Source organism: Nicotiana sylvestris, chromosome 10, assembly GCF_000393655.2.
Source record: "Nicotiana sylvestris chromosome 10, ASM39365v2, whole genome shotgun sequence".
Lineage (NCBI taxonomy): Eukaryota > Viridiplantae > Streptophyta > Magnoliopsida > Solanales > Solanaceae > Nicotiana > Nicotiana sylvestris.
Window position 1 is genome coordinate 3,762,593 of NC_091066.1, and position 64,942 is coordinate 3,827,534.

At 38.5% G+C, this 64,942-nt stretch overlaps 1 long non-coding RNA gene and 2 pseudogenes across 1 annotated transcript; all 3 read right to left on the reverse strand.

The window, feature by feature from the left end:
- Window positions 1-4,517: 4,517 nt before the first annotated feature.
- Window positions 4,518-21,932, reverse strand: LOC104249343 (receptor-like protein Cf-9; annotated as a pseudogene).
- Window positions 21,933-26,041: 4,109 nt separating this feature from the next.
- LOC138880525 (uncharacterized) lies at window positions 26,042-28,261 on the reverse strand. The gene is made up of 3 exons (XR_011403259.1): window positions 27,688-28,261; window positions 27,291-27,357; window positions 26,042-26,296 (listed from the first exon to the last, which is right to left on the reverse strand). It is a non-coding gene; the product is annotated as an uncharacterized lncRNA (long non-coding RNA).
- A 19,310-nt stretch (window positions 28,262-47,571) lies between these two features.
- Window positions 47,572-58,663, reverse strand: LOC104215437 (receptor-like protein 9DC3; annotated as a pseudogene).
- Window positions 58,664-64,942: the final 6,279 nt, after the last annotated feature.

Here is a 64,942-nt window from a genome sequence, read left to right on the forward strand (position 1 = left end):
GGACTTATGAGTGTGTTCAGATTGTAATTTGGAGGTCCGTAGTTGAATTAGACTTGAAATGACGAAAGTTGGAAATTTGGAAGTTTGAGCGAGAGTGGACTTTGTTGTTAGCGGGCTCAAAATGGGGTTTCGGGTGTTGGAGTAGGTCCTTCGTGTCATTTGTGACGTGTGTGCAAAATTTGAGGTCAGTCGGACGTTATTTGATAGGTTTCGATATCGTATGTAGAAATTGGAAGTTCAAAAGCTCATTAGGCTTGAATCGATGCGCGATTTGTGGTTTTAGCATTGTTTAATGTGATTTGAAGGCTCGAATTGATGAGGAAAGTACTTAGGCCGAATTTTGGGGATTTGATTGAGATTTTGGTATCGGATTTGAGTAATTTTGGCAAGGTTGGACTCGTGGTTGAATGTGTGTTCGAATTTTGTGACTTTTGTCAGATTCCGAGACGTGGGCCCAGGGGCCAGCCTTTAAGTTGACTTTTTGACTTTTGATTAATAACTTATTATTTTCTTATGGAATTGATTCATTTAGCTCTTGTTGATTGTATCGAAGTGTTCGTCGCTAGATTCGAGGCATTTGGAGGCCGATTCACTAGGCAAGGGCGTGTTGTTGTAGGGATTTGCACAGTTTGAGGTAAGTAACAGTTCTAAACTTGGTTCTGAGGGTATGAAACCCCGAATTACGTGTTATGTGATTGGTTTTGAGGAGACACACATGCTAGGTAATGGGCGTGTGGGCTTGCATCGTAGTAATTGTGACTTGGTCAATTCCATGGAACTGTATAGTTGAATTATATGTTGTTTTCCATATATTCTCTATGTGTTATAGAAATTGAATTGCAAATCATGTTAGAAATCATACATAGGTTATGTGTTGATACTGTGGGGGCCCATAGAGATCGTGTTACATGTTGAATTATCTGCCAAATTTCCATTTTGTACTCGATCATAGTTAGCATATTATATCTCAGTCTCTGTTGTTCCTTATTGATACATTATATCATCGCTGTTTGGGCTGATTATCATGACTTTTGAGAGCCCGAGATACTGAAGACATTGATGACTCAGTGAGGTCGAGGGCCTGATTGTGAGGATATTTATGGGATCGGGCTGCACACCGCAACCTATTTTATTGATTAATGCCGTGATTGGCTTATTATAGCGCTTTGCTGAAGGAGCCCCACCGGAGTCTGCATACACACAGTGAGCGCAGGTACCTACTAGCGCGAGTGCCGAATGACTGGGAGAAATGAAAGACTGTGAGGAATGAGAGTCTTTGAGGTTGGAGTGAATGGGAAGACGGAGTGACTGTTACTTCGAGAATATGCACTTGATTTCATTACTGTGTACTTCAACATGCATATATCGCTATCATGTAGTTTCTGAGAGATGCCATATCGTCTTTCAATTGGACTTGACATGAATTAACTGTCTTGGCTTTAAGTGTTGAACTTGAAAGCATGTTTATTTTTCCTGTATTTAATTTCTGTAATTGAACTGACTTCATCAGTACTTTCAGTCCAATAATTAGTTTTGTTACTTACTGAGTTGGTTGTATTGACGCTACACCCTGCACTTCCTGTGCTGATCCAGGTGTTGTCGGACACGACAGGTGCTAATTATCCGAGCAGCTTGAACATTCGGAGATTTCGAGGTAGCTGTCCGGCATTCACAGACCTTGGCTCTCCCTTCCTATCTTTCAGCTTTATGTATTTAGTTTCAGCTTTTCCATAGAAAGTATTTTAAGACTTGTGTTGTGTAGATGCTCATGTACTCAGTGACACCCTGGTTTTGGGAACTTCCGTATTGAGTTTTGACTTGCTATCTAGTTTATGAGAGTTTAAATTATTTAAACCTATGTTATTTCATTTTTCATTTAAAAGTGTTGGAAATATTTTGAGGTGTCGGCTTGCCTAGTACCACGTTTGGCGCCATCACGACATGCTAAGTTTTGGGCCGTGAAATGTATGATTTAGATTTATCTTTTGAATATTTAATGTTCTATAGGCTTTATTCTTGAGTTCCAGCTTGAATAATATATTTTTACTCGTGTGATTTATTTATTTTTTTGTCTTTGTTTAGTTTCTTTTACGCTGCTGTAAAATAATTGATGGATCTATACTTTGATCATCACCCTTTAAGCAGTAAAAATGTCTAGAGAGTTTGTTAAGTCATATAAAAGTACGCATGTCATTGCATTCTACTTATACTAGTGACTTTTACATGACATTTAAATAAAATACCGAAAATTAACCGAACTGTACCGATACCGAAGAGAAATCGATATGATTGGGACGGTTTCGAAAAGTGTAATTTTTGTTATACATAATAAAATAATCAAAAAATTACTATGGTACATATTTTTCGTCCGAACTGAACCATTGATACCCCTACCGGAGAAAGACGAGTTTAAATTAGTTCAAGATAATTTATGAAGATTTATATAACTGATTCCAACATATCCGAAATTGAGATATTGTGTGATATACTCTGTACAAAATTATCCAAATACTCAAGTCATAAGTCCCAATTAGAGGAGCATTGGAAAAGGAGCCTTATTTAAAAAAAAAAAAAAGTCAAGCATAAGAAGCCATATATAAGTAGGAAAACATTACTTTCAAATGGATATAATCAATGGTCTTCTTTTGTATTTGTCTAAAGAAAATAAATTGTCAAACGACTTTTTCTTTCCCTCCGTATAAAAGTCCCTGACCTTCAAATTCTTTGATGTTAAATAGTTTGGAGCTATTGTCTTCCCTTTAAAATTATGTAGAGAGATATTCAAAGTTGAAAATATGTGAAAGATAATAAAGCAAGTAATATTACAAATGGAAACGTAGAGATGAGATACATGTTATACAAAATAAAGAATAGAAGTGAACGCAGGAATTACTTCAACTTCTTCTTATCCTTGACATCTAAAAGTTTGATAAAATAAAAGACTGAGTCAAACACTTCTAAGAATACTACATTGTGAATACTATTGTCATGGTAAGAAGACGGGATTTTCAATTTATAGAGATCATAACTTTTTTCTCCAAGAAAGAGATCTGTCAAGTATGGAAGAGATCTATATTTTTCTTATAGGAAAAGTAAAATCAATTATGGTAAAGTCTCTTTCCTTTAAGAAAAGGTAAAATGCAATTACGATAAGAGAATCAGGGTCGTGAACAACTTAAAACGGTTATTTATGTATGTCCCCTAACAAATATAAAGATAGAATTGAATAACTGTACTTGTATCTGTCCTAGAAATTTCCCCCTCTCAAATAGTATATTGTACTTAAACTATAGCCAAATTACTATACTCATCACTATCGCTTCTCATCTGTCAAGCGGCTTGGATCAATCAATAAGAATTTCTTTCTCTTATTCTTCATCATTCTTTGTTTAGTTGCTTAATTTGTGATCTACTTTTACTTTATTTCCACAACATTATCGTATCAAAGGGTTGATATAATTTGTTTTAATCATATTGTTTGTGGCCTAAGTAATAAATCTAGTCGCTTGACCTAGCAACTAAAAATAATATTTGGAAAGAAAAGATATGCATTGTAGAGCGTTTGATTAGTTGCTGACGTAGTAAAAAATGTGAAAATCAAGATACTAATTCATAGTTGCGATAAACTAAAGATTAGAGATGGCAATAGACCAGGGCAGGACGGGGCGGGTGAAGCATTGCCCTGCAATAAATTCAACCCGCCCTGCCCCACCCTATTTAACAGTTTTTCTCTTTTTCAACCTGCCTTGCCCCACCCTACTTAGCCCTGCCCCGCCCTGCTCTGTTTAGCTCCTTTTCTCTTTCTTTCTTTTGTGTTAAATTTAGAACTGTAAATTATCCATGTTATTATAGAAAGAAAGAGGAATAACTTCAAAGCAACAAAATATGATATCTATGATAAATTTCATAACGGTGTGTAGAGTCGTTAAAATGGGCTTGGCCTGTGAGGCTATCCCAATCCAGCCCGCTTCTTGGGTAGGGTTGGGCTAGGATTTTTTTAGCCCATTTAAAACTGAAGCTTATAAGCCCGACCCAAGTCAGCCCGCTAGCCCTTGAGGCTTGACGGCTGAGCTTGGGCCATCCCGTGGGCCAAAAACTAATTAACTATTAAATATCTAATATTTAAAAAAATAAAAACTAAAAAATTATTAACTATAATCCTCATTCTTCAACCCTAGATTGCTCATTTACCTTCCATATCAACTAGAATTTATATTTTTGACATGCATGTAATATGACAAAATTAGTTTTTATTTTGCCTAATTAATAATGAACACGAAAAGTTTTAGTCGGCCAATAATAATCTTTTTTCAAAAGAAAATATTACTTTAAGTGGCCAATGATTAGTTTGGATTACTTTAATATATTATTAATATTTAAATTATTTTTCAGTACATAAAAAGAACGATTTTAAATATACACACAAAAAAATTGACTACTACCAAATTTCATGGACTATAATGATGAAATCAGCAAATGATGTTAATCCTGAATTAAATAAAACTCAGTATATAAACTTATTGAAGCAATCCCTGAATCTGAAGAAAATGAAAGAAAAGTATTAAGAAAATATTCATGTAACTTTAAAAAAGAATAGTTAGAGATATAGAGAATTTGCATTTCAATTACGCGATTCCTCTCAAATATAAAGCTTTTTGTACGCTATACGCAAAAAAAAGTTATTTACATGATTAATCGACTATGTCACGAAAAATATTTAAGGATTTAAAGAAATTCTTTTTTCTAAAAAAAAATTGAAAGGCTAGCCTGCAGTCTTCTTAGGGATAGGTTGGGCTGGCCATTTTAAGGCCCATTCATATGGCGGGCCGGCCCGTCGTAACCCATCAAATTTTAAAAGCCCACGAGGCTTGGGCTAGGCTGGGTTGGGCTGGGCTGGCCTGTTTTGACAGCTCTAATGGTGTGTCTTTGCTTTGCATAACGTAAAATTACTTTGTAAATTCTTTTCTAATGCTTGTCGTAAATTTTTAAATAATTTAGTAAATAGTTTACACCAAATGAAAAAAGCTTTTTTCTTTATGAGTGTAAGTCATATCTTTTATAAATTTATTTATACTACTACTAGTTTACTACTACTATTGCTGTAATTTACTTGCTCCAATCAATGTATAAATATTTTTCATTATTTGCACGGCATAAAGCAGAATTATTACTAAACAAATTGATATTTTATAAAACTACTATATTTGCTAGCATGCTAATATTAATCAACAAGCTTTAGCAATAAAAATTAGTTTGGGAGGAAAGATTCATGTTAAGTTGCTGGGTACTTTTTCTGAGTTCGCTGCTTCTTTTGCCTTCTCAAAATGATTATGTATTCTAGTTCATCAACGATCCAAGAAAGCCAATCAAAGGGTAAGTGGGGAGATTTTAACTTTATGGGTTTTTGTAAAACAAAGTTTTTAAGTATTAATAATTGAGTCTAAATTTAATATTTATATATATTCAATAAATGTTTTAACATAAATATACTTTTTGAGTAAAAACTACTGGATTCGACTGAACTCGTACCCTAGCTTCTAGCTTCGCCCGTGAAGCCAAATTGGATTTTGAGCTGAAAGCATGAAATATTCTATGGAGAATCCAATAATTAGTCCACTCCCATATCCCATAAGAACCACACTTTCCAACTGAATTCAATTAGAAATGTCGAATTGCTTTCTTGATCCAGTACACATGTTTTAATTTGTTGTTTGTCTCTGGTATCCATTTACTTCGACAACCTTCTGAAATAGGGAATTCACGTAATTCATCATTGCCTTCATATGAATTGCTCTTAAATGTAGCAAATTGACGTCCTCTAGGGATACATATCCTTCATTCAAGATGATTGCGGGAGAGGCTTAAAAATTAAAGAGATGAAAGAGAAGCAAGTTGTTCTGGTATGTCAAAATTGTATAAGGTATTGATGAGAAGATTTACATAACTTAATATCATCAAAATTCATAATATTACATTTTCCACGTCAATTCCTACTCTTAAAGGAAGAAGGAAAAAAAAAACTTACATAGAAACTAAAAATCAAATCCAGCATCATAAGATATGCTGCATCTGATGTTGCATCGCCGATGAACATTCCAATTAACCACCTGCATGTTCGAATTTGAAGCACTTGTTAAACCAGCCGTTAACCATATTATTGGATCACTTCAACTAATCAAATAATTTGGTTTTAAAATATTTTTTGGAAAGAAAAATACATGCATTATAGAGCATTCGGTCAATTGCTGATATAAGAAAATTATGAAAACTAAGATTTTGATAGTTGCAATAAACAAACGATCAATGTTGAATTTAACTTCAATACCTGAATTTTTAACTCCTCTACAAGCAAATAATTTCATCTTCTGTAGTACCTTTGATGGGCTCGCTGCTTCTTTCGCCTTTTCATAGTGATTTTGTGTTCTAGTTCTTCAACAATCCAAGAAAGCCAATTGGGATTTCGAGCTGAAAGCATGAAATATGCTATGGATAATCCAATAATTAGTCCACTCGCGTATCCCATAAGAGCACCTTTCCAAAAATCATTGAGGAATTCAGAAGTGCTTTCTTCATCCAACACGCGTGTTGCATTGTTTGTCTCGGGCATCCTGCTGTTGAAGTTTGGCAAAATGCCAAAGTCCCACATTGGTTGGGAGTTAAGTTTGGGGGGATTTTTCCCCTATAAAAGAAGGCCTAATGTTTAGGATTGAAACACACCTCTCATTTGCCTTCTCATCTGTTTAAGGCATTTGTATCTTCTCTCTTTAGTATTATTTCACTTGTATTTTTGGAGTGAAATAAAATATTGGTTGTGTCCGAGGAGTAGGCAAAATTAGCCGAACCTCGTAAATTCTGGTGTTCCCTTTATTGTTGTTTTATTGTCTTATTTATTATTTGGTGGCTGTCATAATTTTTGGTATAGTAGTTGTGACTTATTCACACTATATACATTTGGCTTCCGCAACAATTGGTATCAGAGCCAAGGTACTGTCTAAGTATGCTCTGTGGTTGCAGCATAGTCTGATCTTCCACATCAGAAAAGATTTATCTTGGTAACTGAGTCAAGGTTCTGTCTGAGTATGCTCTGTGGTTGCAGCTTAGTCTGATCTTCCACACCAGAAAGGAAATAATCTTGATTTGTGTCGTCAGCTATTAAATAATATTTGTGTCAAAGATGGGAGACAATAAACAAGAAGAATCTACATCAAGTGTCAACAATACGTCATCATTGGCATCTTCGCTTATGACAAGAATTGTGTCAAATGCGAAATTTGCGGTCGAAATATTTGACGGGTCCGGACATTTTGGGATGTGGCAAGGCGAGGTTCTAGATGTCCTTTTTCAACAAGGGCTAGATCTGGCCATTGAAGAAAAGAAACCAGATGTTATTGGAGAAGAAGATTGGAGAATTATCAACCGTGTTGCTTGCGGTACCATTCGATCCTACCTTGCTAGAGAGCAGAAATATCCATACACAAAGGAAACTTCTGCAAGTAAATTATGGAAAGCACTGGAGGATAAATTTTTGAAGAAAAACAGTCAAAATAAATTGTACATGAAGAAGAGACTGTTTCACTTCACCTATGTTCCTGGTACCACGATGAATGAACATATCACCAGTTTCAATAAGTTGGTTACAGATTTGCAAAATATGGATACAACTTATGATGATGGTGACTTGGCCTTGATGTTGTTGGCGTCACTTCCTGATGAGTACGAGCACCTTGAAACTACTCTACTCCATGGAAATGACGAAGTTTCTCTCAGAGAAGTTTGTTCGGCTTTGTACAGCTATGAACAAAGAAAGCGAGAAAAACAGAAGGGCGGAGAAGGAGAAGCACTATTTGTGAGGGGTCGTCCTCAAAATCAAACGAGGACAAAGAAGGGAAGATCCAAGTCAAGATCCAGACCCAGCAAAGATGAATGTGCCTTTTGTCGAGAAAAAGGGCACTGGAAGAAAGACTGTCCGAAGTTGAAGAATAAGGCCAAACATAACAATGGAAAGGCCATTATGGATTCAAATGTAGCTGATTGTGATGATTCAGACTTCTCATTAGTTACAACAGAGTCATCAACATCATCAGACATATGGTTGATGGACTCGGCTTGTAGCTATCATATGTGTCCCAACAGGGACTGGTTCATGGAATTTCAAGAAGGAGAATATGGAGTCATCCACACAGCGGATAACAGCCCTCTTACCTCATATGGCATTGGTTCAATACGATTAAGGAACCATGATGGAATGATCAGAACATTGATAGATGTTCGATATGTACCGGATTTGAAGAAGAATCTCATCTCTGTGGGAGCCCTAGAATCAAAAGGGTTCAAAATCATTGCAGAAAATGGAGTGATGAGAGTATGCTCCGGTGCACTAGTGGTAATGAAGGCTAATCGGAAGAATAATAATATGTACCGCTATCGTGGCAGTACAGTTATTGGGACAGCGACAGTAACATCCAGTGACGACAAAGAGGCAGAAGCAACCAAGCTATGGCACATGCGCTTGGGACATGCTGGAGGAAAATCCTTGAAAACTCTATCAGATCAAGGATTGTTAAAAGGAGTAAAGGCTTGCAACTTGGAGTTTTGTGAGCATTGTGTCAAAGGGAAACAGACAAGGGTTAAATTTGGTACAGCGATCCATAATACTAAAGGCATTTTGGATTATGTACACTCTGATGTTTGGGGTCCTTCCAAAACACCTTCATTGGGTGGGAAGCACTATTTTGTAACCTTTGTTGATGATTTTTCTCGAAGAGTGTGGGTGTATACAATGAAAAACAAAGATGAAGTGCTGGGAATTTTTCTCAAATGGAAGACGATGGTGGAGAATCAAACAGGCAGGAGGATCAAGTGTATTCGCACAGACAATGGAGGTGAATACAAAAATGATCATTTCAATAAGGTCTGTGAAAATGATGGCATCGTCCGACACTTCACTGTTAGACATACACCACAACAGAATGGAGTGGCAGAACGTATGAACCGGACCTTGCTGGAGAAGGTACGGTGTATGTTGTCCAATGCTGGCTTGGGCAAAGAATTTTGGGCTGAGGCAATTACATATGCATGTCACCTCATTAATCGTCTACCATCTGCTGCTATTGATGGCAAAACACCATTTGAAAAATGGTACGGAAAACCTGCTGTAGATTATAACTCTTTGCACGTGTTTGGCTCAACTGCATATTATCATGTGACAGAGTCAAAATTGGATCCAAGGGCAAAGAAGGCTATTTTTATGGGAATTACTTCTGGAGTCAAAGGATATCGCTTATGGTGCCCTATGACAAAGAAAGTAATATTCAGCAGAGATGTTACCTTTGATGAATTTGCTATGGTAAATAAGGTAACAGAAGATACCAAACAAAATGAAGGTGCTTCTAAGCAGGTGGAGTTTGAGGGAAAATTTATTTTTCCTACACAAGAAGCAGAGGAGGAAACAAATGAAGATTACCCTCTGGAAGGAGAGCCAGTAGAGGAGATTCCAACTCAGGAATCTCAACAACAACTTGAATCAATAGCAACCAGCAGGCCAAAAAGAACAATAACGAAACCTGTTCGTCTCATAGAGACGGTTGCTTGTGCAACCTCAATTGTAGCTGATGATGTTCCTACTACTTATAAAGACGCTGTCCAAAGTTCAGAAGAAGATAAGTGGAGGATTTCCATGAATGATGAAATACAGTCCCTTCATCAGAATCATACATGGAGATTGGCCAATCTCCCGAAGGGAAAGAAAGCAATTGGGTGCAAATGGGTATTTGCAAAGAAGGAAGGATTTCCTAACCAAGTAGATGTTCGCTACAAAGCAAGATTGGTGGCCAAAGGATATGCTCAAAAGGAGGGAATTGATTACAATGAAGTGTTTTCTCCAGTTGTAAAACATTCCTCCATTAGAATTATGTTGGCTTTGGTAGCACAATTGGATTTGGAACTAGTTCAGATGGATGTAAAAACTGCGTTTTTACATGGAAACTTGGAGGAGGAAATCTACATGACTCAGCCAGAAGGATTCAAAGTTGCTGGAAAAGAAAATATGGTGTGCAAACTTGAAAAATCGTTGTACGGATTGAAACAATCTTCTAGACAATGGTACAAGCGATTTGACGAGTTTATGTTGCGGCAAGGGTACAAGAGAAGCAAATACGATCATTGTGTGTATTTGCACAAGCTTAAAGATGGTTCCTTTGTATATCTTCTCCTATATGTTGATGATATGTTGATAGCTTCCAAGAATTTGGAAGAAATTGATAAGTTGAAGATTCAACTGAAGAAGGAGTTCGAGATGAAGGATTTGGGTGAGGCAAAGAAAATTCTTGGCATGGAGATAATTAGAGATAGACGTTCAAAGAAACTCTGTTTATCTCAAAAGGAATATTTGAAGAGAGTACTTCAACGTTTTGGCATAGATGACAAGACTAAGCCAGTTAGTACTCCACTTGCTTCCCATTTTAAGCTAAGTACTACTATGTCGCCAATGGATGAAGCTGAACGAGAGTATATGTCAAAGGTACCATACGCAAATGTTGTTGGTAGCTTGATGTATGCAATGGTTTGCACAAGGCCTGACATTTCACAAGTTGTTGGAGTTATTAGCAGATATATGCACAATCCAGGGAAGGAGCATTGGCAAGCTGTGAAGTGGATTCTACGGTATATTCATAATACTGTAGATGTCGGGTTAGTTTTTGAGCAGGAAGACAATCAGTCTGTAGTTGGATATTGTGACTCAGATTTTGCGGGTGATATGGACAAACGAAGATCAACTACTGGTTATGTGTTTACTTTTGCAAAGGCACCAGTTAGTTGGAAGTCTACTTTGCAGTCAACAGTTGCTTTGTCTACAACAGAGGCAGAATACATGGCTATTACAGATGCTGTGAAAGAGGCAATTTGGCTTCAAGGATTGCTAAAGGAGCTTGGTGTTGAACAAAAAGGTATCACAATTTTTTGTGATAGTCAAAGTGCTATTCAATTAGCGAAGAACCAAGTTTATCATGCAAGGACGAAGCACATTGATGTTCGGTATCATTTCGTACGCGAAATCATAGAAGAAGGTGGAGTCACGGTGAAGAAAATTCATACTACAGAGAATCCTGCTGATATGCTGACAAAGGTGGTGACTGCGGTCAAGTTTCAACATTGTTTGGATTTGATCAACATTGTTGAACACTGAAGATTGAAGATGAAGACACAACCAAAATTTGTTATTGAGAGAGAATTGAAAATGTGGAATTTTGCCAAGGTGGAGATTTGTTGAAGTTTGGCAAAATGCCAAAGTCCCACATTGGTTGGGAGTTAAGTTTGGGGGGATTTTTCCCCTATAAAAGAAGGCCTAATGTTTAGGATTGAAACACACCTCTCATTTGCCTTCTCATCTGTTTAAGGCATTTGTATCTTCTCTCTTTAGTATTATTTCACTTGTATTTTTGGAGTGAAATAAAATATTGGTTGTGTCCGAGGAGTAGGCAAAATTAGCCGAACCTCGTAAATTCTGGTGTTCCCTTTATTGTTGTTTTATTGTCTTATTTATTATTTGGTGGCTGTCATAATTTTTGGTATAGTAGTTGTGACTTATTCACACTATATACATTTGGCTTCCGCAACACCTGCCACTTCCACAACCTTCCGAAATTGGAAATCCACGTAATCCATCATTACCTTCATATGAGTTATTCTCAAAGGTGTGGAATTGACGTCCTTGAGGCATCCTTGGAGATGATTGTGGGAGAGATTTAAGAATGCAAGATATGTAAGAGAAGCAAGTTGTTTTGGTATCTCTCCTGAAAGCTGGTTATATTTGAGGTCCAATGTTTCCACTAGAGATAAATTTCCAAGTGATGGTGGTATATCACCTTCCAATCCATTATGAGACAAATTCAACACCCGAAGCGAAATGAGATCTCCCAAAACACTTGGAATATGTCCTTCAAATTTGTTATTTGAAAGATCCATAGTGGTGTACAAAGACAAGATTCTCACAACTTCAAGCTCCAGTCCCTTTGTTACCACAGTTACCGAGTCTTCATAATATCTATCTTCACTCGGTACCTTTATTGTTTGATCAATTCTCCTCATGGCTTTCAAATGGTGAAAGAGACTTGTTGGCAGCTCTGCTATAAATGCATTGCAAGAGAGATCCAATATCTGAAGATGAGGAAACAAGTTTTTAGTCCTTGAAGCTCTGATGGGTCCATGCAATTTATTGGATCTCAAGCTTAAAACTTGTAACTTCGGAAGTGTTCCCAGCCACATAGGGAATGTGTCATTGAGGTGATTGTTTCCCAAATCAAGAACTTCCAATTCTTTGCAATTGGCTAAAGATTTTGGGATTTTTCCCTCTACCTTATTGCCATGCAAGTTGAAGCTTTTCAGTCCACTTCCAACTCTAAAAGTTATTTGGAGATTCCCAGAAAGACTATTGTGTTGCATATCCAAAACCTCGAGTCGATCGCTCATGTTACCCAAACATTGTGGAATTGCTCCCTTCAGATTGTTTCTTGCCAAATCAAGAACTATTAATGATGTCAAATTGCAAAAGAAAGAAGGGATCTCCCCATCGAGACTATTATTTGATATGAAGAATAATCCTACACAGGGCGGTGGAATAGGTAGCGATCCTTGAAGAAAATTAGATCGTAAATCAATAGCATATAGAGGAAGAAGATAAATGTGGTCAAAACTTGTCAACATGTTGTGGGATAAATTAAGAGAATTCAGTGAGTACATCCAATTAGACCATGCCCAATCAGGAATTATTCCTTGAATCTTGTTATTTGAAAGATCCAAGAAACGAAGATTCTTTGCTGATCTCAAAAAGTCCAATTCGTTTACTTCATAACCGGACAAGGATAAGTGTGTAAGAGATTCGGGCAAGGTAGACTTGACGTTGTTGTCATTGGTCAGCGAAATACTATTATATGAAAGATCCAGATCGGTAAGTTGTTTGAGGTTTGAAAAGAAGCTGATGTCTACAATGCCACTAAAATTGTTAGATGAAAGATGAAGTAGTGTTAGATTCACAAGGTTTTGAATTGACTTGGGAAGATGACCTTGCAGCTGATTGCCTCCTAATGCAATCTTGACTAGTGTATTGGACTTGAAATCCTCAAGTTGACCAGAAAAATGGTTATCCTTCAAGTACATTTCACGTAGTAATGGAAGGGAGAATACCCATGACGGTATTGCTCCATTCAGGGAGTTATTTGATAGCGAGAGTATCTCCAGATTCTGCATTCCACTTATAAACAGAGGAATTGGTCCCTCAAGATTGTTACCGTGAAGATCCAAAAACACTATACGGGTGAGATTCCAAAGAGATTCCGGAACCGGCCCCGAGAGATTCCGGAACCGGCCCCGAGAGATTGCAAAACTCAAGTTTCAGTCTCTGCAATGAAGTTAGATAGCCAAGAGATTCGGGCAGAAAATCACCAGAAAAATTCACTGCAGAGAGATATAACTCCCTGAGAGATGCAGTGCTGTTCCATTTGGTCTTTGGAAAATAACCACTGAGCTGAAAATTGATTCTTAAATCGAGAATTTCCAAGTTTGGCAAGTGAAAAATACTTTTAGGTAATGCCCCATGCAATCTGTTGGGATATATACTATTAACCATGAGTTTGGTTTAGATATAGTATTTATTATGAAATAATTGTTTATTCAGTTTTAATAAAGTTTTAAATAGATCATATAATAGTCTATGTCCTTTGCTTATATAGTAGATGATTTAGTGTATAGAGTTTAGCTTATACACGGAAGATTAAATCATCGGTTCTTATAAGTATAAAGTTTGAGTTCACAATCTAATGATGGAATTGGACAAACCATCAGGAATGATTGTAGCACAAGATTAAATATAATTAATCTTGATTATGGGAATGGTTTAATTCCAACTTCTTGTGCTAGTATATTTTGTATGTATTGAACGGACCAGGTAGAGATAAGTATTTTATACTGACTTAATAAAATAAACTCTCTAGCCATTAAATGTACTTATACTCTTAATCTTGATATAATTATTATTAGATGTGTATATTATTATTGTTTTGATTTATTAAAAGGCGAGATTCTTTCGTGGGTCAATATGCCTGGTAAATTGGATAATAATAATATACATTGGCGAAGTAATAGTTAGTTGATGGAATCCATGTCTCGGTTTAGAGATTGATGATATACCTTTATGAAAGCTTATAAGTTTTCATGTGTAAACCCGGCCGGTGGATTTTGTATCCGACACATGAAATAAGTTAAGCGAAAGTCTAAAGGAAATAATCAATAAATTAAATCGTCAGTAATTTAATTTAATTGATTCGTATCTGAATCTTAACATGGGGAGTTAAATAAGATTTAATGGATGAATTTCGAAATTGAATAAGGAGTGTAATTACGAATTTTTAGTGGAATAATTCGTAATTAATTATGGTGGACATTAATTTCGAAAATTACAAATTAATTCCATAATTGGAAGCCTTGTTAATTAAATTCTGTGGTCCCTACTGTGCCTAAATAATAGGAAATAAAGGAATCCTTTTTCTGGTGGAAAAGAAAACCTAACAGGTTTTGGAAAAGGGTCTTAACCCTTAAAACTTGTGCTATAAATACATAAGGTTTTCCACCTAGAGGGATGAGTAAATGGTGGCTGAAATTTTCAGCCAAGTTTTCCTAGAAATTTCGCCCACACGAAATTGCTATTTCCGGGTATTATTTGGGTAACACAGTAGAAGACCGTGGAACGTTCGAGGATCACGATTGTGCGGGTGATGGAGATTCCATTAAGAAGTTATGGAACTGAAGGCTCACGTGGTAGAAGAGATATGTTCACGCTTCAAGAGGTAACCCGTGAAATCCCGTTTATGCTAGTTGTCTAAATTACATGTGATTTTGATACTGGGATTGCTTCCGCTGCATATAATAATCCATCAATTGGTATCAGAGCTCACTCACATCTAATTAGATAACTAAGTTTTTCATGAAACAAGAATATGGTGTTTATGTGCATTTTTTGAATTACATATATATGTGGTTTTCTGAAAAACTGCACTGCTGTTTTGTGAATTAACTGTGCATAATTTATGGATTATTCTTATAATCATGAGATATATGTTTTTTATTGATATTTGATTGAGATTATCTGAATTTTTTGGGGTAAACCCTAGAAAAACGCAAAACCTGTTTTTGACCGAATAGCCGGAATTTTCGGAGGTCAGCGAACTTGACGGATTCCGATTGAGCTGAAATTTGGTGGGTCCATCGGAAACGTCGTGGTGAGAAACACTCACTGCTTTGCAGTGAATCATGGTATTTTTCGGCGTTTTGAGGTCGTTTGGACTATGTTTTGGACGTTTTTCTATTTTTTGAAAATTATTTCTTAATAATTTTAATTCTTTTTTAATTCAATGGTGTTGGGGATGACTCCCCATGGTCCCCATGATTAAATACTAGTCATATAATAGGTTTACACATTGACTATTAGCAAATAAACGTGTTGTTGTATTAAATTCAATAATAGAGGTGTAAGATTTTATTGACTAGGTCTTACAAGGTATAATTCATATTGTGTAATGATATAATTATTTTGTAAGAAAGTAAAATTCTCTATTTGATATCCTGGATGACTAATGATTGGAGCGTTTGGCATGTTTGTGCATAAAAAATTTCTCAAATTTAAGTTTATATTTTCATGCCCTACGTGATTACTAGTTTGGATTTTCGATGAAGAATTTTGTTCTCTGATTGGAGGTTCTAATTAAGTGAAATATGACGGTATGTTGTATGAGTTTTATAATGTTGGTATGACTTTTAAGCTATGGTCTACCATAAAATAATTTTATGAGCTAAATATATATTCACTTGTAAATTGAGAATTTTATGAGTAATAAATAGTTACCACTGAAGTGGTTTGTTTATTTGAACTCATGAAAAATTCTTAGTAAATTTGTACATGTGAAATTATATCTATTCATGGATTGAGCATTATGATTAATAAGTAGGATCCACAAAATGGTCTATTTATTTGAGTCACTGAAATATGTTTAATATACCATGTGAAAATTATCCTTGAGAAATCTACATTAATGGTGGAGGTTCATAACTAGAAAAAGAGTATTTATCTTTGGGTACTAGTGAAACTAACTCCACCCATGAGAAGAGATATTGGGGTTTTCACTGAACGGGAGAAAATATAATATCTCAGGTTCTTATGTATTTAATAAAAGGATAATTTATTGCAAAAGGAGATATTATATATCCTAGAAATAGGAAGAAAATAATATATGCCTTGAGCTCATAGTGTAATTATAAGGAGAATGGAAATCAATATCATATTTATTTTAATTCATGAAACTACTTAAAACGGTTATTCTCCGAGTTTGGTTACAGGCTAGTGGTCATGAATTTGACGGACTCCGATTAACCTGAAACTTGGTGGGTTCATCGAAAACGATCTAGTGAAAAAAAACTCCTTGCTATGCAGTGAATCATGTTGTTTTTTTGGCATTTTGAGGTCGTTTAGATGGGTTTTCAAGCAGTTTATTAAATTGAATTTGTTATAAATATGAAAAATTATTCTTTATATATCGGCTATATTTGTGTTAAATCTGAAACATGATGATTTAACTTGATATGATATATATCAAGAATGCAAATCACATGGATTTAATCCTGACTACGCCAAAAAAAAATTATTCGAATTTGGTCTAGTTTTTGGCGATCATGAATTTCACGATCTCTGAATGACCTGAAATTCGGTAGGACCATTGGAAACGATCATTTAAGAAAAACCCACTGCCATGCAGTGAATCACATTGTATTTTGATGATTTGGGATCGTTTAGGTGAGTTTTTTGGAGGTTTGACGGATTAAAATGTGATTTACATACGAAAAGTCATTCTTTCTATCATTTTATATGTCTAATCTGGAACATGATAACACATGTTGATTTGACATGAATTGGTATATGATAAAAAAAATGTAGGTCATATTTTAAATTCTTAAAAAAATGCTTAAAATGATAATTTTCCAAATTTGGTCGCAATTTTTGATTGATATGAAATTTGGTAGATTTATCAGAAATAGTCCAGTCAACAATAATCACCACTATACATTGTGAAATATTAATTTTAGTATTTTAAGACTGTTTAAATGGGTATTGAGCATTTTTTTTTAATATGGAACTTAATCCTTAGAGAAAAGTTCGTGGTTGTGATAAAGTGGTGATGGGAATAAACCCCTATTGTCTTCATTTTTTTTATTTATAGTGAGATAATAAATTTATGCGTTGACATTAGGTCTTCCTCCATATCGGATAAATTTATTATGAACTCACTGGCTATAGTTACTAGTTATTGATAACCAGTATTAACTCTCCATCTGAGCTTAAAGGGTTGAATCAATTTTGTAACTACAATACAACCATGATTAAGTGGTGATAGAAATATATTTCTATGGTCTTCCACTATTAATTTCAAGTGAGTAATAAATTTATGTGTTAACTTTAGGTCTTCCTCCATATCGGATAAATTTATTGTAAGCTCATTAGGTGAAATACTAGTAATTTACATCGTGTACTTACTCTCCATCTGAGTATACATGTTGGATCAATGAAACTAGAGCTATTAAAAATGATGTTCACTTGACTTAAATTAACAGTATACTCTCCATCTGAGTTGGGTCTGTTTTAATTATTGGAGTGAATAATCTGGCATTGCATATGTATGTTGCATGAGTAGTTCTTTCCCATCGAAATTGCTATTCAAGATGCATGACATATATGTGTAGTGTGTTTTAAAATTTTTGTATTAAAAAGTTAAATACAATTGACTGAAAATAATAGTATGCTCTCCATCTGAGTTGGTTCTATTTATTTTTGGATTGTATAATTCTTGCATTATATAATATACTTTGCATGAATAATTCTTTTCCGATCGAAATTTATTATTCCAGATGCATGTATGTATATAAATATTGAATGCAGTCTGAATTTTACTATTCAGTGTTTTGACTTATTATGATCTATTTAATATTTTTATCTCAACTCCACAATGATTTTATGCAATTTGTCGTATTACTTGTTAAAATTTTCTTTTAGTGATAAGGCATTAATTTTAAGGATGCAATATATGTACTTTTGTTAGAAGGAATTTAATTCCGGTTTCTGGGCAAAATAAGAGATGAATATTTGTTTTATTTTTCGAATAACTCTTGAGTTATTGAGCTTAATAAACACTTTATCTCTTGTGGTACATGAATGCATGACCTTGTTATTATATATTGATGTCTCTCCTGAACAGAACAATATTAGTCTACCTCGTAAGAGAATATGTTCTTCAAAATTGAGTAAAACTTATCTGTGCACTTTTATCTAAGTCATATTAATCTGTATAGGATTTCAAGTTGGTCAAGTATGGACCTTAAGGTTCATTGAAAGTAGAGGCACTACCAACTTGTGGATCCTGTTTGGAAGGAAATTTGACTAAAAGATGTTTCCCTTTAAAAGGAAATAAAACTAGTGATAAGCTAGAATGAATCCTTTCTGATTTGTATGGTTAAATGAACATACTCGTAAGAGATAGATTTTGAGTATTTTATGACGTTCATAAATGATTACTCAAAATATTAATATATTTATTTGATGCACTGTAAGTCTTAATGAATTAAGTAATTCAAGGTTTTTAAGACTTGAAATAGAGAAGCACCAAAGAAATATATTAAGTTACTACAATTTGATTGTAGTGGCGAGCATCTCTCTAAAGAGTTTTTTTAGTTACATATCAGAATAGGGATTACATCTCAATTGACTACACCGTAAACTCCATAATAGAGTCGTGTAGTAGAAAGAAGAAATAAGTCTCTTTTTGGATATGGATAGACTAATGACGTGTTATTCAGATTTGCCTTATTTATTTTTGGAATATTTCCTGGAAACTTCAAATTACATTCTGAATTTAGTTCCTTCTAAGCTAGTACCTGGGACATCTATAGAACTGTGGACTGAATGTAAGCTTGGTCTGTGGCATGTTCAGATATAGGATTATCCCGCATATGTGCTGAAAGGGAAAACAGATATGTAAGTTAGAACTAAGGATGGATAGGTGCATGTTTATCGAATATCCAAGAAAACGAATGAAGCTTTATTTTATTGTCCTAAAGAAAATAAGGCAATTGTTAAAACAAATGCATTTTTCTAGATAAGGACTGTTTAATAAAACATGTTCCTAGAAGTAAACTATTTTTACAGGAACTGGGCAAAGAAATAACTAGATGTTCAAGAACATCAAAACCCACACGTCAGAATTGACGTTCCATTGCATTTAAGTAGTGGGAGAACGTTAATAGACATAATATGCCTTTATCGAGTGGGAGTGATGTTTGAACATTGAACACTATAGTAAGAAGTCACTAATATTTCAATGTCGTGAGGTAACGAAGGTAATATTAGTGGTACTTCGTCTTAGTGGGAGAAAGCTAAAGAAAATTATAGTTCGGTGTTCATTCTTGGGATAGTTTCGGTAACAGGATCTCTGAAGAGTTTAATACCAAACTAGATAATTACGACAAAGTATTACTGGACAAATATTGCATCAGATATAACTTCGCAAGATTCTTTAACAAAACCTTATTTGGTGAAGGCTTTTAATAGTCATGTAAAAGAATGCCTGAGAAAGTTGTAGATGCATGGTTATGAGTCTAAGTGGGAGATTATTGGGGTATATACTATTAACCATGCATTTGGATATAGTATATTCTAATAATTATCATGGTTAAAAGTCTAAGTGGGAGATTGTTGGGATATATACTATTAACCATGAGTTTGGTTTAGATATAGTATTTATTATGAAATAATTGTTTATTCAGTTTTAATAAAGTTTTAAATAGATCATATAATAGTCTGTGTCCTTTGCTTATATAGTAGATGATTTAGTGTATAGAGTTTAGCTTATACACGGAAGATTAAATCATCGGTTCTTATAAGTATAAAGTTTGAGTTCACAATCTAATGATGGAATTGGACAAACCATCAGGAATGATTGTAGCACAAGATTAAATATAATTAATCTTGATTATGGGAATGGTTTAATTCCAACTTCTTGTGCTAGTATATTTTGTATGTATTGAACGGACCAGGTAGAGATAAGTATTTTATACTGACTTAATAAAATAAACTCTCTAGCCATTAAATGTACTTATACTCTTAATCTTGATATAATTATTATTAGATGTGTATATTATTATTGTTTTGATTTATTAAAAGGCGAGATTCTTTCGTGGGTCAATATGCCTGGTAAATTGGATAATAATAATATACATTGGCGAAGTAATAGTTAGTTGATGGAATCCATGTCTCGGTTTAGAGATTGATGATATACCTTTATGAAAGCTTATAAGTTTTCATGTGTAAACCCGGCCGGTGGATTTTGTATCCGACACATGAAATAAGTTAAGCGAAAGTCTAAAGGAAATAATCAATAAATTAAATCGTCAGTAATTTAATTTAATTGATTCGTATCTGAATCTTAACATGGGGAGTTAAATAAGATTTAATGGATGAATTTCGAAATTGAATAAGGAGTGTAATTACGAATTTTTAGTGGAATAATTCGTAATTAATTATGGTGGATATTAATTTCGAAAATTACAAATTAATTCCATAATTGGAAGCCTTGTTAATTAAATTCTGTGGTCCCTACTGTGCCTAAATAATAGGAAATAAAGGAATCCTTTTTCTGGTGGAAAAGAAAACCTAACAGGTTTTGGAAAAGGGTCTTAACCCTTAAAACTTGTGCTATAAATACATAAGGTTTTCCACCTAGAGGGATGAGTAAATGGTGGCTGAAATTTTCAGCCAAGTTTTCCTAGAAATTTCGCCCACACGAAATTGCTATTTCCGGGTATTATTTGGGTAACACAGTAGAAGACCGTGGAACGTTCGAGGATCACGATTATGCGGGTGATGGAGATTCCATTAAGAAGTTATGGAACTGAAGGCTCACGTGGTAGAAGAGATATGTTCACGCTTCAAGAGGTAACCCGTGAAATTCCGTTTATGCTAGTTGTCTAAATTACATGTGATTTTGATACTGGGATTGTTTCCGCTGCATATAATAATCCATCACAATCCTGTCCCCGCAAGCATCAGAGTTGTTATATGAGAAGAGATGTTTAGAGGAATGGTGGAAGATATATTTACTGTAGTAAGATCAAGCTCTCTTAATTGGGTCAAATTTTGAAGAAGCAATTTGAAATTGTGAGGTCCAAGACTGAGCATGGTATTACTTGATAAATAAAGAAACTGTAACTTGGAAAGATGAGAGATTTCAGAAGGAATTTGACCTGTGAAATGTGAGTAAGAAAGATCGAGATGCGTCAAGTGCGAAAATCTGCCAAATAGAGGTGAGATTTCCGAAGACCGGAAGGAATTAAAAGAAAGGTTAAACCTTTGGAGATAAGAGAGCTGGAATAGGCTGCTGTTAGAATCAATAATCCCTTTAAGCTGGCTGCAACTGAGATCGAGCTCAATAACATGACCAGTAAACTCATCGCATATCACGCCATCCCATAAGCAGCAATCTCTGCTCATATTCCATGTACTCGTTTTCACATAAGATTTCTTACCATAGTAACCACACAAATCAGAAGCAGAGGGATCTACAATAAGCGTCTGCTTGAATTTTAGAAGGGAAATACTTTGATCTTTATTGCACAATTGAGGTAATGTGGATGAAGAAAAAGCAAGTTCTTGACAGACAAAGACAAAGAGCACAACTGCTACTGTTTGATGGATATTAAGATAAGGAGCATTTTTTCCTACCAAATATAATGAGGACAAAAAGGCCTATCCTTAATTCTGGGGTGTATAATTAATAGAACTAACTTGAAGCTATATAGTATGAATAGAACTTAGTTGAAGCTCAACTCACAAGAATCATATCTGCGGCCTGTTTTTTTTTTCTTTTTTTTTTCAAATAGACAAATACGTAATTGGTTTAATGTTAAGAAAAAGTGAAATTCTTGAATTTTTTAACTTCGCCATTAGGGTAACAATATTGATCTAATCACTAAAATAAGAAATAAATAACCCAATATTTAGTCAAGTCAGTGCACAAGTCTTTCCATGGAAATTTCAAACGAAAGCTACAAGGGACAAATATTTTCGAGTTGATGTTTCACTTTGATTTTAGTCATTAGTAATTGTTGAACAGACCATATATAGCTCCAAGTCAATGCATAAGTATGGACTGGGGGCTACTTGTTCCTTCATATTTGTACATCACATTTATAGCATCTTTAGTGTGTGTTTGGTATGAAGGAAAACATTTTTCGGAAAATATTTTCAATTTTCTCATGTTTGGTTGACTAAAATATTTTGGAAAATATATTTTTTATGAACTCATTTTCCTCCAATTGAAGGAAAATATTTTCCTTATCAAGAGAAGAGAAAACATTTTCAAAAACTCCTTCTCAACCTTCCTCACCCCCACCAACCCACCCCACTCCCTCTCCAAAAAAGGTTTCTCTTTTTTTTTTTTTTTAAATTTCAGTTTTTCCCTTACCACCCATCCTACTACCCCTCCATCGTACCCCACCCCCACCCTCCATCCCACCCCACTCCCGCAAAAAAAAAATATTTTTTTACCTTAATTTTTTATTTCTTGCAATTTTAAATTTCTGTTTTTTAGTTTTTCTGCACCACCTACTCCCTCCCGCAGACAAAAAAATTTACTTTTTTTTAAATTTAAATTTCTGTTTTTTTGTCGTTTTACTATCACCCCCCTCCCCCCGAAAAAATATTTTTTAAATATTTTTTTTTTAATTTTTTATTTATCGGTTTAAATGTTCAATATTTTACAAGTTCCAAAATTATGAGTTCGGAGGTTTATGTGTTTGGAAGTTTACGGGTTTCGAAATTATAAAGTTTACGGGTTCAAAATTCCGCGGTTTTAAAAGTTTAGCGGTTGAAAGTTTATGAAATTTGTGAGTCCGGAAGGTTGTTGGTTTGAAAGCATGTTTATTATATCTACATTATTTATGAATACTCTTGAGAAGTCATTTTCCTTAATTAGCACACCAAACACCTGAAAATAAACAAGATTACTACTTGTTTTCCAGTAAAACATTTTCTTGAAAAACGTTTTCTACGGAAAATATTTTTCTTCATACCAAACACATCCTTAGTGAAGAATGAAAAGAAGGGACAATTCCAAATGAGTGATATATAGTAAGTCAATGCACTAGTCTCTCCATGGAAATGTTAAATGTTAGCTACAAAAATATAATACTCACTTTGATGTTAGACATGTTTAGTAAGTTTATTTTATGCAGTTAATTAAGGGCTAAAAGTCATAAAAGTCTGCTAAATAAATACAAATGCAATAGCAACTCAAATAGTAGAAAAGATAAGCTCATAAGCACAACAATGATTAGAGTGACCTCTTTCTGTTATTTTCCAGTATTTGTTTTTTCTTTATGCCATATAATTATTTCGGAGTGTTGTTAAAATAAAAATATTTTTTTGTTTTTTGTTGAAAGAAAATAGAAAACAATTCACTGTAGGAAATATTACACCTTTTATAAAATAACTTAATACGAAAATTGCACCTTTAAGCAATATATGTAATCATATGTTAACTAAGGAATATAATCTATTCTCTTTTTTCTATTTAAAAACAAAAGAAAAAGAAAAAATGACAGCAACATTTACGGCACAAAAAAAAATTATTCAAAAGCATCTATTAATTTTCATGTTCCTTGTGGCATTAGCTGTTGTAAACATCTATAATACAAAGTCTTTTCCCATTCTCCTGGTATTTTAACTGGACACATTCTTGCCTACATTTAATTCATACAAGTTAAAATGAAAGAGCCAGATACAGAATATATAATCACAATTCTCATTAATTAATAAAGATACACCTAGCAAGCTAGTAAAGCAAGAAATATTCAAATGAAGACATACAACACCAGTTAATATAAAAAGGGGCAGCCTGATTCATTAAGCTCCCGTTATGCACGGTGTCCGAGGAAGAAGCGAACCATAAGGGTCTATTGTATGCAGTCTTACCCAACATTTCTACAAGATGTTGTTTCCACGGCTTGAACCCGTGGCCTCCTGGAATATCAGTTAATATAAACTAAGAAAAGAATCAGGCATAGAGCTTAATATTAATATATATCTGAAATTACATATTAGAATATAAATGTCTATAAAATAATTAGTTATTTCGTAATTGATTATTATTTTTGAATTTAAATATCTATAAAATAATAAAATAAAATATTTAATAATAAAAAACATAAATTATAAAAAACTGTCCATTCAAATCTATATCTATACATAAGATAAGCATATTATATATATATATATATATATAATAAATTAATAATTCTTAAAAATATTGGTAGTTTTTTTATACAAATAATAAAAGGCTTATCTCTTTATAGTTTTGATGAATTTAATATTTTAATTTAGTAAAAAAATATGACATTATTTAAATTATCAGTAACTTACAAATTGAGAAAATTAATCAAATATTATAGTAGAAAAAATGACGAAAAGAGAGGGATAAGGATAATTTTATGATAGTTATATTTTGAATTAATTAAAAAATAAAAGATAAATAAATAACTCTCAAAAATATTATTGATAAATTTAGATAATTGGAGAATTTTGAACGGTATAACATACGTTTTAAGAATAAAAATATTTCTAGAGTAAGAAAATATATATCCATGTTATATTAAAAGTGAAGTAGTATCAAAATATTAAGTCAATTGACAAGACTATAAAAATTACATTAGTAAATAGATAATACTAAATACTTGCTAATTTTTATAAAAAAATAAAATAAGGGACAATAATTTATTTGATTACTATATGATGTGTATCCTTCGATTTTGTATAGATTTGTTATATTTCTGCATACTACATCAAATAAGAAAATAAAAACTAATATTTATTAAAATAAAAATATATTAGTTCATAATTCTATAAGATTAATATTCTGTCAAATCAACCGTGCATCGCGCGGGTACTGACACTAGTTAATAAAGATACACCTAGCAAGCTAATAAAGCAAGAAATATTCAAATGAAGACATACAACACCAGTTAATATAAAAAGGGGCAGCCCAGTGCACTAAGCTCCCGCTATGCACGGTGTCCGGAGAAGAAACGAACCATAAGGGTTTATTGTATGCAGTCTTACCCAACATTTCTACAAGATGTTGTTTTCACGGCTAGAACTTGTGATCTCCTGGAATATCAGTTAATATAAACTAAGAAGAGAATCAGACATAGAGCTTAATATTAATATATATCTGAAATTACATATTAGACGACTGGAACTTGTCTAGACGCCATTAATTCTTCTTCTGTAATGCCTTTGGCCTCGCTGCTTCTTTTGTCTTCTCACGGTGATTTTGTGTTCTATTTCTTCAATAATCCAAGAAAGCCAATTGGGATTTCGAACAGAAATCATGAAATAGCTATGGATAATCCAATAATTAGTCCACTCGCGTATCCCATAAGAATCGCTTTCCTAAATTAACTTAGAAATGTAGAATTGCTTTCTTTATCCAAAACACATGTTGTGTTGTTTGTCTCGGGCATCCTGCTACTTCCACAACCTTCCGAAACAGGGAATCCACGTAATCCATCATTACCTTCATATGAGCTATTTTCAAAGGTATGAAATTGAGGTCCTCGAGGAATACATTCTTGGAGATGATTGTGAGAGAGATTTAAGAATGTAAGAGATGTAAGAGAAGCAAGTTTTTGTAGCATCTCTCCTGAAAGTTGGTTATATGAAAGGTCCAATGATTCAACTACACATAAATTTTCTAGTGATTTCGGTATATGATCTTGCAATCCATTATGAGACAAGTTTAACACACGAAATGCAATGAGATCTCCCATAATACTTGGAATTTTGTCACGACCCAAATACCGGTCGTGATGGCGCCCAGCACACTACTAGGCAAGCCCGGCCATTATTCAACACTTAACCCAATTTATCAAAAATAGCGGAAAGAAATATCAATTAAGCAAGATTAAAGTACTGGAGAATTTAACAAAATACACAATATAATCTCACTAGGACCCGGTGTCACGAATCTGAGCCTTTAGAATACAGAATATCATCCTAATACATGGTATATCCAAAGTATGATAATGCGGAAATAAAGAGATAGGATAGGAGGGAGAAGATCAATGGTTGCGAACGCCGTGCAGCTACCTCGATACTCCCAGAAGCTGGATCTGCTGATCAACTGGATCTACTGAGCCTGAGACTGCCCTGGATATGCACACAAGGTGCAGGGAGTAAAGTGAGTACTCCGACCCAGTGAGTAATAAAAGTAACTACAGTCCGAAGATAAGAAAATCCAGTAAATACACAAAGTAAGCTAAAATCCAAATATACAGCAACATATGGAACTGAGCAGCTAAACAACAGTATAAATAGAAATACATGAATGCAATGCAATGCATATGATGGTACATTCCAGTACCCACTGCGGCGTGCAGCCCGAGCCATCCATATTTATTTATCGTCGACGGCGCTCACTGGGGGTGTGTACAGACTCCGGAGGGGCTCCTACAGCCCAAGCGCAATATCTTGGTCAGTCATTGTTACCTGACCGGTCAGCCATTGTTACCTGACCAATTTATATCATACAGTGCCATTGTTACCACTGTTCAAGTATATCATCCAGTGTCATTGTTACCACTATTTCAAGTATATCACACAGTGTCATTGTTACCACTGTTTCAAGTATATCACACAGTGTCATTGTTACCACTGTTTCAAGTATATCACACAGTGTCATTGTTACCACTGTTTCAAGTCACTTTATAATCAGTCCAGAAAATAATATAATAAGCCCCTTGGGCATTTACAAAACAGAAGTTCCCAGCCCGGAATACATTTAAAAATATCATTTAAGTTTTCAACACTTAGAATTATGGCTGAGTTTGCAAAACAACATTTAAAACCTTGGACTGAAATTAAATGATATGCAAATCATGCTAAGCAGTAATATCAATCCTCGAAGGATTTTACAAATCGGCACAAGGCCCCAAACATGGCATCAAGCCCAGTAATATCAATGAAGTATGTGTATCAATCACCAGTATAGTATAAACATCACACGGGATGGACCAAGTCACAATCCCCAATAGTATCCGACCCCGCACTCGCCATGGAGTGCGTGTCACGCCTCAATATAGCGTTACGATGTGAAAGTCCGGGGTTTCAAACCCTCAGAACAACATTTACATCTATTACTCACCTCTAACCAGCCGTAGACTAGTCCGCAATGCCCTTTCCTCTTGAATTGACCTCTTCGCGCGTCGAATCTAGCCAAAACCACAAGGAATATATTACAATAGGCTAAGGGAATATAACCCAATCGAAAAGACTCGAAAAATATCGAAAATCACGAAATTTGCAAAACCCGAGCCCCGGGCCCACTTCTCGAAAAATTATGAAAGTCACATCACCGGATTCCTCGTCTCGCCACGAGTCCGTACAGATAAAATTTACCAAAATCGGAGTTCAAATGGCCCCTCAAATCTTCATTTTAGAATTTCAATCTCAAGCCCTAATTTCTTATAATTTGGCTATGTTTTCATGGATTTCAAGGATGATTCTTCAATAAAATCATGTATTTAACTCATAAAACTTACCTCCAATCGATCTCAGTTGAAACTCCCTTCAATCCCCGTCCAAAAGCTCTTAAAATGACTGAAAATGGTGGAAAAATGACCCAAAATCGGATATAAACTCATTGCCCAGATTTTTCGCAATTACTGTTCACCCGCGCGGTACTGTTCACGCGCGGGTTACTGTTCACTGCTGCTAAAAAAATGCACCAGCAGCCAATTTAAATTGCAGCACAGCTATTTTTTACTAAAATGGCTCTAACTCCATCATATGAACTCAGAATTAGACGATTCATGTTCCTATGAGTCACAAATAATAATACGAACACAACCCTTCAATCGAAACTCAATTCGGAAGTCATTTGCCCAGTGCGATATCCATTTCGCTCGTTAAACAATTACTCATGTTTCGTGTCAAAAACCTAATCCCGACTTGATGAAATTAGACCAAAATTTCCAGAGCAGTCCTATAATTCATTATCAAAATTCCAAAAGTCTCGGAATCAAATTTGGATCTCTAGAACTAAAAATGAACCTTTAGATCATTACATTTATGCTCAAAACGGCAAAAATCTTCCAAAAACTCTTCCAAAATTTGTCCGAGCCTCATGGGATCCCAACAAAGTATACTAACAAGTCCCATAATATGACACAAACTTAGTTGTTCCTTCGAATCACCAAAAACAACGCAAAAATACTAAATTCACCACGGATTCAAGCCTATGAACTTTGAAACTTCAAATTTTCACATCCGATGTCGAAACACGTCAAAACTAGTCCGAATGATCTCAAATTTTGCAGACAAGTCCAAAATGACATAACGAAGCTACAACAACTCTCGGAATTCCATTCCGAGTCTCGGATCAAAATCTTACCTATCAACCGGAATTCGCCAAAATACTAACTTTGCCGATTCAAGCTTAATTCTACACCGGTCATCACAAAAATATTCCGGACACACTCCTAAGTCCCAAATCACCTAACAAAGCTATCTGAACCATAAAATTCGCATTTCGAGCGCTCTAACACATAAGTCAACATCCGGTTGACTTTTCCAACTTAAGCTTCCTTAAAAGAGACTAAGTGTCTCAAACCTTACCAAAATCATTCAGGAATGACTTCAAATTTTGCATACAAGTCACATTCGACATTACGGACTTGCCCCAACTTTCGGAATCGCATTCCAACCCCGATATCAAAATTTCCACTTCCGGTCGAATTTTCTCAAAAACCTTCAAATTTCTATATTTAGCCAAACGACTCCAAAATGACCTACGGACCTCCGAATTCACTTCCGATCGCGCTCCCAAATCCAGAATCACCATACGGAGCTACTCCTAGTCTCGGAATTCCAAACGGACATCAATAACACTGAAATGCATTTTAAGCCAAACTGATGCAATTTCTTCTAAAATGCTATCTTCCACAGTAGGCGCCAAAACGCTCCTGGGTTATCCAAAACCCGATCCGGGCATACGCCCAAGTACGAAATTATCATACGAACCTGCTGGAACCTTCGGATCCCAATTCCGAGGTCTTTTACTCAAAATTCCAATCCTAGTTCATTTCTTCAAATTTTAAGCTTTCAAAATGAGAATTTCCATTTAGTTTTGACTCCAAACTTCCTGAATTTTTAATTCTGACCATACACTCAAGTCAATATACCTGAGATGAAGCTGCTCATGGCCTCAAACTGCTGAATGATGCGCCGGAGCTCAAAACGACCGATCGGGTCGTTACAAATTTTCCCTTTTGAAAGACCAATAGTGGTGTAAACTGTCAATATTCTAACAAATTTAAGCTCCAGCCCCTTGGTTGCAATTGTTACAGAATCTTGGCAGTACTTACCTCCAAGGTATGTAGGTGCCTTCAATGTTTGATTAATTACTCTCATGGCTTTCAATTGTTGAAACAGACTCGTTGGTATGCTTCCTGTGAAGGCATTGTAAGATACATCTTATATTCGAAGCTCAAGGAACATGTTTTCATCCCTTGAAGTTCTAATGGATTCATACAATTTATTCGATCGCAAGCTTAAATCTTGCAGCTTTGGCAGAGTTCCCAACCACATTTGAATGTGTCGTTAAGGTGATTATCTCCTAAATCAAGAACTTGCAACTCTTTGCAATTGGCCAAAGATCGTGGGAGTTTCCCCAATAGCTTATTGTCATGCAAAATGAGACAATGGTCCTTCCAATTCATTCTCTGACAAACCCAAGACGGTGAGGTTAGTACACATGAGGCCAAGCTCAGAAGGAATGGTTGTATTCAAACGATTCTTTCGAAGATCCAACTGTTGAAAATTTCTGAGTCTTCCTATTAAAAACGGAATCTTTCCTTGAAATGAATTGTTGAAAAGTACAAAAAATTCAAGACTGGTGATCGAACCAATTTCATCAGGAATTAAGCCAGAAAACATGTTGCTACCAAGCTGAAGTTTTTTTAACTTGGACAACTTGGAAAAATCTGGCGACAGTGCTCAGATATGTCAAACATAGGCATATTCTGAACATTGCTTATTTGATAGGGAATAACACCATTGATATTGTTGTTAAAAAAAATTAAACTGAGATGTTCCAGTTGTGTTAACTTCCCAATCTCTTTTTGAGCTTTTACATGAAAGAGGGATAACAAATTTAGTGGAAAATAAATCACATTGAAGATGAAAATAAAGGACAAAAAAAAAAAAAAAGCCAAACATAGTGGAAAGGTACAAGGCGTGGTAGGCCAACAACAAAATAAAAACTTTTTATGTGTAAATCAACACCATTCATTGTTATAGAAACAGTGCATGGAACTATCAAGAATGCTTATTAATGATTCAAAAATGACTTATTCAATTGGCAGTATTCTTGATAGTTGGTAAAAGTATAAGGATTCACACTTTTGGTGGATTGAGCATTCCACACCACTCAGGGCAATTTTTCATAAAAGGGAGCACTACATCTTTTGTAGATCAATGCAAACATTGTCAAGTCAGGAAAAGAAGAAAAACAAATGTAAACACAGATGACAGACATGCATGTCACAAAATAGAGCTGAAAAATGAATATAGGTATTGCTCGCTCTTATCAAAAGATTTACCTATATTGCCCATGATAGGCAATATGAGATAAGTCAGGAAAAGAAGAAAAACAAATGTAAACACTTAAGAATTGCTTTTGTCCTTTTCTTGGTTTCAGATTCATGGACAAGTTGTATTCTTGATCCAAACATATTCCACGAGGGCCAGTAAAACATCATTTTAGATGTTGGTTCACCCTGCAGTTAACGACGAATCTAAAGAATAAATGAGACCTTTTGACACACATGGTAACTGGAATAGGTCAATTGGTTACAGCAGTAGTTGGTAAGCCTGCGATCGAAGCAATTGTATTCATGTCAGGCTTTTCAATGAAAATGTTCCCCCCGGGAAATATAGCAAGCAATGACAACGAATTTTGAAGTACTTTTAGCCAGCTGAGACCAGTTAAAATACAAACTATCAAGTGCTTAAGAGACCATTGCAAAAAGTAAAAACGCAATATATGAACAAAAGCCGCAGGCTGTCTTCCTCACTCTTTTCAGCTTGTTCAGCGTTCTCCTTCAATTGTTCAAGGTCCGCAAGATCAATCAAAAGCTCTTTGTTTGAGTTCAATATAAGGCAATCGGCAATCTAAAGCACTAGAGCGATATGAGTTTAAATGAAGCAATATAATCTATGATGATATATATAAACTGATTCCAATTTATTCGGGATTATGACATAATTATTATTATTATATACTCTCTAATAAAGCAACTTTGAACATAGGAATAGCCAAATCCATTACGCCAACGTCTTCTTATCCTTGACATCTGAAATTTGGATAAAATAAGATAGTGTCAAACACTTGCTTTTCAATTACTAGCCAAATCAGTAAGTTGGTATATGACGTTGAAATCCATTATGAGATAAGGTCAATACACGAAGTGCAGTGAGATCTCCAATAATACTTGGAATTTGTCCTTTAAATCTGTTACTTGAAAGATCAATAACGGTGTAAACTGTCAAATTCTAACAAGTTCAAGATTTCGTCCCTTGGTTGCAAGTGTTACAGAATCTTGGTAATACCCATCTCCAAGATATCTTGGTTTCTTCAATGTTTGATCAATTGTTCTTATGGCTTTCAATTGTTGAAACAGACCCGTTGGTAAGTTTTTCGTGAAAACATTGTAAGAGAGATCTATGATTCGAAGCTCAGGAAAGTTTTCAATCCTTGAAGTTCTAATGGCCCCATGCAATTTATTTGATCTCAAGCTTAAAACTTTAAGGTTTGGAAGAGTTCCCAACCACATCGTGAATGTGTCATTGAGGTAATTATCTCCTAAATGAAGAAGTTGGAACTGTTTGCAATTAGCAAAGATCGGGGAATTCTCCCCTCTAGTTTATTGCCATGCAAGTTGAAGCTTTTGACTACACTTCCGATGCTAAAAGTTGTTGGAAGAGTCCCGAAAAAATTGTTGTGGTGCATATCCAAAATATAATGCGGAGGCCGCTGATATTACCCAAACATTGTGGAATTGCTCCCCTCAAATTGTTTCTTGCTAAAACTAGAGTTTGCAGTGATGTCAGATTGCAAATAGACAAAGGGATGACGACAGCAGTAATTTTGGTTCCATCCATTCTTAGTACTGTGAGATTTTCACATTTCCACCAGTCAGGTGAAACTTCACTTGAAAAGTGGTTGTCACTAAGAGAAAGGATAAGAAGATTCGGGTGAACTCCAAATGCCTCTGCAAGATTGCCTCATAATTTGTTGTCGTCAGGCTTTATTCTTTTTAGCTCTGTGCAATTTTTCAAGCAATATGGTAATTTCCCATTGAATTTGCTCCCATTTATTGTCAACTCCTCAAGAGTAAAATGGCTGCATAATCCAGGAGGTACTATTGGGACTTTGCCTGAGATATTAATGCAGTCAGAGAAGTCAAGGATATAGGCAATGGTCCTTCCAATGAATTCTATGACAAGCCCAAGACGGTGAGGTTAGTACACATGAGGCCAAGCTCAGAAGGAATGGTTGAATTCAAACGATTCTATCGAAGATCCAGCTGTTGAATATTTCTTAGTCTGCCTATAGAAGATGGAATCTTTCCTTGAAATGAATTGTTGAAAAGTACAAAAACTCCAAGACTGGTGATCGAACCAATTTCATCAGGAATTAAGCCAGAAAACATGTTGCTGCCAAGCTGAAATTCTTTTTACTTGGAAAAATCTGACGACGATGAGCCTTGAAAAGAATTAGATGAAATATTGAGGTACTCAAACTTGTCCAAGTTGGTGAATACTGTTTCTGGGATTGAACCGTTCAAATGGTTTAGTGATAAATCGACGTAAGTCAGATTATGGCAATGGTGTACAAATTCAGGGAATTCTAATCTTAGTTCATTGTAACCAAAGCTCAAATATGTCAACATAGGCATATTCTGCATTTTAGACCAATCAGGAGTTTCTAAGTAATTTGATCCAAGATCCAAGTGTCAGACATTCTGAAGATTGCTTATTTGATAGGGAATAATACCATTGATGTTGTTGTTATAGAAACAGAGATGTTCCAGTTGTGTTAACTTCCCAATTGTCATGTGTAATTCTTGGTTTCAAGAACAATACATCATTTTTGAGCTTTTACATGAAAGAGGGATAATAAATCTACAACAACAACGACCCAGTATAATTTTACTAGTGAGGTCTGGGGAGGGTAGTGTGTACGCAGAGCTTACTTCTACACCGATTGTCACGACCCTAAACCCGAACCTGGTCGTGATGGATCCTCTCGTGAAGACAAGGCCACCCGACACTTTCCCATTTCGGTTTTAAGCAATTAAACAATAAGAATTAAGTCCAAAACATAATAAATAATCCCAAAGTAAGCAGTGAATATTACAGTTGCAGAATAAAACCCAATACAGCCCGATACCGGGGTGTCACTAGTCATGAGCATCTACAATCCAATTGATACAAGAAAGGTCTATATAGTCTAATACAACTCTAAAACATAGGAAGATAAGATAAAGGAAGAAGCTCTGGGCTGCGAACGCCGGCAGCTACCTAGAGAATCTTTGAATCCGCTTGAGCTGGAAAGATCAACACTCGCTAGAGGGATCAACAACGCCTGAATCTACACACGGGGTGTAGGGAGTAAAGTGAGTACTCCAACTCAGTGAGTAATAATCATAAATAAAGACTGAAGGCAAGAAATCACGCAAGGCACATTATAGGCTATAAGGAAGCAGTAAAAGCAAGTAAAGCAATGAAGCAGTGAGATGTGTAAAATTACTGACTTCAATTTAAAACTTCATAAAATGTATTTTTGACAATGAAGCAAGCAATTGACAGGCAAATAAGAAAGATAAACACATAAAGGATCGCCCCTCGGGCAAGATCATTGAACAACACCAGTCCCTCGGGCTATCTCTCACATCACAATGGGTACCCGCGCTCACTGGGGGTGTGCAGACTCCGGGAGGGGCCCCTTACGGCCCAAGCGCAATATCAAGTCATCTCGTGGAATCATCACTAGGCCCCAGCCTCATATCAACAAGCCATCTTGTGGCGTATAAATCTCAGGCCGTCGGCCTCATAATCATAATCAGTGTTTCCTCACAACATAGGCCCTCGACCTTACTCAGTCAGAATCTCACAGCCACTCGGGCAACAGTAAAACATAGTGCTCAGCCCAAAAATCATTTAAAATATCATTTAAGTGTTAAAGCAGAGTAAACATGACAGAGTTATGAAAACAGTAGAATATAGCATGACTAAGTTCAAGTATAAAGTCAAATAATGAGGAAATATCAATTAAAAAAATCCCATAAGGGTTCAAATAGTTGGCACGAGGCCTAGATATGACATTCAACCCAAAACATGATGATAGCAAATAGTTTTCAGTCAAATACGCGGAAAAATAGTCATTCGGGATGGACTAAGTCACAATCCCCAACAGTGCACGACCCCACGCTCATCAGCTAGCGTGTGCGTCACCTCAATATAGCACAACGATTTGCAATCTGGGGTTTCATACACTCAGAACATCATTTACAATCATTACTCACCTCAATCCGGTCGAATCTCTAGCTCGCGACGCCTTTGCCCCTCGAATCAGCCTCCACTCGCGTCAAATCTATCCAAAATTAGAATCACGATGTCAAAATATGCTAAGGGAACGAAGCTCATGCGAAAATAATCAATTTACAACTTAAATCCCGAAATTACCAAAACCCCACCCCCAGGACCACGCCTCAGAATTCGATAAAATTCACATTAATGGATTTCTTATCTCCCCATGAGTTCATACATATCAAAAGTACCAAAATCCGACCACAAATGGTCCCTCAAATCCTCAAGTCTAGGTCTCCAATACCAAGCCCTAGTTTCCCTAATTGTTAACCCTTAAATTCCATTAATTATAGCTCTAATCCGTGAGATAATACCATAGGAACGAGTTTTAGATCCAAAATCCTTACCTCAATGAAGTCTCCTTGAATTATCTCTTCAAAATCACCCCAAACTCCAGAATTCGCATTTAAAAATGGTGAAACCCTCTATGGTTCTCCAGCCGCTTCTGCGGTTTCTGCCTCCCTAGGTCCTTTTCACTTCTGTGTCCCCCTTCATCGCATCTGCGGCATCGCACTTGTGGTCCCCAATCCGCAGGTGCAGAAACACCAGAAGCAGAAAATCTACAGCTTCACCAAAAATTCCAAACTCTCCATCAACCATCCGAAATCACCCCGAGGCCTCCCGGGACCTCTACCAAAAGCACCAACATATCCCAAAACCTTATACAAACTTATACCAATCTTCAAAACACATTAAACAACATCGAATCAAACAAAACACATCAGATTCAAGCCTAAGTTTCCAAAATCTTCCAAATTCTGCTTTTGATAAAAAACCCAACCAAACCACGTCCGAATGACCTGAAATTTTGCACACACATCCCAAATGACAGAACAGAACTACTGCAACTCTCGAAATTTAATTTTGATCCCTATATCAAAATCTCACCTACCAACCAGAAATGGCCAAAATACCAACTTCGCCAATTCAAGCCTAAATCTATGCTGAACCTTCAAAACTCATTCCGATCACGCTCCTAAGTCCCAAATCACCTCCCGAAGCTATATGAATGATCGAAATTCATATCCGAGCCCTCTAATACATAAGTCAACATCCGATTGACTTTTCCAACTTAAGCTTCCTCAAACGAGACTAAGTGTCTCAAACCTTACCAAATCCTTTCCGAACTCGAGCCAACCAACCCGATCACATATAGAACCGATAGACAAAGCAATAAGAAGAAAAAATGGGGGAAACGGAACCCATGAGACAACTAGCCGGGTCATCACATCCTCCCCAACTTAAACAAACGCTCGTCCTCGAACGAGTCAAGAAACGTACCGGAAGCCTCAAACAGGTGAGGATATCTGCTCCACATCTCCCGCTCGGTCTCCTAGGTAGCCTCATCCACGGGCCAACCTCTCCACTGCAATTTCACTGAAGCTATATCCTTTGACCTCAACTTTTGAACCTGACGCTCCAAAATAGTTGCTAGCTCCACATTATAAGTCAAATCACCATCCAACTGAACCGTGATGAAATCTAGAACATGAGACAGATCCCTAATATATTTCCGGAGCATAGAAACATGGAATACCGGATGCACACTCGACAAGCTGGGTGTCAAAGCAATCTCATAAGCCACATCCCCAATCCTCCAAAGCATCTCAAAAGGCCCAATGAACCGAGGACTCAATTTACCTTTCTTCCCAAATCTCATAATACCCTTCATGGGAAAAACATTCAACAGAACCTTCTCGCCAACCATGTAGGACACAATCCCGAACCTTTCTATCAGCATAACTCTTTTGCCTCGACTGCACCGTACGAAGCCTTTCCTGAATCACCTTTACCTTTTCTAAAGTATCCTACACCAAGTCTGTCCCCAATAGCCTAGCCTCACCCGGCTCGAACCAAGCAACTGGAGATCTACACCGCCTCCCATACAAAGCCTCATATGGAGCCATCTGAATACTCAACTGGTAGCTATTGTTATAAGGAAACTTTGCAAGTGGTAGAAACTGATCCCATGACCCTCCGAAATCAATGACACAAGCACGCAACATGTCCTCCAATATCTGAATAGTGCGCTCGGACTGCCCGTCCATTTGAGGGTGAAATGTTGTGCTCAACTCAACCTGAGTACCCAACTCTCGTTGCACAGACCTCCAAAACTGTGAAGTAAACTGAGTGACCCTATCTGAAATGATGGAAACTAGGACACCATTCAAAAGAACAATCTCCCGAATATAGATCTCTACCAACCACTCAGAAGAATAGGTAGTACACACAGGAATGAAGTGCGCCGACTTGGTCAGCCGATCCATAATCACCCAAATAGCATCGAACTTCTTCAAAGTCCGTGGAAGTCCAACTACGAAGTCCATAGTGATCCTCTCCTACTTCCACTCTGGAATATCCATCTGTTGAAGCAAGCCACCCGGTCTCTAATGCTCATATTTTACCTGTTGACAATTGAGACACCGAACTACAAATCCCACAATGTCTTTCTTCATTCTCCTCCACCAATAATACTGCCTCAAATCCTAATACATCTTCATGGAACCCGGATGTATGGAATACCGCGAGCTATGTGCCTTCTCTAGGATCAACTCCCGAAGCCCATCTACATTGGGCACACATATCCGGCCCTGCATCCTCAACACCCCATCATCACTAATGGTCACATATCTGGCATCATCATGCTGAACTCTGTCCTTAAGGACAAGCGAATGAGGATCATCATACTGGCACTCTCTGATGCCTCATATAAGGAAGACCGAGAAACCACATATGCCAATACCCGACTGGGCTCCGAAATATCTAACCTCACAAACCGATTGGCCAAGGCTTGAACATCAATGTCACGACCCAATTCCCGATCCGGTCGTGATGGCGCCTCTCGTGAAGACAAGGCCAGCCAACTAAACCCAATACATCCTATTTAAAGCGGTTAAACAGTTCATAAGCAGTTTAAATGTGATTAAATGATAATAATTAGTGGAAGTACAACCCGACATAGCCCAAACCGGGGTGTTACAAGTCATGAGCATCTATTAGAGTATAAATACAACTGCAAGGCATGAAACATATAAAATAGGACTGATAAATAAAAGGAAGAGATGCGGTGCTGCGAACGCTGGCAGTCACCTCACTAAACTCTAATAACTTAGCCTCCGACCAGCTCAAAACCTGCTACCGGGTGAACAAATACCTGCATCTGCACACGAGGTGCAGGGAGTAAAGTGAGTACTCCAACTCAGTGAGTTATAAAGGTAAATAATAACTGAGCAGTAAGAAATCACGAAAAATGCATCAACATGCTGCATAGAGCAGTCTAAAACCCTTTGAATAAAAGCAGTGAAATTGTGAAATCCTTGGAAAAATATCTTAGCTCAGTTTAAACCTCTTTTTAAAAATGACTTGTTCAACTGTTACGCAAATGAATGCAAACAAATAGTGTAGATAAGCACGAAAATCCGCCCCTCGGGCATAACATTCAATTAACAGATAAATGCTAGGTGATCAAATAGATATCACATGAAGTAGCACAAACAACAGATAATGGAAGATAGATGAAGTAAAGTAAATACGTAGAACAGTACCAACATCGTTGCGGCGTGCAGTCCGATCTATATATCGCTGCGGTGTACTGACCGATCCATATATTTCGTCGACGATGCTCACTAGGGGTGTGCAGACTCCGGGAGGGGCTCCTTACGGCCCAAGCGTAATATCAAGCCATCTCGTGGCATAAAATCTAGGCCCTCGGCCTCATATCAATATCAGTATAACACTACTGCGGCGCGCAGCCCGATCCCATAGTATCCTCATATCTGGCCCTCGGCCATACTCAGTCAAGAAATCACATAAGCCCCTCAGGCGTTAGTAAAAACAATAGTTCTCAGCCTCAAAACATCATTTAATAGATCATTTTAGTTTCAAAACCGAGTAAAAGTGGCTGAGTTGTACAACAGTGGAAAATAATGCGACCGAGTTCAAGTAGTAGGTCAAAACAATGAGGAAATAGTGATAAAAATCCCTGGAGGGTTCAAATAGTTGGCTCGAAGCCCAAATATGGCAATCAGTCCAAATAATGATGATAACAAATAAGTTTTAATTAAATACGTGGCGAAAGCGTCAATCGGGACGGACCAAGTCACAATCCCCTACAGTAAACGACCCCACGTTCATCATCAAGCGCGTGTCTCACCTCAATATAGCACTACGTTGTGCGAATCCGGGGTTTCAAAACCTTAGGATATCTTTTACAAACATTATTCACCTCGAACCGGTGAAATCTCTAGCTCGCGATGCCTTTGCCCCTTAAATCGGCTTCCACGCGCGTCGAATCTATCCAAAATCAGAATGAATGCATCACAATATGCTAAGGGAACAAAGCCCAAGCGAAAACAATCAATAACGGGCAAAAATCCCGAAATTACCAAAAACCCAAGCCCTGGGCCCACTTCTCGAAACTCAGAAATTTTTAAATCAATGAGTTCCTTATACTTCCACGAGATTATACATATCAACAACATCAAAATCAGTGTTCAAATGACCCCTCAAATCCTCCATTAAAGGCCTCTTAAACTCAAGCCCTAATCTTCCATTTTTAGCCCTTTAAACTCATTAGTTACAGCCCTAAATTCATGAAATTCTACTATATGAATGTGTTTTAAGTCCAAAATCCTTACCTCAACGAAGTCTCTTTGATTCCTCTCTTGCTCCCAATTCCGAGTGCAAAAATGGTTAAACCCTTAAAAAATTGCGAAGGAAGACATATATACATTCTGCCTGGACATGACCGCATCTGCGGTCCAAAATTTGCTTTTGCGGTACCGCATATGCGGTCAACACATCCGCTTCTGCGAAGTTCAATAACTCGGCCTAAGCCGCATCTGCGCTTCTGCAGATGCGATCCCTTTAGCCGCTTCTGTGATCCAGCTCGCCTGACCCATTTTCGCTTCTGCGATGATACACCCGCATCTGCGGTCCACAAACCGCAAATGCGGAAATACCAGAAGCAACAAATCTAAAGCTGCAACACAAATTCCAATTTCTCTGCCAACCATCCGAAATCACCCCGAGGCCTCCGGGGCCTCAACCAAAAGCACGAACATGACCCAATACCTTATTCAAACTTGTTCCAATCATCAAAACACTTCAAACAACATCAAATCCATCAATTCACATCGAATTCAAGCCTAAGTTTTCTAAAAACTTATGAAATACGCTTTCGATCAAAAACCCAACCCAACCACGTCTGAATTACCTAAAATTTTGTACACACATCACAAATGACATAACCAAGCTACAACAACTCTCGGAATTCCATTCTAACACTTGGATCAAAATCTAACCTATCAACCAGAAATCTCCAAAATACTAACTTCGCCAATTCAAGCTTATTTCTACTCCGGACCTCCAAAACTAATTCCGATCACACTCCTAAGTCATAAATCACCCAACAAAGCTAACCAAATCATAAAAATTCTGATCCGAGCTCAAATACAAATAGGACAACTCTCGATCAAACCTTTCAAATTCAAAGCTTTCAACTGAGACTGTTCTTTTGAATTCATACCGATTTCCGTGAAAACCAAAATCAACGATTTACATCAGTTATAATACATCATACGGGGCAAGTCATACCTGAGAACTGTCGATCAAAGTGCAAAAGATCGAAACGACCGGTCGGGTCGTTACAATCAACTGCAAGATATCTCTCCCCAACTGGAATATATATGCCAAACTCCCCATACTCACCGCCTTTCAGCTCAAAGCATCGGCCACCACATTGGCCTTTCCCGGATGGTACAATATAGTGATATCATAATCCTTTAGTAACTCTAACCACCTACGCTGCCACAAATTTAGATCCTTCTGCTTGAACAAGTGTTGGAGACTACAATGATCAGTAAACACCTTACAAGACACACCATACATGTAATGCCTCCAAATCTTCAACACGTGAACTATGACAGCCAACTCCAAATCATGAAAGGGGTAGTTCTTCTCATGGGGCTTCAACTAACGAGTAGCATAAGCAATAACTCTACCCTTCTGCATCAATACACACCCAATACCAACTCTCAAAGCATTATAATACACGGTATATGAACCTGAAGCTGATGGCAAAACTAACACTAGAGATGTGGTCAAGGCTGTCTTGAGCTTCTGAAAGCTGTCCTCACACGCATCCGACCATACAAATGAAGTACCCTTCTGAGTCAACTTGGTTAAGGGCGATGCAATAGATGAGAATCCCTAAATAAACCGGCAATAATAACCCGTCAAACCAAGAAAGCTGCAAATCTCTATGGCTGAGGACGGTCTTGGCCAACTCTGAACTGCCTCTATCTTCTTCGGATCAACCTGAATACCCTCGCTGGACACCACATGCCCCAAGAAAGCCACTGAACTGAGCCAAAACTCACACTTGGAGAAATTTGCATAAAACTTCTCCTCCATCAATCTCTGCAACACAACTCTCAAATGCTTCGCATGCTCCTCCTGACTACTCGAATACACCAAAATATCATCAATGAAGACTATGACAAATGAGTCGAGATAAGGTCAGAACACGCTGTTCATCAAATGCATGAACGCTGCTAGGGCATTGGTCAACCCGAAAAACATCACCAAGAACTCATAATGACCATATCGGGTCCTAAAAGTCGTCTTAAGAATATCCGAGTCCCTAATCTTCAAATAGTGATAACCCAAACGGAGATCAATCTTGGAGAACACTCTCGCTCCCTGAAGCTGGTCGAATAAATCATCAATGTGAGGCAAATGATACTTGTTCTTAATTGTTACTTTGTTCAATTGCCTATAATCAATGCACATCCTCATCGTGCCATCCTTCTTCTTCACAAATAGAACCGGCGCACCCCAAGGTAACACACTAGGCCGAATGAACCCCTTATCAAGGAGTTCCTGAAGTTGGTCCTTTAACTCCTTTAACTTCGCTGGTGCCATACAATACAGTGTAATAGAGATGGACTGAGTGCCCGACACCAGGTCAATACCAATGTCAATATCCCTGTCCGGTGGCATGCCCAGCAGGTCCGCAGGAAACACATCGGGAAAATCCCTCACAAGTGGAACAGAATCAATACTGGGAGTCTCTGCACCGACATCCCTCACAAAAGCTAGATACGAAAGGCAACCCTTCCCAACCATATGCTGGGCTTTCAAGAATGAGATTACCCTACTGGGAACATAATCAGTTACACCTCACCACTCAATTCGTGGCATACTCGGTATAACCAATATGATTGTCTTGGCATGACAGTCCAAAATAGCATGACACGGAGATAGCCAATCCATGCCCAAAATGACATCGAAATCCACCATACATAATAGTAAAAGATCCACTCGGGTCTCCAGACCCCCAATAGTCACCACACACGACCGGTACACGCGGTCTACAAAATAATATCGCCCACCGAGGTGGATACATGAATAGGTGAAACAAGAGACTCACAGGGCGTACCCAAATAATGAGCAAAGTATGATGACACATAAGAAAATGTGGAACCGGGATCAAATAATACAGATGCAGCTTTGTGGAAGATTGAAACAATACCTGTAATAATAACATCGAAAACAATAGCATCGGGTCTAGCTGGAAGTGCATAGAAACGGGCCTGACAACCACCTGATCGACCTTCCCCTCTGGGGTGACCCCTAACTGACTATCCTCCACCCCTAGCTGGGTGGGTGGGTGGTGATGTAACTGGTGCCGAAGTCGATGGCTGACTCCTCTGCTGAGATGAACCTTCAAGACGATGAGGACACTGCCTCCACATGTGCCCCAACTCTCCACACTCATAACAACTCCTTGGTGCTGGAGACGGGGATTGAAGGGAACCCCTAGCACCGTAATGACTAGCAGATGCACTCAGCATAGAAGAGCCCTGAACGGATGGAGCACGGGATAAACTCTGAGCTGGAAGGGAACTAAGTGATGACTTACCCTGTTGAGAACTGTGATAACCATGACCCGACAATGCCCCATGATAACTTGGGCGAGCTGGCTGAGCATGCCTGAATGGACGGCCTCTACCGTGCTGAAACTAACCTATCGAAGGAGCACCACTATAACTACTAGATCCTCGAGGCCTCTTGGCCTCCCTCTCCTCTTACTCCTGGTGACGAACTGACTCAATCTCACGAGCAATGTCTACAACCTCCTCAAAAGTCGCATCAGTCACCCTCTCCCTAGTCATAAAAATACAAAGCTGATAAGTGAGGCCATCAACAAACATCCTAATCCTCTTTCTATCTGTCGGAACTAACCAATTAGCATAACGAGCTAACTCGGAGAACCTCATCTCATACTGCGTCATAGTCATCTCTCCCTAACGTAACCACTCAAACTGCCTGCGCAGCTCCTCTCTGCGAGACTGCGGCACATACTTCTATAGAAAGAGAATGGAGAACTGCTGCCAGGTAAGAGGTGCTACACTTACAGGCCTACGCATCTCAAAAGTCTCCCACCAAGTGAAGGTAGATCCAAAACACTAATAAGTGGTGAAAGTGACCCCGCTAGTCTCCAAAATACCCGTTGTACGAAGTATCCTCTGACACTTATCCAAAAAACCTTGGGCATCCTCGCCCTCTGCACCACTGAAGGTCGGAGGACAAAGCCTACAAAACCTCTCCAACCTACGCTGCTCGTCCTCTAGCATAGCAGGAACTATATTGTCCTGAGCAGCTACAACTGGCTGGGCTAGATGTGCCCCCAGTGTCGAAGTCCTTGCACGACCTGCTTAGGTGTGCGAGCGGCGGGAGTCTAAGTGCCTCCCCCGGTCTTAAAAGTAGTTGCGACTGTAGTGATTGAAACCGCCTGAGCTAGGCCAGTGCAAGCTGATAGAATCTTAGCCAAGGCCTCCTGAAGACCCGGAATCACAATGGGCACAGCTGGTGCCTGAACTAGTGCTATTGGAGCGTCCACAACTGGAACCTGATCTTGAACTGGGGCGGCTGGTGGATCTACAGGTGCTGCCCTAGCTGCTGTGCGGGACACACCTTTGCCCCTACCACGACCACGACCGCGTCCTCGGCCTCTAGTGGCCACAGCTGGTGGTACTGATGGTCGTCCATCTTGACAGGTAGCACATGTCCTCACCATTTGTGAGAGAATAGAATAATAGAAGTTTAATACTCAGATCAACAAGTTCGCACGACAAGAATTTCAAGAATATTAAGTTTTTCTAAAGGTTCTGTAGCCTCTCGAGGATAAATACAGATGTCTCCGTACCGATCCGCGAGACTCTACTAAACCTACTCATGACCCGTGAGACCTATGTAACCTAGGCTCTGATACCAACTTGCCATGACCCTAAACCCGGACGCGGCTGTGATTGCACCTCTCGTGAAGACAAGGCCAGCCGCCACTTTCCCAATTCAGTTTAAACAATAAAACAATAAGAATTATGTCCAAAACGTAATAAATAATCCCAAAGTAAGCAGTGAACATTACAGTTGCGGAATAAAATTCATCACAGCCCGATACTAGGGTGTCACTAGTCAAGAGCATTTACAATCCAGATGATACAAGAAAGGTCTATATAGTCTAATACAAATCTAAAACATAGGAAGATAAGATAAAGGAAGAAGCTCTGGGGTGAGAATGCCGGCAGCAACCTAGAGAATTTTCGAATCCGCCTGAGCTAGAAAGATCAACACTCGCTAGCAGGATCAACAACGCTTGAATCTGCACACGGGGTGCAGGGAGTAAAGTGAGTACTCCAACCCAGTGAGTAATAATCATAAATAAAGACTAAAAGCAAGAAATCATGTAAGACACATAATAGGCTACAAGGAAGCAGTAAAAGCCAATAAAGCAATGAAGCAGTAAGATATGTAAAATTACTGAGTTCAGTTTAAAACTTCATAAAATGCCTTTTTAACAATAAGCAAACAATTGACAGGCAAATAAGAAAGATAAACACATAAAGGATCGCCCCTCGGGCAAGATCATAGAACAACACCAGCCCCTCGGGCTATCTCTCACATCACAATGGGTACCCGCGCTCACTGGGGGTGTGCAGACTCCTGAAGGGGCCCCTTACGGCCCAAGCGCAATATCAAGCCATCTCGTGACATCGTCACTAGACCCTCAGCCTCATATCAACAAGCCATTTCGTGGCGTATAAATCTCAGGCCCTCAGGCTCATAATCATTATCAGTGTTTCCTCACAACATAGGCCCTCGACCTTACTCAGTCAGAATCTCACAGCCACTCGGGCAACAGTAAAACATAGTGCTCAGCCCAAAAATCATTTAAAATATCATTTAAGTGTTAAAGCAGAGTAAACATGACAGAGTTATGAAAACAGTAGAATATAGCATGACTAAGTTCAAGTATAAAGTCAAATAATGAGGAAATATCAATTAAAAAAATCCCATAAGGGTTCAAATAGTTGGCACGAGGCCTAGATATGACATTCAACCCAAAACATGATGATAGCAAATAGTTTTTAGTCAAATACGAGGAAAAATAGTCATTCGGGATGGACTAAGTCACAATCCCCAACACTGCACGACCCCACGCTCGTCATCTAGCATGTGTGTCACCTCAATATAGCACAACGATGTGCAATCCGGGGTTTCATGCCCTCAGAACATCATTTACAATCATTACTCACCTCAATCCGGTCAAATCTCTAGCCCGCGACGCCTCTGCCCCCCGAATCGGCCTTCACTCGCGTCAAATCTATCCAAAATTAGAATCACGATGTCAAAATATGCTAAGGGAATGAAGCCCAAGCAAAAATAATCAATTTACAACTTAAATCCCAAAATTACCAAAATCCGACCCCTGGACCCACGTCTCGGAATTCGATAAAAGTCACATCAATGGATTCCTTATCTACCACGAGTTCATACATATCGAAAGTACCAAAATCTGACCACAAATGGTCCCTCAAATCCTCAAGTCTAGGGCTTCAATACCAAGCCCTAGTTTCCCCAGTTTTAACCCTTAAATTCCAGTAATTATAGCTCTAATCCGTGAGATAATACCATAGGAACGAGTTTTAGGTCCAAAATCCTTACCTCAATTAAGTCTCCTTGAATTCTCTCTTCAAAATTGCCCAAAACTCTAGAATTCGCATTTAAAAATGGTGAAACCCTCTGAAAATCGCGAAGGAAGAAATATATACATTCTGACCTAGGCATTTTCGCACCTGCGGTCAATCCACCACATCTACGGTGCCGCTTATGCGGTCAAGACCACCGCATCTGTGGTCCTCACTTAAGTCCCCATTTTTCGCATATGTGATCTACTATCCGCACCTGCGCCATTGCAGGTGCGGTTCTCCAACCGCTTCTGCGGTTTCTGCCTCCCTAGCTCCTTTCCGCTTATGCGGCCCCCTTCATTGCATATGCGGCATCGCACCTGGGGTCCCTAATCCGCAGGTGCAGAAACACAAGAAGCAGAAAATCTGCAGTTTCACCAAAAAATCCACTCTCTGTCAACCATCCGAAATCACCCCGAGGCCCCCTAGGACCTCAACCAAAAGCACCAACATATCCCAAAACCTTATTCAAACTTATACCAATCTTCCAAATACCTCAAACAATATCGAATCAACCAAAACACATCGGATTCAAGCCTATGTTTCCAAAATCTTCTGAATTCCGCTTTTGATCAAAAACCCAACCAAACCACGTCCGAATGACCTGAAATTTTTTACACACATTCCAAATGATACAACAGAACTATTGCAACTCTCAAAATTCCATTCTGACCCCTATATCAAAATCTCACTACCAACCGGAAATCGCCAAATACCAACTTTGCCAATTCAAGCCTAAATCTACTTTGAACCTTCAAAACTCATTCCGATCACGCTCCTAAGTCTCAAATCACCTCCTGAAGCTATCCGAACCATTGGAATTCACATCCGATCCCTCTAACACATAAGTCAATATCCGGTTGACTTTTTCAACTTAAGCTTCCTCAAAAGAGACTAAGTGTCTCAAACCTTACCAAATCCTTTCCGAACTCGAGCGAACCAACCGGATCACATATAGAACTGATAGACAAAGCAATAAGAAGCAGAAATGGGAGAAATGGAGTGGTAACCCATGGGACGACTGGCCGGGTCGTCACACCGATGAGGTAAAGAGGTCGTTTCCGATAGATACTCGGCTCAAGAAGACTAAAAGGGATAATAAATCCAGAGGAAAATAAATCATATTGAAGATTAATATAAAGAACAAAAAAAAGCCAAACATAGTGGAAAGGTACAAGGCATGGTAGTCCAACAACAAAATAAAAACTTTTATGTGTAAATCAACAACATTCATTGTTATGGAAATAGTGCATGGAACTATTAAGAATGCATATTAATGATTCAAAAATGACTTATTCAATTGGCAGTATTCTTGATAGTTGGTAAAAGTAAAAGGATTTACACTTTTGGTGGATTGAGCATTCCACACCACTCGGGGCAATTTTTCATAAAAGGGAGCACTACATCTTTTGTAGATCAATACAAACATTGTCAAGTCAGGAAAAGAAGAAAAACAAATATAAACACAGATGACAGACATGTCACACAATAGAGCTGAAAAATGAGCATAGGAATAACCATAACCATTACGCCAACATATTCGATCTAATCCTTGACAACTGAAAATTTGAAAAACAAGATAGTGAGTCAAACTATATTATACTTTCTACAGCTTGAGTCAACTTATTCTTTTTCAATTTCTACTACTAATTAAATAAGTTTTATTAAAATAATTATTAGAAAAAAAAAATACATTATAGAGCATTCGGTCAATTGCTGATATAAGAAACTTATGAAAACTCAGATGTTGATAGTTGCAATAAACAAACGATCAGTGTAGAATTTAATTTCATTACCTAAAATTTTAACTCCTCTAGAAGCAAATAATTTCATCTTCTGTCTTTGACGGGCTCGCTGCTTCTTTCGCCCTCTCATGGTGATTTTGTGTTCTAGTTCTTCAACAATCCAAGAAAGCCAGTTGGGAGTTCGAGCTAAAAGCATAAAATATGCTATGGATAATCCTATAATTAGTCCACTTCCATATCCCATAAGAGCAGCTTTCCAGAAATCATTGAGAAATTCAGAATTGCTTTCTTGATCAACTAGCGCAGATGCATTATTATTTGTCTCTGATACCTTATCATTGCCACAACCTTTTGAAATCGGAAATCCACGCAATCCATCATTACCTTCATACGAATTCTTCTAAAATGTTACAAATTGAGGTCTTTGAGGGATGCACCTTTCGAGATGATTATAGGAAAGATTTAAGACTTCAAGACATGTGATATGAGAAGAAAGTTGTGCTGGTATCTTTCCTACTAGCTGGTTAACTAAAAGGTCCAATGATTCAACCAAAGTTAAATCTCCGAGTGATGGTGGTATGCGACCTTGCAACCGATTATGCGATAAATTCAAAACCCGAAGTGCAATAAGATCTCCCATAATACTTGGAATATGTCCTTCAAATCTGTTACTTGAAAGATCAATAGCGGTGTAAACTATCAAAATTCTAACAAGTTCTAGCTCCAATCCCTTGGTTGTAAAAGTAATGGAATCTTTGTCATATTCGTCTCCAAGATATCTTGGTGCTTCCATTGTTTGATCAATTGTCCTCATGGCTTTCAGATGTTGAAACAAACTCGTCGGTAAGTTATCTGTGAAGACATTGTAAGAGAGATCTAAGATTCTAAGCTTAGGAAACAAATTGTCAATTCTTGGCGTCCTGATGGTTCCATGTAATTTATTCCATCTCAAGCTTAAAACTTGCAGCTTCGGCAGAATTCCCAACCACATCGGAGATGTGTCATTGAGGTGATTATCTCCTAAATCAAGAACTTGCAACTCTTTGCAATTGGCCAAGGATCAAGGAATATCTCCCTCTAGTTCATTGCCACGCAAGTTGAAGATTCTGAGTACACTTCTAGTGGTAAAAGTTGTTGGAAGAGTACCAGAAAGATTATGTGGTGCATATCCAAAACCTCAATATAATCACTCGTGTCGCTAAAACATTGCGAAATTTCTCCCTTCAGATTGTTTCTACCCAAATCTAGAATATGTACTGATGTTAAATTGCAAATAGACAAAGGAATCTCTCCATTAAGATTATTTTGTGACATCATCAAAACTAAAAGGCCACTGATATTATTTAAGCATTGCAGAATTTTTCCCTTCAGGTTATTTCTCCCCAAAAACAAACTTTTCAATAATGTCAAATTGCAAATAGAAGATGGAATTTCCTCAGTGAGATTATTTTCATGTAGAGATAGAACTTGCAAGTTTCTCAAACTCCCCAATGAAGCAGGAATAGAACCATTAAGAAAGTTAGAAGTCAAAGAAAAGCCCAATAAGAGATTTTAGGTTACCTATTTCTTCAGGAATGGGGTCGGAAAGATGATTGATATGAAGATACAAAATGGACAAGTTGGTCAAATTCCACAATGAAGCAGGAGTAGAACCATTTAGAGTGTTATCACTCAAATCTAGCATAGAAAGAGACCTTAGGTTACCTATATCTTCAGGAATGGGGCCTGAAAGATGATTCTCATAAAGAAACAAAAGGGACAAGTTGGTCAAATTTCCCAATAAAGCAGGAATACAACCATTTAGAATGTTATCACTCAAATCTAGAATAGTAAGAGACCTTAGGTTACCTATATCTTCAGGAATGGTACCAGAAAAGTGATTCTCACGAAGAGACAAATTGGTCAAGTTGCCCAAATTCCCCAAAAATCTAGAAATAGAACCACTAAGAGAGTTATTACCCAGAGCTAGATCATTAAGAGACATTAAACAACCTATTTCTCCTGGAATGGAACCATTTAAATAGTTTTCAATTATGTATAAGGTCTCAAGATTGGCTACTGAGCCGATTTGTGGTGGGATTGGTCCTGAAATCTGATTGGACGACAAGTCAAGAGAGACAAGATTATTGAGTTTAACAATTTCAAGTGGGATGGTACCAAAGAGCTGGTTCCTGCTAAGATCAATATATTCAAGAAAAGGGAGAGATGAAAATGGAAAATTGTTGAGTGTCCCAATGACACTAGCATATGGAATATCCAACTTGCTTACCCTGCCATTAAAGCATACAACTCCATACCAGCCCTTGCATGCTTTAGAACTTGGAAATTTGGTTTAAATTTCCAAATTTAAACTGAAAATTTAAATTTAGTAGGAAAAGAAAAAGGGCAGAGAAGCATTTATTCAAACAACGACACTACCAAGTGCCTAATTTTTGTTTTGTTATTACGGAAAAGGGTCAAAATTACCCTTATCGTTTGATAAATGGTTTATAAATACTATCCGTCCATCTATCCGTCCAAAAAAAACACACGACGTTATTTCTATATCTAAAAGTACCCCTCTTTTTAACAGCGCTGCATGTGGGCTCCACGTCTAATGTGTTGTCATTTTTTTATTGGGCCACGTGGCTCTCGTTCAGAATCCAAATATTTGCCCCATTAACCAAACTCACCCAATTATTTGCCCGGCCCATTATTTTCTCTTTTTTCTTAATATTTTCGCTTTCTCTTTCTTCCTTCTTCATTTGATGGGTAAGAAAAAAGGGAGACGAACCTTCGATGGGGAATCTGCCGGCGACTGCTCCAGCAAATCTGCCTGTGTCAAATTCTGGGTGTTTTGTCTATGGGTGTGCCTAAAACTAAGGAGAGTAATCAAGGGGAGTGCTTAAAGTTTAGAGTAGAAGAAGTAAGCTATTAGTATTGAAAAACCTCCTTCTTTTTTCATCCAAGTTTTGCACAGTAAACCCAATCCTTTTTTTATCCGGCGGATTAATAGTGAATTTTCCGTTGTTTGTAAGTCAATGTAGAAAAACTAAGAAAAAAAGGGGAATTCCGTCCATCCAGCCTATTTTTTCCGTTTTCACCGCAACCTGTTATGCTTTTTTACTGCCAGAAAAAGAAACAAAAAAGAAAACTTCTGGCATCGAAAGTCGCCGGAAATTTAAAGGCTAAGGGAAGTCATACACCGTACCGGCAAGATTTTCTCCAAATGCTAGCAACTTAGTTAGAATTCTTTCACCTTTCTTGCAAATTGTATTTACTCCTTCAATTTATAAAATTGATTATGTGTATGTAAATATATCTTGAAGAACATCTGCCACGATTATGATGGATTTATTTGTTTGGAGATTCTACCATTAATAAATAGTACTCCTACTACTACAACGAGAAAATGTTTTTTTTTTCCAAACTTGTCGTTGTAAATCAATACATAGGGGTGGTCAAGATTTGTGGTGGTTATGGCGGAAAATAGGAGTGATGACAATGGTGAAGGAAGAAGATTGGTAAGTATTTTTTTTCTTTTTTAAGTTAAAAAATAATTAGAGCGGGTCAAATAATTGTGGTGGGTATATTCTACCCATAATTTTTGTTTGACCCAATAAGCTGTCACGAGTCCAAATACCTAGTCGTGATGGTGCCTATTACATTACTAGGCAAGCCAACCCAACATTAATCACAACCTTTTTTCTTTTATAAAAATCATTTTTCTAACACGGGTTAAATCTTATTTTTTCATAAGAAATGTATAAAACAACTAAAAATGTGCGTAATCAATAAAATAGTAAACCAACACAGCCCAAACATCTAGTGTCACGAGTCTAGAGCCTTTAAATATACAACCAACTGTCTAATACATTATAAATCTAAAATGCAGAAAAGAACAAGATAGAAAGGAGGAAAGCAGGGTTGCGGACGCCATGCAGCTACCTTGCAGTCTCCGGCAAACTCTGATAATGCTGAGGACCCTCACTCTGCCGCTCGGGCACCTGGATCTGCACACAAGGTGCAAGGAGTAACGTGAGTACGCCAACTCAGTAAGTAACTAAAGTAAATAAGGTCTGAAAGCAGTGACAGGCAGTTAAAATCATATAAAGGAGTAAACAAAAGAATAACAGATCAAACTCCACAGTTTAAAAACCAGTCTCGTCATAAAATCTTCAGATTCAATTGGAATACTTGAAATCATTTACTTAGTAATTTTACAACAGAGGCTTATTTTAAAAGAAGAGTGAAATCAGTGAAAATATCATAAATGTGCCCTTCGGGCAAGGTATCACTCATAATATGGTCTCTCGGGCAGCCTCTCAGTCACTCGTGACTCAGCTCTCGTCACTCAGTACTCACTCTCAACACTCAGGCTCAACAATATCTCATAATAGTAATAATCATAGTAACCACTGCGGCGTGCAGCCCGATCCATAGTTTATAGTCGACTACGCTCACTAGGGGTATACAGACTCCGGAGTGGCTCCTACAGCCCAAGCAACATATCGCTGCGGCATGCAGCCCGATCCAATATATATATCGATGTGGCATGTAACTCGATCCATATAAGTATCGATGCGGCGTGCAACCCGATCCATAATATATATATATATATATCCTCACCATTAGGTCCTCAACCTCTCAGTCATTAACCTCACAGCTCCTCGGGTATAACAGTAGAAATCAGGTACTCAATCCGAACAGTTCTCGCATTTTAAGAAGTACAATGATAAAACTACTTTTAAACAATAAACAGGTAAAACCTGACTGAGGATATGCTTTCAAATAAATAGAGTGAGGAAAACAGTAAAAATGCCCCTAAGGGTCTCAACAGGTCGGCACAAGGCCCCAAACATGGCATGCAACCCATAATACAGTGTAAATGTCTAAAATACGGAATATTATAAGATTTCAAATCAAATACGTGGCTTAATAGTCTCTACGGGACGGACTAAATCACAATCCTTACCGGTGCACTCCTGCACGCTCGTCACCTAGCATGTGCGTCACCTCATTTATCAAAACAATTCAAAATACCGGGGTTTGTACCCTCAGTTCCAGATTTACAATGGTTACTTACCTCAAACCGGATGAAAATACTAATCTGCGATGCCTTTGCCTCTCGCCTTGGCCTCAACTCGCGCCGAATCTTCCCAAAATCAGAATCATAACATTAGAACACACAAAAGGATCGAAGTCCAATCGAAAATAATCAAATTATACCAAAAATCCCGAAATTGGCCAAACCCGACCCCCAGACTCGCATCTTGAAACTCAATAAAAATAATATCAACGGAAGCCTTATCCTCCCACGAGTTCATACATACCAAGATTACCAAAATCCAACCACAAATGGCCCTTCAAATCCCTAGATTAAAGTCTCAAGTTTCCAAGCCCTAACTCCTCAATTTAGGCTTCAAATTCCCCAAATTTCAGGTTTAATTAGGTAGAAATCATAATAAGAACGAGTATTAAGTCCAAAATTCTTACCTCCAACAAGTTCTCCTTGATTCCCTCTTCAATCTCTCTTAAAAAGCTTTAAAACTGAGTAAAAAATGGTGAACTTAGACCAAAACTCGCGAAAATGACCTTTTAAATATTCTGCCCAGCGATCAGAAATCCTTCTTCGCGAATGCGGTCAAAGCCTCGCGTTCGTGATGCACAAAAATTCCATTCACCAAAATTCTCCTACGCGAATGCATCATCGCGAACGCGATGCCTCAGCCTCACCAACCCTCTCGCGAACGTGATACTTCCCATTCCGACCCTTCGCAAACGCACGACCCCCTCACGAACGCGAAGTCCAAATCTAATGCCTCCCTTCCTGACCCTTCGCGAACGCGAGGGTCCACTCGCAAATGCGAATAACAATATGCCTGCAACAGCTGAAACCAAAATCTGCAACTTTTCTTTAACTTAAAATGGTCCGTTCAACCCTCCGAAACTCACCTGAGGCCCTCGAGACCCCAACCAAACATGCCAACATATCCCATAAAATCATTCAAACTTGTTCCAACCTTCGGAATGCTCCAAACAACATCAAAACACAAAATTCGCATCAGATTCAAGCCTAAGAATTCCAAAATCTTCTAAATTACGCTTTTGATCAAAAACCTAACCAAACCACGTCCGAATGACCTGAAGTTTTGTACGTACATCCCAAATGACACAACAGAACTATTGCTACTCCCGGAAATCCATTCTGAGTCTTTATATCAAAATCTTACCTATTAACCGGAAAACACCAAAAATCCAATTTTGCCAATTCAAGCCTAAATCTACTCCGGACCTCCAAACCACATTCCGATCATGCTCGTAAGTCCCAAATAATCTCTCGAAGCTATCCGAACCATCAGAACTCACATCTAAGCCCTCTAACACATAAGTCAACATCCAGTTGATGTTTCCAACTTAAGCTTCCTCAAAGAGACTAAGTGTCTCAAACCTTGCTAAAACCTCTCCGAACCCGAATCAATCAACCCAATGACATGAAATACAACTGAACAAAGCAATAAGAAGCAGAAATAGGGGAAACAGAGCGGTAATTCATGAGATGACTACCGGATCGTCACATCCTCTCCCTCTTAAACAAACGTTTGCTCTCGAACGAGTCAAGAAACATACCTGAAGCCTCAAATAGGTGAGGATATCTGCTCCGCATCTCCCGCTCGGTCGCCCAGGTAGCCTCCTTCACGGGCCGATCTCTGCACTACAATTTCATTGAAGCTATATCCTCTGATCTCAACTTTCGAACTTGACGCTCCAAAATAGTTGTTGGCTCTACATCATAAGTCAAATCACCATCCAACTGAACCGGGATGAAATCTAGAACATGAGACGGATCCCCAATATACTTTCGGAGCATAGAAACATGAAATATCGGATGCACACTCGACAAGCTGGGTGGCAAAGCAAGCTCATAAGCCACCTCCCCAATACTCCGAAGCACCTGAAAAGGCCCAATGAACCGAGGACTCAATTTCCCTTTCTTCCCAAATCTCATACCACCCTTCATGAGTGAAACCTTCAACATAACCTTCTCGCCAACCATGTAGGACACATCATGTACCTTCCTGTCAGCATAACTCTTCTGTCTTGATTGCGCTGTGCGAAGCCTCTCTTGAATCACCTTCACCTTGCCTAAAGCATTCTGCACCAAGTCTGTACCCAATAGCCTAGCCTCACCCGGATCAAACCAACCAATTGGAGATCTACACCGCCTCTCATACAAAGCCTCATATGGGGCCATCTAAATACTCGACTGGTAGCTGTTGTTATAAGCAAACTCTGCAAGCGGTAGAAATTGATCCCATGACCCTTCGAAATCAATGAAACAAGCGCGCAACATGTCCTCCAATATTTGAATAGTGCGCTCGGACTGCCCGTCTATCTAAGGGTGAAAAGCTGTGCTCAACTCAACCTGAGTACCCAACTCTCGCTGCACAAACCTCCAAAACTTCAAAGTAAACTGAGTGCCCCTATCTGAAATGATGGAAAATGGTACACCATGAAAATGAACAATCTCCCAGATATAGATCTCTGACAACCTCTCTAAAGAATAGGTAGTACACATAGGATGAAGTGCGCGGCCTTGGTCAACCGATCCACAATCACCCAAATAGCATCAAACTACTTCAAGGTCCATGGGAGACCAACTACCAAGTCCATGGTGATCCGCTCCCACTTCCACTCTGGAATATCCATCCGCTGAAGCAGGCTACCCAGTCTCTGATGCTCATATTTCACCTGTTGACAATTGTGACACCGAGCCACAAATCCCACAATGTCTTTCTTCATTCTCCTCCACCAATAATGCTGTCTCAGATCCTCATACAACTTCGCGACACCTAGATGAATGGAATACCGTGAGCTATGGGCCTCCTCCAGAATCAACTCCTAAAACCCATCCACATTGGGTACACAAATCCGGTCCTGCATCCTCAACACCCCATCATCACCAATAGTCATATATCTGGCATCACCGTGCTGAACTCTGTCCTTAAGGACAAGCAAGTGCGGAACATCGTACTGGCGCTCTCTGATGCGATCATATAAGGAAGACTGAGAAACCACACAAGACAATACCCGATGGGGCTCCAAAAAATTTAACTTCACGAACCGATTAGCCAAGGCCTAAACATCAACTGCAAGAGGTCTCTCCCCAGCTGGAATGTATGCCAAACTCCCCATACTCACCACCTTCCGGCTCAAAGCATCGGCCACCACATTGGCTTTTCCCGGATGGTGCAAAATAGTAATATCATAATCCTTTAGCAACTCCAACAACCTTCGCTTCCTCAAATTAAGATCCTTCTACTTGAACAAGTGCTACAGATTATGATGATCAGTAAACACCTCACAAGACACACCATAAAAGTAGTGCCTCCAAATCTTCAATGCGTGAACAATGGCAGCTAATTCCAAATCATGAACGGGGTAGTTCTTCTCATAGGTCTTCAACTGACGAGAAGCATAAGTAGTAACTCTACCCTCCTACATCAATACACACCCAATACCAGCTTTCAAAGCATCACAATACACAATATATGAACCTGAAGCTGATAGAAAAACTAACATTAGAGTTGTGGTCAAGAATGTCTTGAGCTTCTGAAAGCTCTCGTCACACTCATCCGACCATACAAATGAAGCACCCTTCTGAGTCAACTTGGTCAAGGGTGATGTGATAGACGAGAATCCCTGAACAAACCGGCGATAATAACTCGCCAAATCAAGAAAGTTGCGAATCTCTATAGTTGAGGACGGTGTGGGCCAACTTTGAACCGCCTCAATCTTCTTTAGATTAGCCTGAATACCCTCGCTGGACACCACGTGCCCCAAGAAAGCCACTGAACTGAGCCAAAACTCACACTTGGAGAATTTTGCATAAAGCTTCTCCTCCTTCAATCTCTACAACACAACTCTCAAATGCTCCGCGTGCTCCTCCTGACTACACGAATACTCCAGAATATCATCAATGAAGACTATGGAGAATGAGTCGAGATAAGGCCGAAACACGCTGTTCATCAGATGCATGAACGCTGCTGGGGCATAGTCAGCCCAAAAGACATCACCAACAACTCATAATGACCATATCGGGTCCTGAAAGCTATCTTAAGAATATCCGAGTCCCTGATCTTCAACTGGTGATAACCTGAACAGAGATCAATCTTGGAGAACACACCTGCTCCGTGAAGCTGGTCAAATAAATCATCAATACAAGGCAAGGAATACTTGTTCTTAATTGTTACTTTGTTCAATTGCCTATAATCAATGCGCATCCTCATAGTGCCATCGTTCTTCTTCAAAAATAGAACCGGTGCACCCCAAGGCGACACACTAGGCCGAATGAACCCCTTATCAAGGAGTTCCTGAAGCCGCTCCTTTAAATCCTTTAACTCAGCTAGTGCCATACGATACGACGAAATAAAAATGGGTTGAGTGCCCGGCACCAGGTCAATACCAAAATCAATATCCCTATCGGGTGGCATGTCCGGCAGGTCTGCAGGAAATGCATCGGGAAAATCCATCACAACTATAACAGAATCAATACTGGGAGTCTCTGCACCGACATCCATCACAAGGGCTAGATACGTAAGACAACCCTTCCCAACCATACGTTGGGCCTTCAGAAAGAAAATGACCTATTAGGGACAAAATCAGTCAAACCTCGCCACTCGATCTGTGGCACGCCCGGTATAGCCATTGTCACTGTCTTAGTATGACAGTCCAAAATAGCACGACATGGAGATAGTCAATCCATCCCCAAAATAACATCGAAATCCACCATACATAATAATAAAAGATCCACTCGACTCTCCAGACCCCAATAGTCACCACACACGACCGGTACATATGGTCTACAATGACAGTATCGCCCACAAGAGTAGATACATGAATAGGTTAAACAAGAGACTCACGGAACGTATTCAAATAACGGGCAAAGTATGATGACACATAAGAAAAAGTGGAATTGGGATCAAATAATACAGAGGTATCTCTATGGCAGACAGAAACAATACCTGAAATCATGGTATCTGAAGCATCAGCATCTGGTCTACGTGGGAGGGAATAGAAATGAGCCGACCACCACCTGATTGACCTCCCCCTCTACGGCAACCCCTAGATCACTAAACCCCACCCCTAGCTGCCTAGGTGGGTGGTGAAGTGACTGGAGTTGAAGTCGAGGGTCGACCCCTTTGCTGAGATGGACCCTCAAGAAGATGAGGACACTGCATCCTCATATGCCCAAACTCTCCACACTCATAACAGCTCCCCGCTGCTGGAGATGGGAACTGATGGGAACCCCTGGCACCAGAATGACCAGTAGAAGGACCTGGCATAGAAGAACCCTGAACTGATGGAGCACGAGAAGAACTCTAGGCTGGAAGGGCAATGAGTGATGAATGGCCCTGATGAGAACTGTGAGAACTACGACCCAATGATGCCCCATAATAACTTGGGCGAGCTGAGGCCTCTGTCATGCTAAAATCGACCCCTCGAAGGAGAACTATCAAAGCTACCAGATCCCCGAGGCCTTTTGGCCTCCCTCCCATCTCGCTCCTGGCAACGAACTGACTAAATATCATAGGCAATGTCAACAACCTCCTCGAAAGTAGCACCTGACACCCGCTCCCTAGTCATGAGAATCCAAAGCTGATATGTGAGGCCATCAACGAACCTCCTGATCCTCTCTCGATTTGTGGGAACCAACCAGACCGCATGATGAGATAACTTAGAGAACCGCATCTCATACTGCATCACAGTGATATCTCCCTGACGGAACTATTCGAACTACCTGCACAGCTCCTCTTAGCGAGACTATGGCACATACTTCTCCAAAAAGAGAACAGAGAACTGCTGCCAGGTAAGGGACGCTGCACTAATAGGCCTACGCCTTTCATAAGCCTTCCACCAAGTAAAGTCAGCCCCAGAAAACTGAAAGGTAGTAAATGCTACACCATTGGTCTCTAGAATACCCGTCGTACGAAGCATCCTCTAGACTTATCCAAGAAAACCTGGGCATCTTCGCCCTCTGCACCACTAAAAGTCGGAGGATGGAGTCTACCAAACCTCTCTAGTCGACGCTGTTCATCGTCCGGCATAACTAGTACCACATATACCTGAGCAGGTGCAATCGGCTGGGCTGGAGGTGCCCTAGGTGTCTGAAGTCACTGCACAACCTACTCAGGTGTGCGAGCAACGGGAGTTTGGGTGCCTCCCGCGGCCTGAGAAGTAGTTGTGGCCGTAGTAATTGAGACCACCTGAGCCAAACTGGTACACACCGATAAAATCTGAGTTAAAGCCTCTTGAAGGCCAAGAATCACAATAGGCATAGCTGGTGCCTAAGATGGTGCTTCTGTAGCGTCCCCAACTAGGACCAGATCCTGAACTGGGGTAGCTGGTGGATCTGCAGGTGCTGCCCTAGCTGCTATGCCCCTACCATGGCCTCGACCGCATCCTCTGCTTCTAGTGGCCCCAACTTTGCCCGATAGCACGTATCCTCACCATCTGTGAGAGAATGTGATAACAGAAGTTTAGTACTAGGATCAACAAATTCGCATGATAAGAATTTCAAGAATATGAAGATTTTCCTAAAGGTTTTGTAGCCTCGTGAGGATAAGTACAGACGTCTTCGTACTGATCTACGAGACTATACTTAACCGGCTCATGACTCGCGAGACCTATGTATCCTAGGCTCAGATACCAACTTGTCACGACTCCAAATACCCGGTCGTGATAGTGCCTATCACATTACTAGGCAAGCCAACCCAACATTAATCACAACCCTTTTTCTTTTGTAAAAACCATTTTTCTAACACGGGTTAAATCTCAATTTTCAATAAGAAATGTATAAAACAACTAAAAATGTGCGGAATCAATAAAATAGTAAACCAACATAGCCCAAACATCTGGTGTCACGAGTCTAGAGCCTCTAAATATACAATCGACTATCTAATACATCATAAATCTAAAATGCAGAAAAAAACAAGATAAGAAGGAGGAAAGCAGGGCTGCGGACGCCATACAATTTCCTTGCAGTCTCCGGCAAACTCTGATAATGTTGAGGACCCTTACTCTGCCGCTCGGGCACCTGGATCTGCACACAAGGTGTAGGTAGTAACGTAAGTACGCCAACTCAGTAAGTAACTAAAGTAAATAAGGTTTGAAAGCAATGACGAGCAATTAAAATCATATAAAAGAGTAAACAACAGAATAACAGATCAAACTCCACAGTTTAAAAACCAATCTCCTCATAAAATCTTCAGTTTTAATTGGAATACTTGAAATCATTTACTTAGAAATTTTTCAACAGAGGTTTATTTTAAAAGAAGAGTAAAATCAGTGAAAATATCATAAAGAGGCCCTTCGGGCAAGGTATCACTCAGAATATGGCCTCTCGGGCAGCCTCTTAGCCACTCGTGACTCAGATCTCGTCACTCAGTACTCACTCTCAAGACTCAGGCTCAATAATATCTCATAATAGTAATAATTATTTTAACCGCTTCGGCGTGCAGCCCGATCCATAGTTTATAGTTGACTACGCTTACTGAGGGTGTACAGACTCCGGAGAGGCTCCTACAGCCCAAACGTCATATCGCTGCGGCGCACAGCCCGATCCAATATATATATCGTTGCGGCGTGCAACCCGGTCCATATAAGTATTGATGCGGCGTGCAGCCAGATCCATAATATATATGTATCCTCACCATTAGGTCCTCAACCTCTTTTAATCATTAACCTCACAGAACCTCAGGCATAATAGTAGAAATCAGGGAACTCAGTCCGAACAATACTCTTATTTTAAGAAGTACAGTGATAAAACCAGTTTTAAACAATTAACATGTAAAACCTGACTGAGGATATGCTTTCAAACAAATAGAGTGAGGAAAATAGTAAAAATGCCCCTAAGGGTCTGAACAGGTCGGCACAAGGCCCCAAACATCGTATGCAGCCCATAATACAATGTAAATGTCTAAAATACGGAATATTATAAGATTTCAAATAAAATACGTGGCTTAATAGTCGCTACGGGATGGACCAAGTCACAATCCCTACCGGTGCACACCCACACGCTCGTCACCTATTATGTGCATCACCTCATTTATCAAAACAATTCGAAATACCGGGGTTTGTACCCTCAGTTTCATATTTACAATGGTTACTTACCTCAAACCAGATGCAAATACTACTCTGCGACGCCTTTGCCTCTCGCCTCAGCCTCAACTCGCGCTGAATCTTCCTAAAATTAGAATCATAACATTAGAATACGCTAAAGGATCGAAACCCAAGCTAAAATAATCAATTTATACCGAAAATACAAAATTAGCCAAACCCGATCCCCGGGCCCACGTCTTGAAACTCGATAAAAATCACATCATCCTTATCCTCCCACGAGTTCATACATACCAAGATTACCAAAATTCGACCACAAATGGTTCAAATCCCTTGATTAAAGTCTCAAGTTTCCAAGCCCTAAATCCCCAATCTAGGCTTCAAATTCCCCAAATTTCATGTTTAATTAGGTAGAAATCACAATAGGATCGAGTATTAAGTCCAAAATTCTTACCTCCAACAAGTTCTCCTTGATTCCCTCTTCAATCTCTCTCAAAAAGCTTCAAAACTGAGTCAAAAATGGTGAACTTAGGCCAAAACTTGCGAAAATGGCCTTTTAAACATTCAGCCCAGCGATCAGAAGTCCTTCTTCGTGAACGCGGTCAAATACTCGCGTTTGCTAAGCACAAAAATTCCATTGACCAAAATTCTCCTACGTGAACGCGACCCATTATCGTGAACGCAATGCCTCAGCCTCACCAACAATTGCGAACGCGGTCAGCCATCTCGCGAACGCGATGATTCCCATTCCGACCCTTTGTGAACGCGGGACCCCCTCGCAACAGCTGAAACGAAAATCAGCAACTTTTCTTTAACTTAAAATGGTCTGTTCAACCCTCTAAAACTCACCTGAGGCCCTCGGGACACCAACGAAACATGCCAACATATCCCATAATATCATTCAAACTTGTTCCAACCTTCAGAATGCTCAAAACAACATCAAAATACCAAATTTGCCCCGAATTCAAGCCTAAGAATTACATAATCTTCTAAATTACGCTTTTGACCAAAAACCCAACCAAACCACGTCCGAATGACCTGAAATTTTGCACACACATCCCAAATAAGACAATGGAACTGTTGAAACTCCCATAATTCCATTATGACCCCTATATCAAAATCTTACCTATCAACCGGAAAATGCCAAAAATCCAATTTCGCCAATTCAATCCTAAATCTACTCCGGACCTCCAAACCACATTCTGATTATGCTCCTATGTTCCAAATTACCTCCCGAAGCTATCAGAACTATCGGAACTTACATCCGAGCCCTCTAACACATAAGTCTACATCCGGTTGTCTTTTCTGACTTAAGCTTCCTCAAAAGAGACTAAGTGTCTCAAACCTTTCCAAAACCTCTCCGAACCCGAATCGATCAACCCGGTGATATGAAATACAACTGAACAAAGAAATAAGAAGCAGAAATGGGGGAAACAGAGCATTAACTCATGAGACGACTGGCCGGGTAGTCACATCAGCTACATGGCCCAGTAATATATTGCCAACTCGTTAAACGTGGGGCTCACATCTATTGCCGTTAAATAGAGGGGTAATTTCTTAATAGAAATAATGTCATATGTTTTTTTGGAAGGGTAGATGGACGAAGGGTATTTATAAATCATTTAGTAAATGATAGGGATAGTTTAGGCCATTTTCCGTGGTTATTATCAGATGAAAATGACTACTCTGTCTTAGTATATGATACAGACATGTTTGGTACTCAGTCTAAGAACAATAATCTCAATAATATACACTATAATCGATTGTGACCTCAAATTATTTAGAATTCAGATGTAATTGTTATTGTTATGTAGTTCGTCCAATATCTTTGCTTTAAGCATAAGTCTCAATCAGAGGGTTGTTATGAAAGGGAGTCTTATTTTTAAAAAAAATCTTTTATTCGACCAATTAGTTTTACTTATGAGATTGAACTTTTGCGAGGGGGTTCACAGGTCTTCTTGCTACAGAGAAATTGACGTATACATCTTATTATATTAAGGGAATGGATCAGACCTAAATAGACATGATATTAAGCTTTTGTTTGGCCATAACCTTTGGCTGCTTTCTCTAAAAAACAAATTTTGAAAGCATTATTTGTTCGTGGAATTTTTTGGGTAATTTGTTTTTTTCACTCACAATATTTAAAGTATTTTTTTCTTCAAAAACAATGTGACAACCTGACTAGTCGTCTCATGAGTTATCGTTCTGTTTCCCCTATTTCTACTTCTTTATGCTTTGTTATCCATATTTTGTATTATCGGGTTGGTCGGATCGAATCCTGAATGATTTTGGTAGGGTTTGAGACACTTAGTCTCTTTTAAGGAAGTTTAAGTTTGAAAGGTCAACTGGATGTTGATTTATGTGTTAGAGGGCCCAGATGTGAGTCTGATGGTTCGGCTAGCTTTGGGAGGTGATTTGGGACTTAGGCGCATGATTGGAATGAGTTTTGGAGGTTCAGAGTAGACTTAGGCTTGAATTGGCAAAGTTGATATTTTGGCGATTTTCGTTTGGTAGGCGAGATTTTGATATAGGAGTCGGAATGGAATCCGAGAGTTACAGTAGTTCTGTTGTGTCAATTGGGATGTGTTTGCAAAATTTTAGGTCATTCGGACGTGGTTTGGTTGGGGTTTTGATGAAGAGCGAAATTTAGAAGATTTTAGAAAGTTTGGCTTGAATCCGATGTGTTTTGGGTGATTTAATGTTGTTTGAGGTCTTTTGGTGATTGGAACAAGTTTGAATAAGGTATTGAGATATGTTTGTGCTTTTGGTTGAGGTCCCGGAGGCCTCAGGGTAATTTCAGATGGTTAACAGGAAGTTTGGATTGTTGTTGTAGTTGCTGAATTGCTGCTTCTGGTATTTTCGCACCTGCGGATTGGGGACCGCAGGTGCGGCACCGCATATGCGAGATAGGGGCCTCAGAAGAGGCCAGAGGTATGTTTGACTGGGATGGCAGAAGTGGCTAGGAGAACTGCATCTGCGATGTCGCAGATGTGGGCGAGGAACCGTAGATGCGGGTAGCTGGGAACTTAAGTGATTTCGCAGAAGCGGACGTAGAACCGTAAATGCGGTATCGTAGATGCGGTTGAAGTACCGAAGATGTGGAAATGTCTGGGCAGGACAAATAAGTTATTCCATTCGCGATTTTGAGCTATTTTCACCATTCTTGACTTCGGCTTTGGAGATTTTTGGGCGATTTGAAAGAGGGATTTCAAGGGAACTTCATTGAGGTAAGGAATTTGGATTTAAAACTCATTCCTATGCTATTATTTCAATGGATTAAATCTATAAATCATGGAAATTAAGGGTAAAAATTGAGGAAACTAGGGCTTGGGAACTTAGGCCTTTAATTGAGGATTTGAAAGACCATTTGGGGTCGGATTTGAGAACTTTTGTTATGTATGAACCCGTGGGGAGATAAGGAACCTATTGATGTAAAAATTTCTGAATTTAGAAATGTGGGCCTAGGGGTCGAGTTTTGGTAATTTCGGGATTCGTGCCCTTTATTGATTGTTTTCGCTAGGGCTTCGTTCCCTTAGCATATTTTGACGTCCTCGTTCTGATTTTGGATAGATTCGACGCAAGTGGAGGCCGATTCAAGGGGCAAAGCTATCACGTGCTAGGGATTTGACCGGTTCGAGGTGAGTAATGATTGTAAATGATATTTGGAGGGTTGGAAACTATGGATTGCACATCGTAGTGCTATATTAAGGTGAGACACATGCTTGATGATGAGCGTGGGGTCGTGCAATATTGGGCATTATGACTTGGTCCATCCCGATTGATAATTTTACCGTGTATTTGACTAAAATCTATTTGCTATCATCATTATTTGCTGGGAAATGTCTGGGCAGGACAAATAAGTTATTCCATTCGCGATTTTGAGCTATTTTCACCATTCTTGACTTCGGCTTTGGAGATTTTTGGGCGATTTGAAAGAGGGATTTCAAGGGAACTTCATTGAGGTAAGGGATTTGGACTTAAAACTCATTACTTGCTATTATTTCAATGGATTAAAGCTAGAAATCATGGAAATTAAGGGTAAAAATTGAGGAAACTAGGGCTTGAGAACTTAGGCCTTTAATTGAGGATTTGAAGGACCATTTGGGGTCGGATTTGAGAACTTTTGTTATGTATGAACCCGTGGGGAGATAAGGAACCTATTGATGTAAAAATTTCTGAATTTAGAAATGTGGGCCTAGGGGTCGAGTTTTGGTAATTTCGGGATTCGTGCCCTTTATTGATTGTTTTCGCTAGGGCTTCATTCCCTT